General features: G+C 41.1%; 3 protein-coding genes across 10 annotated transcripts in view; 2 read left to right on the forward strand and 1 right to left on the reverse strand.

Annotated features, from left to right (window-relative positions):
- Positions 1 to 2,792: 2,792 nt before the first annotated feature.
- Positions 2,793 to 34,639, reverse strand: slc23a4 (solute carrier family 23 member 4). Of its 6 annotated transcripts, none has more exons than XM_031822992.1 (13): positions 34,440 to 34,639; positions 29,538 to 29,614; positions 21,145 to 21,279; positions 20,611 to 20,768; positions 16,306 to 16,465; positions 14,331 to 14,512; positions 13,691 to 13,811; positions 12,863 to 13,019; positions 10,938 to 11,191; positions 10,638 to 10,802; positions 9,890 to 9,998; positions 9,606 to 9,701; positions 3,880 to 7,385 (listed from the first exon to the last, which is right to left on the reverse strand). In XM_031822992.1, the coding sequence occupies exons 2-13, from the start codon at positions 29,577 to 29,579 to the stop codon at positions 7,132 to 7,134; spliced, it is 1,833 nt and encodes a 610-aa protein (XP_031678852.1). In that variant the 5' UTR covers positions 29,580 to 29,614; positions 34,440 to 34,639; the 3' UTR covers positions 3,880 to 7,131. The 6 variants fall into 6 exon arrangements, with proteins under 6 accessions (XP_031678854.1, XP_031678852.1, XP_020336643.1 ...); XM_020481054.2 differs by having other exon boundaries at positions 29,538 to 29,634; XM_020481053.2 differs by lacking the exons at positions 29,538 to 29,614; positions 34,440 to 34,639 and adding exons at positions 25,628 to 25,709; positions 25,971 to 26,097.
- Positions 34,640 to 41,092: 6,453 nt separating this feature from the next.
- LOC109888700 (ALX homeobox protein 1-like) lies at positions 41,093 to 43,582 on the forward strand. Of its 2 annotated transcripts, none has more exons than XM_031822067.1 (5): positions 41,093 to 41,625; positions 41,885 to 42,145; positions 42,347 to 42,495; positions 42,851 to 42,949; positions 43,076 to 43,582. In XM_031822067.1, exons 1-5 carry the CDS (start codon positions 41,319 to 41,321, stop codon positions 43,271 to 43,273), a joined length of 1,014 nt encoding a protein of 337 aa, XP_031677927.1. In that variant the 5' UTR covers positions 41,093 to 41,318; the 3' UTR covers positions 43,274 to 43,582. The 2 variants fall into 2 exon arrangements, with proteins under 2 accessions (XP_031677927.1, XP_020335459.2); XM_020479870.2 differs by having other exon boundaries at positions 41,101 to 41,625; positions 42,839 to 42,949.
- Positions 43,583 to 54,265: 10,683 nt separating this feature from the next.
- Positions 54,266 to 72,089, forward strand: part of bicd1a (bicaudal D homolog 1a) — a 97,316-nt gene continuing 79,492 nt past the window's right edge. The window contains exon 1 of one of the 2 annotated variants that reach the window (XM_031822995.1): positions 54,266 to 54,826. In XM_031822995.1, the coding sequence (XP_031678855.1) occupies positions 54,611 to 54,826 (216 nt within the window). In that variant the 5' untranslated portion in view covers positions 54,266 to 54,610. The remainder of the gene's footprint in view (positions 54,827 to 72,089) is intronic. The other variant, XM_020481056.2, reaches the window with a different exon arrangement.

Consider the following 72,089-nt stretch of genomic DNA (forward strand, 5'->3'; position numbering starts at 1 on the left):
CAAATAGTATCCGTAAAGTTTGTAGAAACATATCAATAGTTTTTTATAATCAATCCTCAGGTTGTTTTCAATAAATAATCGATAAGAGAAAATGTCTGCTCCAAGCTGTTCTGCATGCAAAACTCTGCTGGCACCCAGCCATCAACTGACGCGATGTGATCGTTCTCGCTCATTTTTCAGAATAAAAGCCTGAAACTATGTCTTAAGACTGTTCACACCATGTGGAAGCCATAGGGAAAGGAATCTGGTTGATATCCCTTTAAATGAAGGGAAGGCATGCAATGGAACAGGGAGATTCGTTTCTCTTAGGCACTTCCTGGTTGGATTTTCCTCAGGTTTTCGCCTGCAATAACAGTTATGTTATACTCACAGACAGTATTTTGGAAACAGTTTTGGAAACTTTAGAGTGTTTTCTATCCTAATCTGTCAATTATATGCATATTCTAGCATCTGGTCCTGAGAAATATGCCGTTTACTTTGGGAACGTTATTTTTCCAAACATAAAAATAGTGCCCCCTAGCTTCAAGAGGTTCAACTGAAGACTTATAGTTTTTAATCAAAGTGATTAATCATGTCACTGTAATTACATGATATTACATGATATAACTGTAATTAACTAGGGCACCAAGGAAAATATTCAGATTACAAAGTTATAATTTCCTAATATAACCTTTCAGATATTTTCATATCTGATCAATAGTCTTCTGATTAATTAATTATTTACTTTACCTCACGTTAGTCTCATTCCAAACGTTGTAAATTGTTGGTTATCTGCATGAACCCAGTCTTCACTATGAGTCATCCATACATCAATTGTCTTAAATCATTTATTTATTAACTAACTAAACAATCACAGAAGTGCACACACAATCAAACAAAGTAAATATGTTTACAATAAATGATAAGGGAATGTGCCCTACTGGGTTAAACTGGCATGGGGGCTTGTTAGTCAAAAGGGAAGTGGGGTCGACTGAGAAGTCACTACAGAGTTAATAATTATAACAATTGAAATGCTAATCCTTTGCACATGAACGCTCACTCATTCGGGAACAATTGCAATCAATATATATATTTACGCTCAGTGTGTCCTCGTGATCGCTATTGAAAAGTTAGTTTCTGTTGGAGAGTTTTCGTCCTCTCTCTCTCTCTCTCTCTCTCTCTCTCTCTCTCTCTCTCTCTCTCTCTCTCTCTCTCTCTCTCTCTCTCTCTCTGTCGTTGTTAGAGGGGATAGTTCAGAGCGACATTCATTCATGTTGTTGTAGAATGGATGTTTCGGCAGTTGTCGTTCTTCACTTTCAATGATACCGAATTCCTAGCTGCAGACTAGTAATTCATATCAAAGACTTGTTCTTATTCTGTCGGTATCGATAGTCTAAGAGTTTAACCACGTGGTATGGTTAAAAGATTCGGTCTGCAACCTTTGTCCCCTCCTAATGGAGAAGAACATGGTCTGGTGAGAACTTCTCAAAGTTGGGGTTTTATTCGGGATTTCAGAAAAGGGGTTGTCCCAGGATGCCTGACCCTAACTGGGCTCATGGGCGGTCCTCTGATTAAGTTCTACTCAAAAGGGAATTGGAGTTTCCTTCATTAAACAGTCCAAAATCACATTACACAATTGTATGAACAGTATCATCCTCACTCATTCATCTTATACAACAATTAGATGTAAACCTCATATCTGAGGCTATTATATAAACAGCGTTATGGTAATGTGGCCGCACCGTCTCCCATGAGCTTCCCCAAGTTGTAACAAACGGACCAGTTCGTAGCTGGATTCTTCACTGATCTTTTATACCTTCTCCGGGAACATAAATGTTTTTCGGACCTCAAGTTCTGTGAGATGGAAGAAATTCCTTTGTTCTCTATGAAAATTCACTCTGTCTCTATACTCTGTGGCCATGAGGAGATAATCTCTTCGAGGAATTTACGACCTCTCTGACTACAGCAGCCTAGTTGTAGGAGGCAGGGAGAGGGGATGGGGCTTGCTATACCCAAAGAGGGCAATGTCATGACAACATACACTTAGTATTACTTTCTTAGCCACAGTATACATATCTCCCTGGCATATTACATTATTTATGCAGCAGCATACAATACATGTTTGGACTCACCCTTGTGCTCACTTGAACAGGATGGTGGTGCTGCGGTCCTTCGTGGGCACCGATACGTTTTATCTATAATTTTTCTTTCGTATTTATCTTCATATGACAAGGATTAAAAAGGATTTACCAGTAGATTGTCAACTTGATTCATGACGATGACTGCTAGCTAAGATTTTTGAAAGTCAGTCCAATCAAAGCTACTGTAGATATAATCAGGCAGGTTATATTCAGTGTAACAGGTTACACTGTTCCTAGGCCGTCATTGAAAAAAAAAATTGTTCTTAACTGACTTGCCTAGTTAAATAAAAGGGCAAATAAAAAATATATTGTGATTTGACGTCATGTTATCTGCGGCCAATAACTCTGAGCCTTTGATAGGCATTTTCTAATGTAACTCTATGGCAGCACCCAAGGGGCTTGACATTTCTAGCTCTTTCTAGCTCTCCCTTAAACTTAGCGGTGACGCAGTGTCCCAATGAGTGACAGAACACTGTGCCAATCACGGTGCAACGCTTCGTATTTTCTGCTGGCTTGCCCCACCACAGAAAGCACTGAGCTAGGCTGAAACATCTGCATTTTGGAGCTGCCTTACTCAAGAAAACAAAAAGAGACAATGTTTGTATGCGGCTTCATTAACTCAATGATATAAATATATATATATTTACATTGTTTTCAAACTGATATGTGACACGTATTAATACCAAAATAACATGCAAAGCAGGAAAGCCCCCCACCCCAAAAATATGTGGGGCTGCCACTGAGAGAGAGTGAGATCTCAAAAGTCATGTGAAGTAAATTACAGAAAGGCAGAACCATTTAAATGTAATTTTAGTGACAACCTTTTAGAATATTGATTACTGACAATATTGCATCTATGCAAATCCCTCTTTGTCAAATAACTGGCATTGCGTTAGTGTGCATGTGTATGTGTGCGCTTACGTGCGTGTGTGCATAACAGCTGACCTGGCCATATCACCCATGTTCTATGTGATAATGCTCTGTTTGGCCATTAAAATTGGGATTTCCTCCTTGGCCAGCGTGCCAGGAAACAGGCCCAAGTCCCAGATCCCAGCAGAAGCCTATAATAGTGCTTCAAGAACTGTCTCACAGGCTTTAGTTGTTAATACCCTTAACTAGGAAAAGGATGAGTTCAGGACTAAGTTGAAGTGATAGATTTGAACGGGCCATACATTTAAACATGCCCAGGCAGCTCTGACATTGAAGAGGTAAAGGAAAACAAATGACACTGTTTTTATTTTTTTCTTGCCTGTCAACTTGGGTATGGTGTAATGTCCCTCTCTGCGTCTCTCTCTTTCTATCTCTCTCTCTCTCTTATTTTTCCCTTAATCTCACTCTCAGGAAGCAAGACAACAGAATGCAGGCCCAGGTGGATGAGAGGAAGGTGTGAAAGCTGGGACAGAGCAGAGGAGGATCTTACTAAGTAAAGGACAGAAGGTCTGGCTGGCTGGAGGTCTGGACACATATCCATAAAGTTTCTCAGAATAGGAGTGCTGATCTAGGATTGCAATAAATGCACAGGTGTGTGTGTGGGGGGGGGGGTCCTACTCAGATGTCCTTTATGAATACGGGCCCTGGTGTCCTGTGTGCTGAGAGGGTGTGAGAGAGGCTGGAACCTCGTGGAGCCTCTGGCACTGCAGCAGAAACAGAGGAGGAGGAGGAGGAGGAGGAGGAGGAGGAGGAGGAGGAGGAGGAGGAGGAGGAGGAGGAGGAGGAGGAGGAGGAGGAGGAGGAGGAGAACTGTGTGAGGATCAGACCAGGATGTTGAGCAAACTTTATTAGGGGTTGTCTGTGTGTCTTTGGATTGAAATGTTTTGGAGAGCTTCACAGTGGAAAGGGGAGACAATTAAGTGTAGCTCTCAGAATTTCCCCAAAATTCCCCCTTTGAAGTCTCCTGTTTTAAATGAAGTACAAAGGAAAGGAAAGTATTTACAGTACACGTGTGGATGGGAACCATCTAAATGAAGACTAAATCAATATAATATTGTTCACAAATCACAAATATTTGGTATCTCATAACGGTTTAACCTCTGAGAAACTTTGTGTAAAATATGTTCCCTTCGACGGAAATGCTTGTACAGAGGCTGAGGGGCTCTGTGTGAGATGAAGTAATCTTCATAACCTAGAATGATAGAAACAACATACAACATTATCATCCATCCACACCAAATATTTCATATTTCCCTCAGTAGATATGGATGAAAGTCATTATTGGAGTAATCTGAACTGAGTATTGTACATATTTGACAAATCTGGTCACAATGGAATATTGTTTTGGACACATGTATTCTCCTAGGTTTAATACAGAAATGTTGTTGTTCAGTCTGCAGGGGATTTAGTATTGTAGCGAGTAAAACCATTATGGAAAAAACAAGTAATTTGTCAGAGTCATTTTGCACAGTCAGCACCGGATCCAGCATATTTCCACAGTGCTATTTTCGGTGCAGATTTGATACAGCAAATATGGCTTGTCCTAGAAAGTCACGATTCTACCGGAGACTGTGGGGATTTTCTTTACTGCTTCATGCGGCTAATTACAGTGATCATTCTGCTGTCTATGAAGAACAGATGGACAATGGGTTTGATGGTCATGCTTGGTGAAGTGTGAGTGCATAAGGGGACATTTGTTCAGTCCAAAAATTCAGTGATGGGAGTTGGTAGGGTTTTAAAAGGGGTGGTGGAGGCAGGAGGGGGAGGAGGGTTTCACCAACTGAATTTATCCTAAGCATAGAGTACTGTAATGACGACAGATGGCATCTGAAGAGATGATGATCTCTCTGGAGCCAGATTGGGAAGTGCCTACTGTGTACTGTAGCTATGATAAGATGTGCTGACATGCAGTTTTCAGCCCACCATGAAGCATCACTATAGGATCATTATGAGTTATATTGGTTTACTTTAAGTTACAGTATGCTGTTCTTAATTGGTTTAGGTATATTACTCCGGAAACAGTCAACTATATGTGATTTTTCATGGAGAATCATATTTGCTCATGTTGAAAATATACTCACTGTACTGTACTTCTATGTGTGTGCTATTGCTTTATGCATTCATGTGAAGCATCAGATGATCAGTGGCAATTGTAGTTGAGGGAATTAACTTGAAAGGTTATATATTATGTTGTCTACTGTCTTCTAGTGGACATTTGAAGGTAGCATTGATGGTGTCAGTACATTTTCAAACAAACCCTAAAGGAGAACAGTTAACTTAGTTCATTTTTGACTGGCAGTATTATAATTGACTGGGAGGCATCTGGCATTAGTTTGAGAAGAATGCCATCTCCTGGCACATTGCAGTAGGACACTGAAGCTGATTCCGTTCTTACGCTGACCAGCTCGCTACCAAAGATTTCTAGAACTGTGTTGCTACTTAATGGTAACAGTATGTCAGGGGAGACTACTTCAGTAGAGGATGAAAGCAGAGAGGCTCAAACAGTGTGCCTGACAGTAGACGTGCCCGAGCTGGGTGAAAATGTGGACAAGAAACAGTGACCCTGGCCATACAACTGTGCTTCCATGAAAAGTCCCTTCGATAACACATTGCAATTGATTCATCACAATGATTTAAGGGTTTGTTCTAGATGTGATAGTGAGAACCATATGTTTCCCCCTTGTGGTTTTGTTGCCTACAGTTCTATAATTCTGTCAGTACTTAGGCATGTCCTGATAAACGTTCCTCACATATTTTAGTTTTTCAATAGATAACTTAAGTACTCTTCCATACTTTCTACATTAAGGACTCAGCTAGGTCTATTTGGACATGGCTGACTTTTATTCAAACAGCAAAAAGACAACCACCTTTTCCCCTTTTACATGAATAACGTTTCACTAGATTTACTCATATAGAAAGAATTTCACATCCTCACAGACTGAGGTATTATTAATGGGGCTAAGAGGTGAAATCACATTCAATTTGGCAACTCTTTGAATTGGAGTGTGACACAAAGCAACCCATTTCTTTGTATTTCCCCTGTGAGAATAACACACTATGTTTATAAATCATGTATAGAGTATGACATACAAAGAATACAAAGAATGTTAGCCTTTTCTAGACAAATCTTAATATGCAATAAATATGGTTCAAGCCACATGCTCTGCAGCACATCACACGATGAAACCTTTGGCAAGACTTAGAGAGAAAAGAGTTAACATTCTTTCTCTCTCTCCCTCATTCAGCCCTTTACCCACCAGCTGTTAGAGTGAAGAGAGAGATGGCGTCAATGGTGAACCCCACCTTTCAGAACGCAATAGAGGATGTGAATGTACTCTTTGAGGTGAGACATTTTTCCTTGGATATCTGTCTCCTGACCTCTGATCTTTCTAATCACATGGGCCATGTGTGCCCAGAGGACTTTGGGTGTACTGTGCTGACCACTGGCAGAGTTCTTTCTCAGCTTGTACAGAGCCATCAAGCAGGACCTGACAGTGAAAGCTGAGGAAAAACCTCACAGATAAATGATAGCTCTATGTTGTGGATTGATACTGTACTGATACATATTGTCGTCTTCATTTCCAGGGCTCCATTAAAACTTTTCCATTAATCATTATAGGTAGTGTCAAGAATGATTTCATTGGCTACCTTTGTACTATCGTATCACCGAATCAAAATGACAGTTTGAGATACATTTGAATCATATTGCAGTTTTTAGATTTTTGTTAGTATTTAAAACTTTACAGATATTATTATTTTTGAAATCTTTAAAAGTGATTTTAGTCCAATTATTATATGGTTCCTATACAGTGTGTTCAGTAAAATACAAGTTCATTTAAAAAATATATATATATTTACAACACTTTACTGTAAAAAAAAAAGATCACAACAAAAATGTATTTACACCACACAAATGCCTAAATATTATTGCCAAAAGTTCATTTAGAAAATGCATAATCAAATCTTTACAAGATATGAGTATAAAATATTAGACAAAAAAGAACAGAACGGGAGGACCATGTCACGAGAGCTGCCTCTCTTATTGTTGTTGTTTTAGCCCGTGTCTGGTCCTGCACAGTGTTCATAGGGCCACTGATCTGATAACCTCTGGCTTCACAGGCTGCTGCTTGGTCGCCAAAGAGTCCACCATGGCCTCGTCCTGTGAGCTTGGTGCATTTGGAGGGAGGAACGGTACATATCGAACCCAGGAGAAGGAGGAGAGATAAGAGCTAATTCCAAATGGAAGGTTGTACACCTCACTGCTCTCCAAAGTGTTGCTAGAGTCATCAAGGGGGATCTTGTTCCAGTCCATGATCCCCCGCTCCCGCAGGGTGCCTGTGTGGCCCAAAGCAGTGGAGTAGAATGCTTCAACTCATCCATAACAGAGACTGAGAACAGGCTATGATATTGTAGACATGAAAGAGGACTAGTGCATTTTACTCTATGTGAAACGGTTGGATAGATACAGTGTTCCCCATCCTCCCATGCTGGAGACGTAATTTAGTCAAATCTGGGATACTCAAATGAGTGAAATGTTACGTTTGTATGGTACTGTATGTATTAATTATCTAGGTGGCTAATGCCAACGCTAGCTAGGTGGCTAACATTAGGGTTAGTGGTTAAGGTTAGGGTTAGGATAAAGTTTAGGTTAGCTAACATTCTAAGTAGTTCAGGGATACAAACTAGTCACCTTGCGGCGTCAATCGTAATTTTGATTCCTAAATAGGTGACCTACGTGATTCGTGTAGATCTGATGAGAAAAGTAACCAGAAAAACTGCCATTTGGGAACTTTGAAGTGAGGGAGAAAGTGTGGTGGAACAAGTATTGTTAGCATTGTTAAGTATCTTGCTAGCTGGATCGAATTATCCGTTAGCTAGCCAGAGAAATGTTGAGCAATATTAGCCAAATTAACTGATCAAATAATTGAGTTTATGGTGTGAAAATTAGCTGGCTAATAAAGTCAGACAACGTTACAACATCAGATGAGCTAACATTAGTAACCTAATCATTTCATTATAGCATTAACTGGTAACGTTATATGACTCTTCCTTAAGTTATAACGCGTTAGTTGCTTACTGGACCGTGGCAATCTGTGTGAACTGTTAACTAGTTAACTAGCTAACGAACTAATGTCATATATATATATATATATATATATATATATATATATTGGTCTCAACTCTCCAGTATTTGAACACTAACACTAACTACTATATGTGAACTAATGTTTTCCCTCTACAGTATGTGGTTAATTTTCAGAATGAGAGAATTAGGTGAAAATGAAGTGTTGCTTGTTAAACAGTTATGTGTAGCTGGAGCCGGGCCTGGCCTGGCTTAAACTGTATGCCATTTTAGAGGTGAAAGGAACACCACACACACTCCTTTTGCAATACAGTTGATAAAAAGGGCTATGGCAGGTGTACTCTGCCTGAAAGATTTCAATTATGCCAACAAAGGGTATCATGCTCTGCTGTCACATTGTAGAACAGATGTCCAAAGGCAGAAAGTGTACAATGTAATAATGTACATTGTAGCCCAAGTTATTGCTTTTGTTGTTTTGAACTTGACAGTAACACTTGTGTGTGAGTAAGGGGGGATTATTAAATGTTTTACTCAGTGAATGTTATTTTTGCACACATGTAGCCTTGTGCACTTGATCTATGTCTACTCTGATTCAGAGGGGTTGGGTTAAATGCGGAAGACACATTTCAGTTGAATGCATTCAGTTGTACAACTGACCCTTTCCTTTCCCTACTATAGTGGCCACTATAATAGAGCAAAAAAATAGAATGCCTGTTTCACTCTATTTCTACAGCTCCTGAGTGGCGCAGCGGTCTAAGGCACTGTATCTCAGTGCTAGAGTTGTCACTACAGACACCCTGGGTCCAAATCCAGGCTGTATCACAACCGGCCATGATTGAGACGCCAATAGGGTGACGCACAATTGGTCCAGCGTTGGTCGGTGTAGGCCGTCATTGTAAATAAGAATTTGTTCTTAACTGACTTGCCTGGTTAAATTTAAAAAAATTCCCAAATGCTTTATTTAGATGTGTGGTCACAGGCATTCTATTATAAAGGCTGTCATGGTTAACTGCAATATTAGTGTATTGTTTCTTTTCTCAAGACTTGAGTGTCATTTGCAGTAAATTCTAGGCAACAAATAACATTGGGTTGCTTTCTTAATTTTTTTTTGCTGTGAGTTAGGTTCACATTAACCCCTTTATTTTACACACAGAGACTGATCATGTAGATCATATTCTTTGTTGTTTAATTAGTTAAAATCTGCATAAAATGTTAAAGTTGTCTGCGATGAGATTTGAGTAGTTGCAAGGTAGCTAAAAAGTAGTAAGTAGATGCAAAGTTGCTAATTAGCTAAAATTGTCCATGATGAGATTCGAACATGCAACCTTTGGGTTGCTATACATTTCTTTTTGCGTTAAGTAACCATTCGTCTTGTGTAATCATACCAACGTAGCATATCATACTAAGTTGAGTGTCCCGGATGTTTCATATAGTCTATGGAACCAGGCTGGTCCTCCTGGGTGGAAGCTTACCTGGAATGGTGTTGTCAAGGAAGAACCCAAAGAAGCCTCCAATAAACATGCTGGTTGTTAGAAGCACCTGCAGCAGTTGGTCCAGCTCGACCACACCTGACAAAGAGAATACAGTTCATCACACTGGGCCAAGTCACATACTAGAGGAATCTCAGATCTCAGCAACATGACCTCCACTTGCTCTCTATTTTGTTATTCTGCTGATCTTTTTCCACCCAGCTTTATTTGTAAGGAATTGTTAATTTTCTTAGTCATAGTGTTTCATGCGCTATCTGCTCTGATACCTGTTGCTATGGCATCCGGGTTCTTGAATATCCAGTTTGGAATGACAAGCCCGGAAAACATGGAAAATCCAAAGATAAACACGTTCCGAGAGGAGTTCATGTCTGCATACTGTCAAATGATAAGCAGAGAAGAGTTGACAGAGAAACGTCACAAAGTCATTAGGGTTGTTTTAATTCTAATAACTTTCAAAACATTGTACCAAAAATGTATTCACAGATTTCTTGCTTATTTTGAAATTAGCTACCTGAATTTTGCAACCCTACAAGCAGAGTTGGGTAGATTACTTTCTAAATGTAATCTGTTAGTTACAAGTTACTTGTCCAAAATTGTAATTTCTCATGTAACTTTTGAATGACCCAACCTGAGTAATGCAATCTGATTACTTTGAGTTACATTTGGATTACCTTTACCGGCATTAGAAGACAAATACAATCCATCAAACTCATTTGGTGTGTCAGAATAGTGGTCTCTGACTTGTGATCAGACTCGCTCAGGTGGAACAAATTTAAACTTCCGCCTTTTTTCAATGGTGAATTGAATATCATTGAGAAAACAATGCATTTTTTTACAAACATCCTTTCTGAATATAAAAGTAATCTGATTATTATATTTTTGCTGGCAATTTAACTGAAAGGTAAGACATGACAGGTAAGACATGACTGAAAAAGCCTTCATATGTAAAATGTCTCTATATAGTGGCCATTGTACTATTCAACGTATAAATAAACCTAGACAACTGTGTTTTACCTGCAGATTTGAAACTCCAGCTGCAGAAATGACCCCGAACATGACCAAGAACATTCCTCCAATCACAGGTGTGGGGATGGTGGTGAAAATTGCTCCAATTTTACAGAAAAGTCCCATGATGATCATCAATACCCCACCAGCAACGATCACCATGCGACTGCCCACCTGAGAGAGAAAGAAATAACCATGTCTGTTGAGACTGTATAACACCCAATAGCTTGTATAACTTCCATATTCCAAAAAGCATTGATTTATATATAATATGGTCTAAATCTAAAAACAGCCTCTAGCCCCTCTCACCTTGGTGATGCCCAGTGCACCCACATTCTCACTATAGGAGGTGGTTCCGTTGCCCGTGCCCCAGGCCCCAGCCAGCAGACAGCCAATCCCCTCAATGCCAATGCCCCTGTTGATGGCATGCTTAGGGGGTGGAGGGGCCCCTGATAGTCTGGCACAGGCGTGGTAGTCCCCCACCGACTCTATCATGGAGGATAACACCCCAGCCAAGATCCCTATCAGTCCCGCCAGGCTCACAGTTGGCAAACCCCACTGACCTGAGATTGGAATCAGAATAAGGGGTTCCAGTTAACATACAATACATTTGGTTATTTCTATTCATATACAGTGTCTTCGGAAAGTATTCAGACCCCTTTACTTTTTCCACTTTGTTAGGTTACAGCCTTATTCTAAAATTGATTTAATCGTTTTTTCTCCTCATCAATCAACACACAATACCACATAATGACAAAGCAAAAACAGGTTGCTAATTTATAAAAAATATAAATGAAATATCACATTTACATAATTATTCAGACCCTTTAGTCAGTGCTTTGTTGAAGCACATTTGGCAGCGATGACACCTCATGTCTTCTTGGGTTTGACACTATAAGATTGGCACACCTGTATTTTGGGATTTTCTCCCATTCTTCTCTGCAGATCCTCTCAAGCCCTGTCAGGTTGCTGCACAGCTACTTTCAGGTCTCTCCAGAGATGTTAGATAGGGTTCAAGTCCGGGCTCTGGCTGGACCACTCAGAGGACATTCAGAGACTTGTCTTGAAGCCACTCCTGTGATGTCTTGGCTGTGTGCTTAAGGTCGTTGTCCTGTTGGAAGGTGAACCTTCACCCCAGTCTGAGGTCCTGAGCACTCTGGAGCAGGTTTTCATAATGGATCTCTCCGTACTTTGCTCCATTCATCTTTGCCTAGATCCTGATTAGTTCCAGTCCCTACTGCTGAAAAACATTCCCACAGCATGATGCTGCCACCACCATGCTTTACCATAGGGATGGTGCCAGACGTGACGCTGGCATTCAGGCCAAAGAGTTCAATCTTGGTTTCATCAGACCAGAGAATCTTGTTTCTCATGGTCTGAGAGTCTTTAGGTGCCTTTTGGCAAACTCCAAGCGGGCTGTCATGTGCCTTTTACTGAGGAGTGGCTTCCGTCTGGCCACTCCACCATAAAGGCCTGATTTTTGGAGTGCTGCAGAGATGGGAGAACCTTCCAGAAGGACAACCATCTCCACAGAGGAACTCTAGAGCTCTGTCAGAGTGACCATCGGGTTCTTGTTCACCTCCCTGACCAAGGCCCTTCTCCTCCGATTGCTCAGTTTGGCTGGGCTTTGGCTGGTGTTGCCAAACCTCTTCCATTTAAGAGTGAATGAGGCCACTGTGTTCTGTGCCTCGACACAATCCTGTCTATGAGCTCTACAGACAATTGCTTCGACCTCATGGCTTGGTTTTTGCTCTGACATGCACCGTCAACTGTGGGACCACATATAGACAGGAGTGTGCCTTTCCAAATCAATTTACCACAGGTGGACTCCAATCAAGTTGTAGAAACATCTCAAGGATGATCAATGTTAACAGGATGCACCTGAGCTCAATTTCGAGTCTCATGTAAATAAGGTATTTCTGTTTTTTATTTGAACTATTTATTATGGGGTATTGTGTGTAGATTGCTGAGGATTTAAAAAAAATCCATTTTAGAATAAGTCTAACATAACAAAATATGGAAAAGTCAAGGGATATGAATAATTTCGGAAGGCACGTTCCATAATCGATAAACCATACATATTAGTTACCCATACAGCACTAACTACTGAAGGTTGGGTTAGGATTGTGATAAGCCCTGAGTTTTTTCTGAACATGTGACCGTACCAGGAAAAACTTGAATATCAGGTTATGGAGTTATTGCTTATGATCCCACTGAGCAGCTTTGCTTCGTACCTGGATATGGGAATCTGAACCAGGGGGCCTGGCTTATGACATCTCCCTTCAGGTCTGTGCGAGCCAGGTAGCCGTACTTCTCCGGGTCGGAGGGCAGGACATTAGAGATGGTGAAGATGTAACAGATCAGCCATGACAGTGTGATGCCAAGGAGCACCTGAGGAAGAAGTCACACACAGTACTGTACATGCAAATATTACACCAGTCATTATCAGGACCAGGAGTGTTTCCAGACCACGGGAACTGACCAGGGAAAACTTTGGGCTATATAAGGTCCATAAGTGAACAATGAACAACTTTGAGTCTTTGGCCTCGATTCAATCAGCTCGAGCGTAGTGGATAGTTTTGCGTTGTTGGAGGTGTAACTGCAGTATGAGCTGACAAATCAGTGAGTGGCTGCTCGTGTGACACCAACCAATCCCTTCCTTATTATCCCTACCTCGTTAGAAGTTTAAAACGGTGAAAGAGAGAGTAGGCTCTATCGATTATCGAAATTATGACAGGCTAATGCATGGTCTCATGTTAATTTGGATGGGGGGTGATTTATAGCCTATCAGTCTAATTGCGGTGTAGACAATAGAACATCACGCATTTGAGTGGTTGAACTTGTAGCGCAGCTTCATGAACTTCTTACATGGCTGCATGGGATTTGTTGGCTATAAAGTCGGGTGTAGTTTTTCATCCAATAGCAATGTCACGCAGGGAGACACTTGTGGATTGACAGCTCTAACGCATTTCCACACCCGACACCTCCAAAACAACCGCTGTGCAGATGTCGGCTAGTGCGGATCTGATAGAATCTAGTCCTTTATTTTCCAATGGACGTACAGGGAGAAGCTGGAAGATGTAGATCCTGGAGGTGTGGAGTTTCTTGGTCTTGTTGTATGTGGGGAATGGTACAGGGATGTGTCGGAGATACTGGGAGAACAGGATGATCAGAGCAGTTGTCCTGTAGGAAAGAGAAAAACTCTGTTCACAAAGCAGAATGAGCCATCCAGTGGTGCATTTACAATGGGTAAGATTTTTCTAGTATCCACTCACAATCCGCTCTCAATCCACTCTTTAGGTATTGTTTTCATTAGTCCACTGCTGATACAGTCCCAAAATGTCAAGTGTCACATCATCATGATGATGTGGAAAGTGACACTTTGCTTCTTGAAAGTCCATTATCTTGAAAACTTGTCTGCTTACATGCAACAGTAGACTAATGAAAAAAAATACAAAAATATAATTTGAGTGGATTTTTCTTTAACTGGTTCTGACAGCTCATGAGGTCTCCTAAATACCTGTCATCTAGGTGGGACTCTTATGACTAAAGAGGCTTCATGCATAGCTTTTTACCCATAAGAGTAAGAGTAAAATGTCTCTCTTCTCAGCACTTATGACAAATCTTCTACTCTGAGACGCTTTGTGGATATGGGCCCAGTTCAACAGTTGATAACTACAGGCTTGTGGGGAGTTTACACACATAGTGGAGATGCCCCAGTGGTTCCCTGCGCTCATTCCAGCCGAGTCATACAGGGACAGGCCAATCAGAGAGATGGTGGGTGCGATAGTAAGGGGGCCAATAAAACGCATGAAGAAACCGATGAGGCCAGAGAAACCCACCAGCACCTGGAACAAAGAGCCCACCATGATGGAGCCCTGCAGCTGTAGAGGAATACAAACACACCACATGAGCAAACACATCAATAAACACAAGTAATAGTATTTAATCCTATTTCATGTGAAACACATTAATGTGTATACAATATGTAAACTCAGAAAAAAAAGAAATGTCCTCTCACTGTCAACTGTGTTTATTTTCAGCAAACTGAACATGTGTAAATATTTATATGAACATAAGATTCAACAACTGAGACAAACTGAACAAGTTCCACAGACATGTGACTAACAGAAATGGAATAATGTGTCCATGAACAAAGGGGGGGATCAAAATCAAAAGTAACAGTCAGTATCTGGTGTGGCCACCAGCTGCATTAAGTACTGCAGTGCGTCTCCTCCTCATTTTTTGCAGTGCATCTCCTCCTGACCAGATTTGCCAGTTCTAGCTGTGAGATGTTACCCCACTCTTCCACCAAGGCACCTGCAAGTTCCCGGACATTTCTGGGGGGAATGTTCCTCCGATCCAACAGGTCCCAGACGTGCTTAATGGGATTGAGATCCGGCCTCTTCTCTGGCCATGGCAGAACACTAACATTCCTGTCTTGCAGGAAATCACGCACAGAACAAGCAGTATGGCTGGTGGCATTGTCATGCTGGAGGGTCATGTCAGGATGAGCCTGCAGGAATGGTACTACATGAGGGAGGAGGATGTCTTCCCTTTAACGCACAGCGTTGAGATTGCCTGCAATGACAAGCTCAGTCCGATGATGCTGTGACACATGGACTCTCTACCTCCAAATCGATCCTTCTCCAGAGTACAGGCCTCAGTGAGACAAAACCGTGACTCGTCACTGAGGAGCACTTTTTGCCAGTCCGGTCTGGTCCAGCGACGGTGGGTTTGTGCCCAAAGGCAACGTTGTTGCCGGTGATGTCTGGTGAGGACCTGCCTTACAACAGGCCTACAAGTCCTCAGTCCAGCCTCTCTCAGCCTATTGCGGACAGTCTGAGCACTGATGGAGGGATTGTGCGTTCCTGGTGTAACTCGGGCAGTTGTTGTTGCCATCCTGTATCTGTCTCGCAGGTGTGATGTTCGGATGTACCGTTCCTGTGCAGGTGTTGTCACACGTGGTCTGCCACTGCGAGGATGATCAGCTCTCCATCCTGTTTCCCTGTAGCGCTGTCTTAGGCGTCTCACAGTACGGGCAATGCAATTTATTGCTCTGGCCACATCTGCAGTCGTCATGCCTCCTTGCAGCATGCCTAAGGCACATTCACACAGATGAGCAGGGACCCTGGGCATCTTTCTTTTGGTGTTTTTCAGAGTCAGTAGAAAGGCCTCTTTAGTGTCTTACGTTTTCATAACTGTGACCTTAATTGCCTACCGTCTGTAAGCTGTTAACGACCGTTCCAGAGGTGCATGTTCATTCATTGTTTATGGTTCATTGAACAAGCATGAGAAACAATGTTTAAACCCTTTACAATGAAGATCTGTAAAGTTATTTGGATTTTTACTAATTATCTTTGAATGACAGGGTCCTGAAAAAGGGACGTTTCTTTTTTTGCTGAGTTTAGATACTGGTGTATCAAGGGTTATCAAAAAATTATCAAACTTGCTCTCTTTACATTTACAGTATTGTCATTTAGGAGACACTTTATATTTGTCAATCACATTACTAAAAGGCAGCAGGTAACCGAAAAGTTGCTGGATCGAATCCCCAAGCTGACAAGGCAAAAATCTGTGATTCTGAACAAGGCAGTTAACCCACTGTTCCCTGGTAGGCAGTCATTGTAAATAATATTTTTTTCTTGACTGACTTGACTAGTTAAAAACAAATCACCTCTCGCATGCGGCTCTGCCACACATCTATGTACTCAGGAGAGGTGGTGTTGACCAGGGAAGCGTTCTGGGTCCAGGCAGGGCATGTCCACTCTGGCATTGACAGCATAGCCATGGAGGGAGCTAGAAAGGCAAAGGTACCCCCCTGAACAATGGGCAGTCTGAGGGATAGAGAGAGGTGGGAGATAGAGGGGAGAGTAAGACAGATACCTGAAATCATAAATTGCAGAGATTAGATGTTCTGGATAGAATCTTTAGACTGTTACATAAGGAATTATTCCCCTTTATAGTATAATCAGAAACCGACTTGTCTTGTGAAGTAGTAGTTTGAGGTTATGGTTGGTCAGGTTAGACCAGAGATGAAACAGCAACACTGGCTCTTTTGCCATCTTCATGTTCTACACAGATCGGGGACTAGGTTGATGGTTGGCTTTTCTGAATAATGATTCATCAAGCATTTGCCTGCATGATTATGGATTCAGGTGAACTGTGCTCTGTGTAAGGTCTCTCAGCTTTTGCTCCATATACCTTACTATCACTTTGGGTCATAAGAATTGCTCTAATCCATAAAATAAGTCAGGAAAGGAGAGAGCTTTTGCAACATTTACGTCCAAAATAAACTTAAATACAGTACATACCCTTCAAATTAGTTGATTCAGCTATTTCAGCCACACCCGTTGCTGACAGGTGTATACAATCAAGCACACAGCCATACAATATCCATAGACAAACACTGGCAGTAGAAAGGCCTTACTGAAGAGCTCTGACTTTCAACATAGCACTGTCTCAGGATGTCACCTTTTTATCAAGTTAGTTCATCAAATTTCTGCCCTCCTAGAGCTGCCCTGGTCAACTGTAAGTGCTGTTATTTTGAAGTGGAAACATCTAGGAGCAACAACGGCTCAGCCGGGAAGTGGTAGGCCACACAAGCTCAAAGAATGGGACCACCGAGTGCGGAAGTGTGTAGCGTGTAAAAATGCAACACTCACTAATGAGTTCCAAACTGCCTCTGGAAGCAACATCTGCACAATAACTTTTTATCAGGAGCTTCATGAAATGGGTTTCCATGGCCAAGCAGCCGCGCACACAAGCCGAAAGATCGGGGGAGAAGGGCCTTGGTCAGGAACCCGACGATCACTGACAGAGCTCAAGAGTTCCTCTGTGGAGATGGGAGAACCTTCCAGAAGGACAACCATCTCTAGCCAGACGGAAGCCACTCCTCAGTAAAAGGCACGACACCCTGCTTGGAGTTTGCCAACAGGCACCTAGAGGACTCTCAGACTATGAGAAACAAGAACTTTTTGGCCTGAATGCCAAGCATTACATCTGGAAGAAAACTTGCACCATCTCTACGGTGAAGTATGGTGGTGGCAGCATCACACTTTGGGAATGTTATTCAGCGGCAGGGACTGGGAGACTAGTCAGGATCGAGGGAAAGATAGAGAGATCCTGCTCCAGAGTGCTCAGGATCTCAGACTGGGGCGAAGGTTCACCCTCCAACAGGACAACGACCAGAAGAACACAGCCAAGGCAACGCAGGAGTGGTTTCGGGATAAGTCTCTGAATGTCCTTGAGTGGCCCAGCCAGAGCCCAAACTTGACTATCGAATATTTCTGTAGAGACCTGAAAATAGCTGTGCAGAGACTCTCCCCATCCAACCTGACAGAGCTTGAGAGGATTTGCAGAGAAGAATGGGAGAAACTCTTCAAAATACAGGTGTGCCAAGCTTGTAGCATCATACCCAAGAAGACTCAAGGCTATAATCGCTGTCAAAGGTGCTTCAACAAAGTAAAGGGTCTGTAAAGTAAAGGAATACTTATGTAAATTTGATATTCGTTTTTTTTTTCTATACATTTGCAAAACTTTCTAAAAACCTGTTTTTGTCTTGTCATTACGGTGTATTGTGTGTAGATTGATGAGGGGGGAAAAAATCTATTTAATCAATTTTAGAATAAGGCTGTAATACTTTCCAAATGCACTGTATGTGGGTCGATCTTGAATTGTGGTGGCATTTGCATCCTCCGTCTTTTGCAACCATGAAACACACTGGAGTGGTTGCTCCTGGGGTTATTGAACATGAAGCCACACCCGTCTCACTCGCATTATAAATTCAGAATGAGAAAGTGTAGGTTATAGAGAATTATTGTGACACAAAAATAGAAAATCATTCAATTAAATAATGAGGAATTATATGAGGTGTAAATAAGGCTAGCCAACATTTTACATTCCATCGTTTTAACACAGTTCTACCTTTGACACTGCCAAAACATCTGCTATGCAGGTATTGGCAAGCGCAGATCTGATATAATCTAAATTTGACGAAATATGTTAAGGTTTGTTAAACATTTTCAACATTAGTGTACTGGTATATTGCGATCATCTTTGAATTCTGGGACTTTGTTTTGTCAATCTATTTGTGTAAATGATTTAAATCTCAGTTCCAAAATACTTCAATAATATCTCACAGCTGTAATGTGCTGACTGCTCAACCGACAGGATTTCCGGTTTCTAATTTTCCAAATCTGGAGTCAATCTGATTAGTGCTTCATGAGAATAATTTGTAAGTATTTTTAGCTTTAGCATGCAAGTTACAGTGCGGACATATTTCAAGCAGCAATTTATGTTATGGAGTGAATCTGATGTATGGTTCATGAGGAGAAAATAATTGCAGATGATTTTGAGCATTAGCATTACATACAGATGTAGGGATCTTAATTTAAACCATTTTGCTACAACAGGAAAATAATAGAGTGATCAAATTAAGTGATCAAATCCTACACCTGTAAGTCTTTGTGGAGTGGAGTTAAAAAGGGTTTAAATGGACATGTAAAATCAGATCTGCTTATTTATCAATAACTCAACCAATCCCTTAGTTTTGCTCGGACTAAATCAATCATCTTTGCTTGAGTTATTTGACCATGTCAGCTTTGCTGTGAACCCCTAAAAAGATGATAGAATGTTTGGGATCTGCCCAAACATAATGCTTTGCCACATTTTTTGCAGTATTACTTTAGTTCTTTATTGCAAACAGGAGGCATGTTCTTGAATATTTTTATTTTCCTTCTTTTCACTTCGACATTTAGGTTAGTATTGTGGAGTAACTACAATGTCGTTGAGCCATTCTCAGTTTTCTCCTATCACAGCCAGTTAACTCTGTAATTGGTTTAAAATCACCATTGGCCTCATGCTGAAATCCCTGAGCGGTTACCGTCCTCTCCATCAACTGAGTTAGGAAGGATGGCTGTATCTTTGTAGTGACTAGGTGCATCGACACAGCATCCAAATTGTAATTAGTAACTTCATCATGCTCATATTCAACGTCTGCTTTTTTATTACATTTTTACTAATCTACCAAAAGGTGACCTTCTTTGCAAGGGACGTAGATGGGGGTAGTCATTCAAAAATCATGTTCAACACCATTATTGCACACGGAGTTAATCCATGCAATTTACGGTATTATCTGACTTGTCGAGCAAATCTTCACTCCCAAAGTTGTTTAGGCTTGCCATAACAAAGAGGTTGAATATTTAGTCAAGGCTGTAACAACAAAATATGGAAAAGGTATAGGGGTGTGAATACTTTCTGAAGGCACTGTATACTTCACCACTCCTCCTGCATGTGACCAAGCAAATCTCTTCTATTGACCCCATGCCAATTCAGGCTCGATGACCTGGAATTGTATGAGTGGGGGAGCTGAGCTCCATTACCAGTTCTTCAGTTAGAGATTCAGCTCTTGATGGCTTTAATTTCACAAAGACCCAGTGCCCAGTCGAGAATATGCTATGGTGTGAGGCTAATGCAGCACACTGACTTGAAAAACTGGCTCTGAATATCGACAGAGTCTTAGAAAGAAAGGTGAGAGCTCATACTCTACAACCAAGCTAATCAGATGCTTCAGCAAAATCAATCTTTACAATAAACGATAGTCTACTGCTGGATCTCCTGGAAAGTATGACAACCAAATCAGATAGTGTTTTGCCTTAAGTAAAATTCCAGGAAATTGCCATGGATTTTATTGTACTTTGTTTTGATTCCCACATGACAATACAACAAAGAGAAGCCTCGCCCCTTTGATGTCTGGCAATTCATGACTAGTAGATTCCCTTATACAGTGTCATGGTTGGATGACTCCACCTTGATATTGCCCAGGATATCTTATCGAGGTCAATCTTTATTGACCAAATAAACAATAGACTCCCTTGTACCTTCTTCTCCCTGCTTTTGGCCCCATTTATGTTCACAGACACTCGGTTGCTGTTGAATAATTTGTCCAAAGCCATATCCAACAAACCACAGCTTCACTCACCTGATTCCGAAGGTGACCTGCAGCAGGGTGCACACGCCTGACACAAAGAAGATGGTGCTGATGAGGTGACCCTGGGTCAGGCCATCGTGCTGCAGACACAGACCCTGAGACAGGATCAGAGGGATGGCAATTATCCCCCCAAACGCTGTCAGTAAATGCTGAGGAGAGGGGGACATGGATGTAAGAGAGGAAGAAGAGATGCACTCATGACGGTTACCTCCACTGATACTGAGGCCAAGATGAGCAGATGAAATCACAGGTACAGGAACAGTACTTGCCATCAGCCTCAACAAAACTCACACAGTTGAAACTCTTAAGATCTTATTCTTGAGGCCCTCATGTGACTTTGTGATTTTATTTTTCATTTGCAGCCAAATTCATCCTCAAAAACTAGGTTAGTTTGACTGTTCATCCAATTGATTACATTGGCTGATCAAATCAATGGAATCCCAAGGAGGCCCAACCTCTCCAACCTCAACCAGTGAGAAGGGAACCCTGTGGCCTCCAATAAAACGGAGTAGGGATTGGATTTACCTGGATGCCCAGGATTATGCATAGGTACCAGGCTGGGACGTCTGTGACACAGTAGGCCAGCTTGTTCTTGTCATCCTCCTCAGAGAGGTCGGAGCCCTCTCCATCATTCTCCAGCTCACAGAAATGCCCATGAATCTACAGGACAGATAGCAAGGTCTTATTCATTAGGACAATGGAAAACATTTCATTCTGCAACGGAATAGGAAAATGTGCGTCTCTTATTGGCTAATCCAGGTAGTACCTCCCTGTTTCCGTGCATTTTCTTCTGTTTAATCCCAAATGGATTGACTCACAGGCATAACATTACCCATACTACAGGAATAATACAGGCATAATATCACCTAGAACAAAAGTGCAGTATCAGTCATAACTAGGGTTACAAAGCTATCAGTAATTGACCAAAGTTAACGAAATCTTTAGTAATTCACCCATCGCTCAGCCCCGCCCGGTTAATTATAATTAAAAATAAAAACTCCCTCAACAGGCTCTACATTTCAGAAATCACAGCAGCAAGTATTCCTGGTGCACTGTTAAATTATTTTTGCCATTTCAATATTTATTTATTTAGTTTTTGCCACGGCCTGGCTTTCATGTGATTTAAACGTGAGCTTGTGCGAGTTGTCGGACTCGACGACAGTTGCTATCTATTGGAGCACTGCAATTGGTTGCCCACAATTCTGAGGTGGGGCATATCGAAAGGTCAATTAGCAGGTAATCTATGGTAATTTTGGTTATTCATACTTAAGTTCAAGAGAAAATAGCCTAATTAAAGAAAAGAAACATCTAATCAACAATGGCAAACCCTTGATTTGTTTCACTTGCCACAAGCTTGGCAGCAAAACATTTATAACAAAGACTTGACTTAAAAGAAATGTGTGTAAAAAAATATATAAAGGATATCATGCTGAAACCCTCATATTAAACACCAATGGTATTCACTAAGTTGATGGTTTATATTTTGGATCATGTTTTCCAGCTTTGTCATTCTATTATTACATTTTGTATCATCTTATTTGATTGTTTTATATATTTTACATGTGACATGTAATAACACAGGTGTAATATCACCCATAATATAGCATACAACCCAAAGGGGTTTTCAATTATTTACTGAAAGTGTGTTTGTTTACAGTCAACATTAGAATCCCATGTCACGTAAAGTAGTTGTAACGAATCCCTTTTTGGCCCGGCAGTCTAGGGGGGGATGGTAACGAGACCCGTAACATAACTCATGCAAATTATAATAGTGACAAAGTGAAAATGCAAACGAAAAACCACATACAACTTAATTACCGTCAAACACTCAGGGTTTAGTTGAAAACACACGGTAAAGGGGGTGCAGGAAAAAGGGCTGAGCTGGAACCAAGGAAAGAAACAAATATCCCAAAACACCCCTAAACTAGACTAGCATACTACTATACAGCTAACGAACTAACCAAAAATACAGTGGGTGGTCCACCCAGTTCTACCTAGTGTTCTTAGACAAAGTAGTCCTACGGGTAGTGTATGCCCATGGGCAACTTGTCTTGGTTCCCCCTTTTCCCACCATCAAACACCATAACACAAACAATACCTCACAGGAGGGGACAAAGTGATCTGGAGGTGCTAAAACAAACGAGAACTACCGAGAGACTGTATGAGAGACTGTATGACAGAGGTATTGACAGAGGTATTGACAGAGGTAATGAGCTCCAGAGGAAACAACTGAATGGGTTTTTAAACCAAGGGAAAGGGGATGTGATTGGGTAATGGAAACAGGAGGAGGTGTGTCTTCTGATTAGCGACTGATTGATGACTGATTGGGGAATAATGATTGCCACCTGTGAGGAGGGGAGAAGGAGAGAAAAGAAATACACACATACACACACACACACACAGGATACACACACAGAATACCTGTATCCGTAACAGTTGTGCACCAACGCTAGCCTATCAGTGTTAGCTGAATAGATTGCCTCAGAGATGCATGTAGCCTGTTGGCATGCGTTAGCAGTAACCATTTATTTTAAGGTATTAGCAAATAATTGGCCAATAAGACATGACTTCTAATAACTTTTCACAGTCAATGATTTGCACCAGAGAGCCGTACAGTATGTTAGTTACGCATGAGGGACTGGAATGTTGAGGCTCAGGTGATCATCAAGGCTGTACCATAAGTAAACAACACTTCTCAGCCTACTAAGAATGAGCACCTTCATTCTGCTTCACCAGACCCATCCTAGAGTACAAATTATTTCATTTCAAAATATACATGTGACTGTTGGGTTGAAATAGCATGCACGTAAACAAGCCCCATTCAAAGGTGCTCAAGTCACTCAGTTCTTATGAATTCACTCTGACTTCTGGGAAATGATGACTATTCTAGACCGTTTTTACAACGGTAGGCCTAAGCAATCTGGAGAGCACCATCTGTGTTATGCTATGTGGTTTGGTAAGAGGAAGAGATCAATATATTACCAAGGCTGAAAATCACAGGGAATTAGTTTACACATGAGAGTTTACACATTAATATATGTCAAAACCTATACACAGGGTCGGGGAGTAATGGATCACAAGTAATCCATTACATGTAAGGGATTACAAAAAAAACGTTAACTCTATTCTGTTACGTTACCAGAAAAAGTATAGTACTCAGTAGAAGATTACTTGGAAGATTACCTTTAAATTTAGAAAGGAGGTTTGCGGAGGTTTGCGAAAAACAATACTTGACACTTTAAGTTTGATCAACCTGAGCGAGTCTGACCAGAAGTCAGAGAACACTATGATGACACACCAAATGGGTTTGATGGATCGCAGGAATAGAGCATGAATAGGCTTTTGTAGACTACAGTCCAATCTATGTCTTCCAATGGTGCGACTGCTGTCGGCATCCAAAGATGATCCAACTTGAATAAACGCTTGGAGGTAAGGATGACAGCAGTGGTGTCGTCTACGGCGATACGTATGTCATGTATTATTGTTATCTACATAGCGCATTGATGTGAATCACACGGCTGCTCTCTCATTTAGCTATTTTTGCCTTACGGATTGTGGTTGTTGTGGATGGCTGTTCACAAATCTAAATGTGTTTTTGAACCCAATAATGGTTGAATTCAAGAAGTTTAAGGAGCCTATCAATCATTGTTTTTGAAACCAGTGGACAGCCAGCGAAAAATGCGCTCTTGCAACAGCTGCATAGTGAGGATCCCAGCCTACAGAATAAAAGTGAGGCTTTTATTGCTCAGTCCTAATGGACACATGTTCAAACTCGCACACTTTCTATAGACTTAAAGGGACCATCTGTAGTTGCTACATCCATTTTTGGACTGTTATATAAGTCATATGTACTGTATATATCCATTGATTCTTGAAGAATATAACCTATAAATGCCTCATGAGCTTAGTTCAACTGTCACACTCCATGAGAACCCAAAATATAAGCTTGTTTTTCTCCAATGTTTGTAAACATTGTAAATGTAAACAAACACTGTATAGCTTCATAGCATAGCTAAAACAATCATGTTGATATGATGGATGGTCAGTCCTTGCATCCATAGCTCTGTCTATTAATCTGAGAGTAGTTACATTTCTCCAGGCCTACCCGTCAGCTTTTGGGACAAGCATTTTGTTATTGTTTCATCTGTGGATTTTCCCTTTAAACAGCTGCATATTATCAATATATCAAAGTGTCACCAACAAACAGGTAAACAAATGCAGCATATGGCATTCATTTTTCACATGTAAATAGCAATCATGACAATAAAAATGGTAGTAGTAAACAACAGTGTAGGGCTGGCTAATAAGTCCTTAGTTTTGGGGTCATGCTCAGGTTAAACAATTTGGCAAATCTATACTTCCATATTTCCAAGTCCAATTCTTGAAGATCAAGGGGTATAACATTTATTGGAATGACTGGAATTCTGATAGACTTTGTTTTTTAATGTAAAGCTACAATTAAATTATATTATTATATGTAGTTGAATGTGATGGGAAGCCTACATAACCAACCCATAAAGTAAAATGTAACATCCATATATGGCCAGCTATGTGAACTCTAACATTGGTGTATCCTGCAATAGATTTTGTCAATTGGTAACATACATTTTTGTCTTCTTCTAATGCCTCTAGAGGGGAAAGTAGTCTAAAAGTAACGGAATGTAATCAGATTACGTTACCGAGTTTGGGTAATCCAAAAGTTAAATGACTGATTACAATTTTGGACAGGTAACTAGTAACTGTTACAGATTCCATTTAGAAAGTAACCTAACCAATCCTGCCTATACATGTAATAGGTTGCACTTGCAAACCTATGTAGCCCAAAATGTAATATTTGTGTAGATAAACATCTCTAAAAGTTCCAGGCTTAAAGCCAGTACATGTAACATGTCCTGCCTATACAGTGTGTGTGTCCATAGGTCCAATAACAACATAACCTCTACTCATAGCCACAGCAGAAAATGTCAACATAATCCTCCAGAAGTGGAATAAATGTGTACATACTCACAGCAAATGTGTCGTTTTCGAGACCATTGCTTTCCTTCTCTGGAGACATGGCTCCAGTCTGGACTCAGCTAGGATGCTGGGTCCTGTGAGTTATGAGTGAAACGTCTCAACAAGAAGTGTACTACCTCGACCTCTCTTTCTCTGTCTCTCACAATGGTTAACTATTGGAAACAATAACACAATAAGTGACCGTAACACTCTACTGTAGTACCCATTTGTACAGTATAATGTATTGTAGAACGGCCCCAATTTATCTACAAAAGATAGGTATGCCTGCTCAATGCATTACATTTCCATCCACGTGTTAAGAAATGTCCCCTTTGTAAATAAACATGTTTACTCACTTGACTGTGTGTTTGCCTCTAGTAGTGTCTCTGTTGGCTCTCTCCTTTCACTTCAGTGATAATCACTTGATAGATCATTATTTATCTGGCCAGGTATATAATATATGACTGGCCACCCTTAATAGCCCCTCCCCCATCCTCATTTATTCAGAGCGCTGTCAATCTTGCTCAGATTGGAGAGAAAAGAGAGTGTGTTTGTTCTCGAAGTTCAGCGGGTGGCTTAGGATCAGTTGAGTTGACAAAAGCAGTGCAGTAATGGAAGATGGCTAAGTAACTGCTGTTTGACTTAACAGGAAACTAAACTATAGCTTTTGTAGGATAGCACAAAGCTCTTCAAGTGTTGGTGCAGTGTTCCTAGACCCTGAGATGTGTTTAATCCCTGAACTAGTGTGTAGCAGCTAATTTCTGTATGGCATGTGTTTGGAGGACCGTATGCACCCCTGACGCAGGGATTCGGAGACATATGTTTCCATAGCCACCGTCTCCGCCTGTGACAGGGGATACACGTGACTCCTGGGAAGTGCGGCTTCTACCAGAAGATTATCGCACAATCCCCCCCGTCGACGGGGTGGTAATTGAGTCGCCTTATTTTTGGAGAAGGCGAGAGCCAAATTGGCATATTCGGGGGGAATGCGCACGGTAGAGACCTGGTCTGGACTTTCCACCGTAGTAACACCAACAGAAACCCCTAAGCACCTCCCTGAGCACTCTCGCGACCACCCCGTGAGAGCACTCCATTGCCATGAAACAGTGGGGTCATGACAAGCTAACCAGGGTAGGCCTAGCACCATGGGAAACACAGGAGAGTCAATGAGGGAGAGACTGATTCTCTCTGTGTGACCCCCCTGTGTCACCATGCCCAGAGGAGCGGTGGCCTCCCTAATCAATCCTGACCCTAATGGTCAACTGTTTATGGCGTGAACTGGGAAGGGCATAGCCACTGGAACGATGGGGATCCCATAAATATGGGCAAATTATCTGTCTATAAAATTCCCAGCCACGCCTGAATCGTTGAGCGCCTTATGCTGGGAATGCGGGGAAAACTCAGGAAAAGTAACAAACAAATACATGTGTGCAACAGAGGGCTCTGGGTGAGAATGGTTCCTTCTCACCTGGGATAGAGGAACCAACCCGACACCGACTGGCAGTGTGACCTCTGTGGCCACAGACGGCGCAAGAGACGGTACATCCTCCGGTCTCCCTGAGGGCAGCACCTCCCAGCTCCATGGGCATCGGAGTGGTGGTGCTGGGGGATGGAACCGCCAGACTCCTGTCTGGACGTCCGCGGGTGGCCAGCATGTTATCCAGCCGAATGGAAAGGTCCACCAGCTGGTCGAAGGTGAGGGTGGTGTTCCTGTAGGCCAACTCCCGACGGACATACTCACGCAAACTGCAGCGATAGTGGTCGATCAGGGCCCTGTCATTCCATTCCGCACCGACGGCCAGGGTCCGAAAGTCCATGGCGAACACCTGGGCACTTCTCGTCCTCTGCCTCAGATGACAGAGACGTTCACCAGTCATTCGAAATGGTCCCCACATGGTGTTGGCACACTCCAGGGCTTTTCCCGAGAGGCATGAGACAAGGGTGGAAAGCCAGGTGGACGGTTGCCAGGTAAAGGTCCAGCTGTAACAGGAAACCCTGGCAGCGTGCAGCCGTCCCATCGTATTCCCTGGGAAGTGCGAGACGAATCCCACTGGAACTGGGTGTGGAGGGGGTGAGTAGTGGAGACCCCGGTGGTGCTGGCAAGGGCGCTGGAGGGACTCTCTGTCTCTTCCAGTGGTCCATCGTCTGGACGACGCTGTCCATGGCGGCACCGAGGCGGTTGTCGTGTCTTTGGCTATGCCGGATTAAGTGATATGACATGCTATTCTATAAAATAATTTCTCCGTAATTAATATTACCTGATTGAGCTAATCATGTAAATGTAATTAACTAGAGAGTCGGGCACCACAAAATAATATTTATAGAGCTGTTATCTTCCGAATAAACTCTTAAAGACCTAGTAATATTTTACATCAATAGCAGTCAATATTAATCGTCATCTTAATTCAGTCTCATCTGAAATTTGTAAATTCTTGGTTATCTGCACGAACCCTGGCTCACAAGTTGAATCAGCAATACAAAATTGGGTTTAATTATTTATTTACTAAATACCTAACTAATCACACAGAATTACACATACACATAATTAAATCATAACTTGATTACAAATTACGTCATAAAGGAAAACGTCCCTAGCGGGTGGAACAGATATGACAGCTGGTTACACAAAAGAAAAGAGGCTGGGTTTGAGTGAAAGAGCGGGAAGACTGAGGAACAAAGGGAGAAGCTGTGCTACCACCCATTTGGAAAAGGAAAATGCAATAAATATTTACTCTGAGCTGCGCTTCGGTAGGTTGGTGTTAGATGGAAGGCCGTGTTGCCCAACCGAGTCCTTTGTCCCTTGAAGAATGTCTCTGCTGGTAAATTGAATACGTTGTAGTAACGTTGTTGTGTGGTAGACAGGATACTCTGTCTGTTCCTTCCTAACCCTCGTTTGCAGCGGCTGTTGCTAACTCAACGGCTAGGAGGTATCACTTCTGTAGTGAATAAGAGTTCAAAGTTCATACCATTCGCAGGCTTCGTTCTGTAGTTATTATCTGAACCATTCTGACATCGGACCGTCGTCCTCACCTCCTCGGAACAGGAGGTTATATTGTTGTCAAGGGCTTATATAGGAAGGGAGAGGAGGGCGTGTTTGAAAAGTTTTATAGCCCATGTCCCTTCACAGGGGCGGGCCACTGATTGAGCAGAGCTCTATCTTATGAAAACCCAAATCTCACATTTTAGAAGCTAAAATCACATTTCATCCCATCCCGAATAATTTCATATTCAAACTTTTAAATTAAACAACAATTCCATGTGAATCCGATAACTCTGATGTGTAGACTTTCCACTGTAGAGTTTATGTCATCTTATCATTGATGAGAATGTCTCAGATGACTACCATCATATTCATTAAGTACCACCGCATATGTTCAATTGGTCGGATTACCAGAATATAGTTAATTTCCCCCCACCTTCTGATGTTCCCAGAATCTCTATGTTAACCAAGGGTTTTGCAAATGTAACATCAGTAGGGTAGAGAGAGGAAAAAGAGGTATTTATGACTGTCATAAACCTACCCCCAGGCCAACGTCATGACACAGTGAATAAGGCAATCATTTGCACAGAACGCAACTGCGTCACAAAACAAATACAAGTACAACACAAGTACAAAGTACAGGCTGCCCCAAAGCACGGGTAATAAAATAAGCCAGCCGGAAGCGTACCAACCTCAACAATAAACAATTACACACATAGACATGGGGGGAACAGAGGGTTAAATACACGACATGTAATGAGGGAATGAATAGCAGGAAGGAATACCAGGCGAAACAAGACAAAACAAATGGAAAATGAAAGGTGGATCGGCGATGGCTAGAAGACCGGTGATGTCGACCGCCGAACGCCGCCCGAACAAGGAGAGGGACCGACTTCTGCGGATATCGTGACACCAGCAGTGGAATGAATGTTTTCATACTCACATCGAAGTTCTTGAGACCATCGCTTTCCTTCTCTGGCACCATGCTCCAGTCTGGACTCAGCTAGGATGTTGGGTCCTCTGGGTTATGAGTGAATAGTCTCAACAAGGGAGCAAAGAAGAGAGAGCATACAGAAGACGGAGAGAAAGTGAGAGTAAATGTGTGTGTGTGGGGAGAGACTGCCTCATTAACTGATGTTGTCACGTTCTGTTGCATAATTCAACATGTGTCAATAGCAAGATACTCTCAGATTAAAAATCAACACGCTTGGCTCTAGATTACACCTATCTATACATACTTTACATTGTTTGCAAGAGTAGACATCATATCACTATAATGAGTGTTCATTTTCGGAAGTTGCTTACATTTCAGTGCATCTAATTTGTTAACACTTCAACTGTAGCAAAGGATAACTGTATTAAATGTAATCTGGCCTCCCTTGAAAAAAAAAAGTATAAAAAGTTAGCCAATCAGTATTGAGCTAAACTGAGGGAGCTCAACTGTGAATGGTCCTGACGCACCCAAAAAAGTGTCAAGGGAAGCCCGGTGGATTTTGGTGAGAGGTACGAAGCAGATTGACATGAATAGTTTTGCTGCCCTGGTGCTTGATCTACCTACGCCTTCATCGCTGGGACTGCCTGTGTCTGTGACTGCTGTGCTGACTCCAACCACGCTGACTCCAGCAGCTGATTCGTTGTCGAGTCCAGCACCTTTTCCTCTCTCTGGATCTGGACCTATTGCCGGGAGCTGCAAGTGTATGCTATCATGCTTCTCATGAGCCTGTGAAAGGTTCCACAAATTTCTCCGGCAGTTGTATTGGGTAGGTCAATGGTGAGAAATGTCTCAGTCCGTTGAGCAAAACCGTTGTGCTATACAGGAGCATGAGTATAGGACATCAATAAGCTGCTCCCAAACATTTTAAACCTGCATCAAGAAATTGAGTCTATCATAGTTCATGTGGGATTCAATGACATTATGAAGGACAGCTCAGAACAGCTGAAGATGGATTTTAAAGAATTGAGTTGGTCTCTACTTTACACCAACAAACACCCCATAATATCTGGCCCTTTGCCCTCCCTAAATCGTGGCATTGAACGTTTCAGCAAACTTTTAGCCCTCCATAACTGGCTACGTGACTATTGCAGCGCTGTGGATGTAACATTTATTGACAATTTTGATACCTTCTGGAAACAAAGCTTGTTTTATAAGGAGTATGGTATCCACCCAAATCATCTGGCTTCCTGGATTCTTTCACAGCATTATAAGGCTGCGTTGAGACAATGACTTATCAATGACCCAAACCCAGTTCAGTGAATCCCTACCATTGTGTCGCTAAGTTGTCATAATGCTTCAACAAATGTACATTATCCCAGGTGCGTTGGAAGACACAATGTAAGTAACCTAATTGATGTCCCTCTAACTGCCCTGAATGTCTCTGCTGATCCTACAGCTTTTGTATGCAGTTATCATGTGCCTATGAGCTAGGGTTCTACTGTTAGCACAGAGGTGGTGTGCCCTAGTAGGAAGTCCATTAAATAACATGATCATGTCTACTTCTTCTAAGCTTCCCAGTAAAGCAATGAAAACCATCAAGCATCCCAGAAAAGTGCGAAAAAATTGACCAAGTTAACATATGTATCTTAAGAAACAAGGTTAATGAAAGTAACAGATTCCTATTCTGAAAATCTCTGAAACTTACTTAGATAATACCTTTGATGATACAGTGGTAGCAATACATGGTTATATCATCTACAGAAAATACAAAAAGGTGTTTGTTTACATTCAGAACCACATTCCTATAAAGCTTAGAGAGGATATCACATTAAATACTGCTGAAGTATTATGGCTTCAGGTTAATCTGCCTCACATAAGGCCCATTCTTGTTGGAAGCTGCTATAGACCACCAAGTGCTAACAGTCAGTATCTGGATAACATGTGTGAAATGCTTCATAATGTATTTGATATCAACAGAGGTATATTTTCTGGATGATTTGACTGGCTTACATCAATCTCCCCACTCAAGAAAAAGCTTAAAACTTTAACTAGTGCCTGAAACCTGGTTCAGGTTATCAGTCAACCTACCAGGGTAGTTAAAAACAGCACAGGAATGAAATCATCAACATTTATTGATCTCATCTTTACTAACGCTGCAGACGTTTGCTTTAAAACAGTATCCAAATCCATCGGATGTAGTCATCACAATATAGTAGCCACATCTAGGAAAACCAAAGTTCCAAAGGCTGGGCCTAATATAATGAATAAGAGTTCATACAATAAGTTTTGTTGTGATTCCTGCACTTCACACATTTATGAAATTCCTTGCAGTTGCTAATGAGCATGCATCCATTAAGAAAATTACTGTAAAACTGTTAAATCCCATGGATTGATGAGGAATTTAAAAATGGTATGGTTGAGTGGGATGAGACAAAAGGAATGGCAAATAAGTCTGGCTTGACAACCGATTGGCAAACGTACTGCAAATTGAGAAATAAATAAAAGAAACTATGAAACAAAGACAACTTAAATATAGAATGAATGTAAAAAGCTTTGGAGCACCTTAAATGAACATTTGGGCAACAAGGCAAACTCAGCTCCATCATTCATTGAATCAGATGGCTCATTCGTCACAAAACCCACTGATATTGCCAATTACTTTAATAATGTTTTGATTGGCAAGATTATCAAACTGTCGCGTCCGTCGTAAGGAGGAGACCAAGGTGCAGCGTGGTATGTGTACATTCTTCTTTATTTTAGAATGAACACTGAACAAACAAACAAAATAACAAACAAAATGAACCGTGATGCTAATATGAGTAGTGCAGACCGGCAACTAAACATAGAACAAGAACACAAAAGGAAAAATGGCTACCTAAATATGATACCCAATCAGAGACAACAATAAACAGCTGCCTCTGATTGGGAACCATATCAGGCCACCATAGACATACATACTACCTAGACCTACACAACCCCTAGACATACAAAACCCCTAGACAATACAAAAACTAGCATACCCACCCTAGTCACACCCTGACCTAACCAAAATAATAAAGAAAACAGAGATAACTAAGGTCAGGGCGTGATACAAACTTAGGAATGACATGCCAGCAACAAACGCTGACACTACACATCCAAGTATAACTGATCAAATTATGAAAGACAAGCATTGCAATTGCGAATTCCGTAAAGTGATTGTGGAAAAAGTGAAAAAATTATTATTGTCTGTCAGCAATGACAAGCCACCTGGGTCTGGCAAATTAGTTGCCAAATTACTGAGGATAATAACGGACGATATTGCAACTCCTATTTGCCATATCTTCAATCTAAGCCTACTAGAAAGTGTGTGCCCTCGGGCCTGGAGGGAAGCAAAATTGATGATTGATGATGAAAGATTGTGGGAGCTGTTTTGTTAGACTTAAGTGCTGCTTTTGACATTATCGATCATAGTCTGCTGATGGAAAAACTTGTGTTACGGCTTTACTTTGCTATATTGTGGATAAAGAGTTGCATAACAGAACACAGAGGGTGTTATTTAATGGAACCCTCTCCAACATAATACAGGTAGAATCAGGAATTCCCCAGGTCAGCTGTATAGACCTCTTACTTTTTTCAATGTTTACTAATGACATTCCACTGGCTTTGAGTAAAACCAGACTTTACTCAAACTGCTTGGATTAACCCTGGATTGTAACCTGCCATGGTCAGAACATGTTGATTCAACAGTAGATAAGATGGGGAGAAGTCTGTCCATAATAAAGCACTGCTCTGCCTTTTTAGCAACACTATCAACAAGGCAGGTCCTACAGGCCCTAGTTTTGTCGCACCTGGACTACTGTTCATTCGTGTGGTCAGGTGCCACTGTCACGTCCTGACCATAGTTCCTTTTTTATGTTTCTGTTTTAGTTTGGTCCGGGCGTGAGTTGGGGTGGGCATTCTATGTTGTGTATTCTAGGTTTTGTATTTCTGTGTTTGGCCTGGTATGGTTCCCAATCAGAGGCAGCTGTTGATCGTTGTCTCTGATTGAGAACCATACTTAGGCAGCCTGTTTTCCCACTATGGGTTGTGTGTAGTTGTTTTCTGTGTTTTACCATACAGAACTGTTTCGGTTTTCATTTATTTCTCTTTCAGTGTTTGGTTATTTCATTAAAATATGGACAATTACCACGCTGCGCATTGGTCCGATCTTTCCTACTCTTCCTCAGAAGAGGAGGAAAACCGTTACAGCCACAAAGAGGGACCTTGGAAAATTACAATTTGCTCAGAAAAGGGCAGCACGGCTGGCCCTTAAATGTACACAGAGTGCTAACATTAATAATTTTACATTTCTCATGGCTCAAAGTGGAGGAGAGATTGACTTCATCACTACAATTTCTTTGTAAGAACTGTTGACATGCTGAATTCACAGAGGTGTCTGTTTTAAACTACTAGCACACAGCTTGGAAAACCATGCATACCACAAGACATGCCACCAAAGGGCTCTTCACAATCTCCAAGAACAGACTATGGGAGGCGCACAGTACTACAAAGAGCCACGACTACATGGAACTCTATTCCACATCAGGTAACTGACGCAAGCGGTAGAATCAGATTTAAAAACAGATAAAATTATGCCTTATGGGACAGCGGGGACTGTGAAGAGACACACACACACACACATGCACAGACACACATACACATGATAAGACATGCACTCTAAACACAAGTACACATGGATTTTGTATTGTAGATATGTGATAGAAGTGTTATGAAATCTAATGTCATGTTAATATTTCAAATTGTATGTACAGTAACTGCCTTAACCTTGTTAACATTACAACAACATGAAATCCATGTCTTAAAATGTGCTACTTCTCGGGAAATAGCAAAGAAAATGTGTAGTCTGCTTGGCACATTAAAGTTACTTACCTTACAGATCAAAGCCAGCCTATTTCCACTCCATTCATATGCAAGTCCGCTTGATTCCTACACTGGCTTGTCCGGATGGCATGTTTTAAGCTACCCTTCCTTTATCTACACTGAAATAATATTATTTCAGTAGTCTTCTATTACGATTCATTTTTTTTTAACCTCTTATGGGTAAAAAGTGCAATGCATGGACTTACGGGTTGAAGGTCTCCGTTGAATATCTCTTCATGGGCGGAGTTCTGCTTAGTGGGAAAGGTTTGGCAGACGCCTTGTTCTTTCTATGGCCGTCTCCTTCGTTACAGGGTGTAAGTCTCCGATTGTCCACACAGTGTCACAATATCCTTTCTCTTAGTTGTCTGCTTCCTTGCACTCGTTCTGTGAGAGTGAGCTTCTGAGGAGGCTAATCAGCAGTGTTGATGCTCCAAGCGTGGGTAGGAGGGCCGTGTAGACCACCGATGACTTTATTTAATGCTTAAATACACCTTCCTAGGTACAGTACTTAGAATACCTACTCCGAACGAAAATCTTAGTCTTATAGTCACCAAAACATTCTCTTTCATCTGGAGAGATCTCTGTAGAACAGTGATCCACTGTAACCGGATCCTCACAGGCCAGTCAAGACACACCTTATAATTTACAACAATGTAATGGAGGACATCCGGTGGATCCACGTCTGGGTGTTAAGCAGAACCCCCAAGTCCTGGAGAACAGGAGCAGAGTTAAATGCAACAGAGTGTAAACAAGATGTAAACAAGGTTGCACTTTACTGTGAGAAAATTTGATGGATAAGTGCAGTGTTATCAATGGCAGATAAGCAGTTTTGAAGGTATAAAGTAACTCAAGCTGGTCCCACTCTGACACAGAGAATCAGACTGATCTGAACTTACTGGCTCTGGTGGATGGGACACCTCCTGGGTGGCTCGGACAGTCGATGGTCCTAAAGTCATTTGGAGAGGTAAATTGAAGAGATATATTTTTATAAGCTCAGCATAACTACCATTTTTTGCTTTCTCAAATGTCAACCAAAGCTTAACATACTTTATCTACTGGGCTTCACCGACGTGTAGGGCGTCAGGGCTTTCAGGGGTCGACCTTCCAACTGCTCCGACAATAGGAAGACAAAAAAAATATCTGTGTTAGGGGAAACTAAATCTAGCTTCAGGTTATTTTGTGTGCAAATGCAAATATCTATTATCTGAGATTTTGATATTCATCTTAACAGATGGTGACCCCAGCTAGGAGTGAAAGAACAGCAGGGTTTCCCTGTCTCGCCTTCCTTTTGTCTTTCTTCCAAACCAAGTCATTTGCACCGGATATCGAAGCATTTGATCCCCTTCTTGATTCTCCTCCGGTATCTCTTCTGTTTCCTCTGTGACTTGTCGATGTTCAGTCTCACCTTGATTGATAACAGAAATAAATGCAATTATACAGTGCATTCGGAAAGTATTCAGACCCCTTCCCCTTTTCCACGTTTTGTTTTCCACATTTAATTTTTCCTCATCAATCTACACACAATACCCCATAATGACAAAACAAAAACAGGTTTTTAGACATTTTTGAAAATGTATTAAAAATAAAAAGTGGATACCTTATTTAAATAAGTATTCAGACCCTTTACTATGAGACTCAAAATGTGTGCATCCTGTTTCCATTGATCCTCCTTGATGTTTCTACAACTTGATTGGAGTCCACCTGTGGTAAATTAAATTGATTGGACATGATTTCAAAAGGCACACACCTGCCTATATCAAAAGGTCCCACAGTTGACAGTGCATGTCAGAGCAAAAACCAAGCCATGAGGTCGAAGGAATTGTCCATAGCGCTCCGAGACAGGATTGTGTCGAGGCACAGATCTGGGGAAGGGTACCAAAAATTCTGCAGCATTGAAGGAGAATAGTCAGGATCGAGGAAAAGATGAACGGAGCAAAGTACAGAGAGATCCTTGATGAAAATCTGCTCCAAAGTGCTCAGGACCTCAGACTGGGGGCGAAGGTTCACCTTCCAACAGGACAATGACCCTAAGCACACAGCCAAGACAACACAGGAGTGGCTTATGGACAAGTCTCTGAATTTCCTTGAGTGGCCCAGCCAGAGCACGGACTTGAACCTGATCAAACATCTTAGGAAAGACCTGAAAATAGCTGTGCAGCGACGCTCCCCATCCAACTTGACGGAACTTGAGAGGATCTGCAGAGAAGAATGGGAGAAACTCCCCAAATACAGATGTGCCAAGCTTGTAGCATCATACCCAAGAAGACACTTCAGCAAGGTACTGAGTAAAGGGTCTGAATACTTATGTAAATGTGATATTATATTTAACATTTTTTATACATTTGCAAAAATGTCTAAAAACCTGTTTTCGATTTGTCATTATGGGTTATTGTGTGTAGATTGATGAGCGGGAAAAAACATTTTAATAAATTTTAGAACAAGGCGGTAATGTAACAAAATTATTAAAAAGTCAATGGGTCTGAATACTTTCCGAATGCAATGTAACTACATGTATAGCTAGTAACATGTAGATGATCAACAAGCTAATGGAACATGATTGCTGAAATTGTTATTATTTTGCTAGGCAAGTCAGTTAAGAACAAATTCTTATTTACAATGACGGCCTACCCGGACGACGCTGGGCCAATTGTATGCCGCCCTATGAGACTCCCAATCATGTCTGGATGTGATACAGCCTGCATTCGAACCAGGGACTGTAGTGACACTTCTTCTTCTTCCTGAGATGCAGTGCTTTGAACCGTCATGATACACTAGCACAAGTTGCCGTGCGGTGAAACACTGCTTCTCATTAATTTCAATGGAAGGAAAGCGGTGAAAAGCGGAGAGGGCGGGGAAGCGTTGGGCGGTGCGAAGGTGGCATGGGAGGCGGTGAAAAATATGAACTTTTCCCAACTTTATGCCAATCACCAGCGGCAACCACTGGGAGATGACCAATCATATCAAGTGGTTACCATGACGAATTTGATGCTATGCGACCCAAGGCTGGAGACTTTCTTCAGCAAAGATGGCTGACAAAAATACTATGATGTAAGCAAATGTCAGTGAGTAACGTCATAACAAATCATGCAAAACATTTACAGTTGACAGGAATATGTTAGTTAATGTAGAAACAAATGATTATGCATATTTTTTTATCATAAAGTTCATTTACGAAAATCACGATTTAACAAGCTAGATGGCTAGCTTTATGGGACATGACGAGTATGAAATTGTAATTCTGGTTGTTTAATGTTTTAGGGACTCCTGAAACAACCAGCAAACCAGGTTGTCGTCTTGTGAAACAGTGGATGCAAATAATCTAGCTAGCTAAAGAGTTTACTGCAAATTGAATGTACAATTTTGTAAGCTTCTCTTGCTGATATTTGCCATGCAATGCAGATAGATAAAATAATGTAGCTAGCTATGTTCTTGCTTATTGTGCGGTGGAGGATAACAATACCAGTATGCCTATGGATGTCTAACTAGCTATCTAGCAGATCTGTGTATGGACCCAAATGTTTGTTATACATATTAGTTCAGAACCGATATGAAACTCAGATCATAGCCAGTTGTATCAACTTCAAAAGTCTGAATGACATTAATGAAGCCTATGGATTGAGTAGAATATAATGTAACTTTATGCCAAGGATGCAAGTCATATATACATGTAGTTATTACCATGCATGAGATCCCCACATGGTAGCCTGTACATTTTAATATATTTATTGATCATGTACTCTACCTTGGCAAATAAAGGTGCAGTTCAGGTATGAACTTTAAGTAATCTTTAAGATTACTTTTCAGTCATATCCAATACCACCAGGAGTATCACATTCCAGTCTTTGTATGATGCTGTGTCTGTATGTATCTTTTGAAATTACACTTCAACAGTGTTTACCAATCTTGGTCCTGGAACATCAATGGTTACACATTGTAACTAATAGACTAGAAACTGGATTAAACTAGTTAGGCTGATTTGTGATTCATATATACAGAAATATAATTTTAAAAACAGTATACTACACTTCCTATGCATCATGTAAATACTCTAAAACTGTTTAATCTCAATATCTAATGCCCTTCATCTGCATTGGTCTGATAAACAGGATAGGTGGAGTATTTAATCAAATGAGAGACTACATTTCAAGCAGTAGGAAATGTGAAAAGCTTTATTGAAAGAAGTTCATTATCCAAGTGTTATAAATACAAGCATTAGAAATATTATAAATACAAGTTCAATCTGTACTTCAAGGCAGTATATGATTAATGAATCACAGTGCAACCCAAATATTTTCTCAGTTCATCACAATTACATAATAGTGTCTCTAGATAGCCCGAATGTTATCTTAAAAGCAGGTGAGGTGGAAATGATGGGACTGGGGGTTGGCATCCTCTCTCACATCAAAACATATCTGCAGACGAGAGACAGATGGGGAGAGAGCAGCATGTTTAAGCCTTGTGTTTTTATTCTAACATTGTAGATCATCATAATAATCAGGAGGTGAAATGCAAAACTGACCTTGGATCATTAACTCTGGGACTACTGCATCTCTATCTATATTTCAATGTAAAGCATCTCTTTAATAATACTTTCTGATGACCTGATCAAGTGACCTCTCACCTCTGATCATGCTGTACCCTCTATGTAGCCAGTTCAGCTGATGTAAGAAGGGCTATGTAAATATGTTTGATTTGATTTTCATTTGGAGGGGTTCACTGACACAGCTGATATAACCTAGAGGATTTAGAGAGAAGAGAGAGGGATGAAGTGAAGGAGAGAGACTGTTATCGAGAAAATAAGGTAGTTAAAGAGACAGAGTTCATCAGATTGTGTGTTCTCACCTCGTGTCCACACTACACTAAGTGGCTGCAGAGTACTTTATGCTGAAAAACATGAACGGACAAACGAGGACAAAAAATATAGCGTAGTTATGGAAATAATGAAGTGTCTTACTGTTCTCCATGGTTGGCCCTCTTGCCTATTCTTTGAAAGTGGAAGGAGCCACAATTATACACCTGAGCCTGCTTACTGAACAACACAATACATCAATCAGATTGATACATGAGTGTGTAGGTGTGGGTTATAGGGTGTCTAATTGTTCTGTATTTTTTCAATATGGTTGATTTTAAAATAGCCTGTTTTGTTTTTGTACAGACATCCCACCCTTACCTAAACAGCACCCTCACCTGAGAAGTAGAAAAAAAAAGTGAATTGAATAACTGCAGTTGACATAGCTAAGTAAAGGGAAGAATACTCTTATTGCAATGTGAATGGCTCTTAAAAGAGCCTTTGGTTGTGCGTAGTGTAGTCTATGGTGTTGCCAGGGAACAGCACCCTCTTCGAAGAAGTAGGAGGTGAAGATCTCCCGCACACAGATTGCCTCTCTTGCTGTGTTGTTGGACCCCATTCTTGAAACGTCCGACAGAGCAGCAGACTTCTCCTCTGGCACACGGCGGCGAGCTGCAGATCCCCTCCTGGGCCTCGTGTCCATCCTCATGAAGTTATGCAGGGCACAGGTAGCCTTCACACACCTGAATTCTTCCAGGAGGCAGTCTCAGATAGCCCTGCTATAAAAAGTCAAGTGACTTTTCATAGCACGTCTAGATTATGTTGGTGACTATGTAGGTGTGATATAGCATCAGACACACAGGATACGCACATCAATTCGCTAATGATCACAGACACACATTCTTTTCAATGAATTTGACACTCACTCATCTCACTCACACAAGCCAATCTGGGTCACTCAAATAATATGCACATTCTGTGAAATTCCTTATGCACAGTTGACACACACACACACACAAAATGTGTCATCCCAAAAAAGTGTGGGCATGCCTTTCTTCCTCCTGCTCACTGCTCTAGTGTGGTAAAGTATAATCTCAGATGCTTTAAGTATTATGTATGACCTAAAGTATGAATACACAAAAGGTCCTCTGTTACTGAATGAAATTGCAAACTGTTGCAAAGGAAATCTGGGGACAAAAAGGTCATTCAGGTGTTTGTCATTGCTATGTGTTACTCTCTGATATTTCACAAACTGAATTATTATGTTGATGTGGACTGTGAATCCACTGCACCCAATCCAAAGTTTCCTCCAGAAAGATAGAAATATAATTTGTCTGCCGTACCTTTGTCCACCACTAGAGAAAGACAAACTCAAACCTCCAGTGTGTTCTGTACTAACACAAGGAGTCCCTCACGAACAGCATCTGCTAATGTCCCTGAAAGGTGGGGCAAGTTTGTGTATGAGAGTTCATGTGGAGGCCAGAGTAGTAAAGATATGTAGACAATAAACCTGTAGACAAGGAGGAGCAGTGATACTTGCAACATGATATGTACTAACACAAGATGTTCTTTACTCAAGTTTCAAAACATTACATTGATTGCATTTATTATAAATATGCAACCATTAATCATCAAATATACCTTCAGATACAGATAGAAATCCTAATTTAGATAACGGTATCAAATTATTGGTATGTCCGTTCAAAACTGTTCATACTCCACTGGTAGTAAAACATACAATAGATAGTCAAATATAAAAGGTGTCACAAGGTAAATTGTAGCTGGGATTTCTCAGCTCAGTGAAACATGGACACTGATTAGTGTTCGTGGATTACCAAGAAAGGCATCATTACACAGTAAACTTTACTCCTCCTCTTAATGATCATATGATGCTGGCCAAACACAATCTGCTTGACGAGGAATAAAGGAGGAGGACAACTAGCTTACTCCCTTTGCCTGACAGAAAGAAGGAAAGAGCGAAGGAGGAAGAGAAAGAGGGAGTTGGGTGCTTTGAAGAGAGGAAGAAGAGAGGAAGAGCGGAATAGGGCACGAACATACAACAGGAGCCTGTAAGTGCAAAGGGTTTAAAAAAGGGAAGCATGACTACTATGCAAGTGACGGTGCATGGACCAAAGAAACGGTGCAGAGAGGACAGCTCACATAGACAGCTCACATTGGATAGGGGGATGGACATTACCGCGAGTGAGGAGGCCCCAAGCCCTCCCAAAAAACTGTCCCACTCCATCGAGGAGATCCTGAGGAAACCAATCGAGGAGATCCTGAGGACACCAACCGAGGAGATCCTGAGAAAACCAACCAGAGTGGGAGAAGAGAGGCGAGAGGGGCTAGGTGGATGGTCTGTTAACAGACAAAATGAAGAAAACCCAAACCAGCAGGTATATACAGGTAATGTGTGTGTTCAATTGACTTTGACTTACGTTACTATGATGGGTGGGCCCCTTTTAGGGAGTACACATTCCAATGAGGCAAAGGGGTTGGATGGCAAACGGCTAATGCTGTCTCAACTCCACGAAAGTGTAATGTGTGTACAGTTGCATTATGTGTATCATCTTTTACAGTAACATAATCTGAGTTCGGCTAATAGTTCTTGGAGATATTTTAAGGACAAAGATAATCAATATCGTGCCTTTTTTTCTGTCCACAGAAGGAACTGGTCATAACAGGGTGCTGCCACAGCATGGGCACATCGTCACTGACTGGAAAGGTGACCACACTTCATCTGACCAAAACACAAGAGTCACAAAACTACCCCCTAGAGAGTGTCACATTGACCGCATCTCCCCAGACCGCAGTGGGGACTCCAGCATCCACAGTAAGGATAGTGGTCTTCAGGAGAGAGCAGGGCGAGAGGAGGGCCAGGACCAAGGAAGAGTCCAGTGGGAGAGGAACAGCTGCCACCCTCATGGTGAGATTTACCACAAGTCACACAGTCAATATTGCTGTAATCAAGCAAGGGGAATTATATCTGAGGATGAACGACATTACAAAAAAAAAAGGCAGCTTTTCATGATAATCATGATGATTATCAAAGACAGATGATGATAATGCTGATGAAAGTCATGATGATGATAATAAAGACACTTTTGCTTGTGTTTGGTGTGCACAGTGCAGAGGAGGCGAAGGCAGACCAGGATCAGCTTCCCTCCAAGTCAGGTGGAGGAGCTGGAGAAGGTGTTCCTGGAGACCCACTATCCTGATGTCCACATAAGGGATAAGCTGGCCTCTCGTCTGCAGCTCACTGAGGGAAGAGTACAGGTACGCTAGCACCAAACACCTGTGTCATGCTCATGAAATATATCTAGGAGCTTTTATATGAGCACATTTGAAATTGATTGAATGTTCAACAAGTGTTTCCAATTAAATATTACAATATACATCTGAGTGAGAATCAAACACTTCACTTTATTCATCACCCCACCACTTGAGCTCCATAGCTATATATTTTTTAAATCTTGAGTTATCACTGTTCTCCATGCTTGCTATCAGGTGAAAACAGAAACAGTCCTTATCAGCTGCTTACATAAATGTTTTGTTATCAATTGAAAAACACAAAAAAATGCCTTTGCTGTCATGCCAACTCATTTGCTGATATCTTCAGATTTGGTTCCAGAACCGCAGAGCCAAATGGAGGAAGACTGAGATGCTAATGGACTTAGAAATGATGGCCGGAGACCAGACACCTATATCCAAACCTGGGTTTCTTTATGAGGTGGGTTTATAGTTTTACGTAACCAAACCAGCAAGGGCCAAATATCCTGTCAGATAGATACAATACATGAGTCAAGCTTGAGACAGTAATAACATGATCATCTCATTTGTTTTTATGACAAAACAGGTTGAAGAGGCTATCTCTCTGTTTCCATTGAATGCCTCATCATCATGGTATGGGCCGTACCAACAACTACAAAACCTCCACTTCGGGGGGGTTCCATTCCAGCCTTTTCTACCCATGTTGTCAGACCTGCATCATCATCCCCTGAGCTCCCTCTGGACCCGACATTTATACTCTATCCCAAAAGTCACTCTTATTTGACAAAATAATGAACACAAAATAAATTCATCTTCAAAGCTTTGTAAATAGGGTGTATTTTGTCATCTGTGTCTATAATGATGGAGTCATGGTGCTACTATCTCAGAAGCTATTGAAAATGATGAATGAATTGATCATTAAGTATTGTCTCTCATAGATACAACAATATGGCTCAGTAAAGTGAATGAGATGTTTGTGTTTTTTTTATCAGTCACTCTCCACTCATACATATATGTTGACTGGAATTCTATCATGATATTGTCAATACACAAATATACATACATAAATAAATTCATTAATACATCTAATTCATATTGACTACATTTGTACTGTGTTTGTATTTCTCATGTGGCTGTGGCTCTGAAAATATTGTGTAAATTGATGTTAATTAAGAACAGTTCCTGTACACTATAAGTGTCAAGGATCCCTCTAGAACTTGACTTTGCGCACACCTGGCCCCTATTCCCACTGATTGTGTTTGTATATACAGTGCCTTGCGAAAGTATTCGGCCCCCTTGAACTTTGCGACCTTTTGCCACATTTCAGGCTTCAAACATAAAGATATAAAACTGTATTTTTTTGTGAAGAATCAACAACAAGTGGGACACAATCATGAAGTGGAACGACATTTATTGGATATTTCAAACTTTTTTAACAAATCAAAAACTGAAAAATTGGGTGTGCAAAATTATTCAGCCCCTTTACTTTCAGTGCAGCAAACTCTCTCCAGAAGTTCTGTGAGGATCTCTGAATGATCCAATGTTGACCTAAATGACTAATGATGATAAATACAATCCACCTGTGTGTAATCAAGTCTCCGTATAAATGCACCTGCACTGTGATAGTCTCAGAGGTCCGTTAAAAGCTTAGAGAGCATCATGAAGAACAAGGAACACACCAGGCAGGTCCGAGATACTGTTGTGAAGAAGTTTAAAGCCGGATTTGGATACAAAAAGATTTCCCAAGCTTTAAACATCCCAAGGAGCACTGTGCAAGCGATAATATTGAAATGGAAGGAGTATCAGACCACTGCAAATCTACCAAGACCTGGCCGTCCCTCTAAACTTTCAGCTCATACAAGGAGAAGACTGATCAGAGATGCAGCCAAGAGGCCCATGATCACTCTGGATGAACTGCAGAGATCTACAGCTGAGGTGGGAGACTCTGTCCATAGGACAACAATCAGTCGTATATTGCACAAATCTGGCCTTTATGGAAGAGTGGCAAGAAGAAAGCCATTTCTTAAAGATATCCATAAAAAGTGTCGTTTAAAGTTTGCCACAAGCCACCTGGGAGACACACCAAACATGTGGAAGAAGGTGCTCTGGTCAGATGAAACCAAAATTGAACTTTTTGGCAACAATGCAAAACGTTATGTTTGCTGTAAAAGCAACACAGCTCATCACCCTGAACACACCATCCCCACTGTCAAACATGGTGGTGGCAGCATCATGGTTTGGGCCTGCTTTTCTTCAGCAGGGACAGGGAAGATGGTTAAAATTGATGGGAAGATGGATGGAGCCAAATACAGGACCATACTGGAAGATAACCTGATGGAGTCTGCAAAAGACCTGAGACTGGGACGGAGATTTGTCTTCCAACAAGACAATGATCCAAAACATAAAGCAAAATCTACAATGGAATGGTTCAAAAATAAACATATCCAGGTGTTAGAATGGCCAAGTCAAAGTCCAGACCTGAATCCAATCGAGAATCTGTGGAAAGAACTGAAAACTGCTGTTCACAAATGCTCTCCATCCAACCTCACTGAGCTCGAGCTGTTTTGCAAGGAGGAATGGGAAAGAATTTCAGTCTCTCGATGTGCAAAACTGATAGAGACATACCCCAAGCGACTTACAGCTGTAATCGCAGCAAAAGGTGGCACTACAAAGTATTAACTTAAGGGGGCTAAATAATTTTGCACGCCCAATTTGTCAGTTTTTGATTTGTTAAAGAAGTTTGAAATATCCAATAAATGTCGTTCCACTTCATGATTGTGTCCCACTTGTTGTTGATTCTTCATAAAAAAATACAGTTTTATATCTTTATGTTTGAAGCCTGAAATGAGGCAAAAGGTTGCAAAGTTCAAGGGGGGCGAATACTTTCGCAAGGCACTATATATTCAATGTACTCCTCGCTCTTTTGTTTTGGTTTCAACCATGTGTTTTGTGTACGTGTTTGCTTAGTCTTTATCCCCGTGCCTTTACATGACACGCCGTAATTTGTGTAATTTTTTTTTTTAAACTGTTACGAATTCTTGCGCATGTACCCCGAATCATTCATACCAACGTGACAATAAAATAGTCCCTGTAAGATAGTAGGACTTCTTTGATGTACAGGTATAAATACATGTGTGCATGTACTTTTCCCCACATGAAGCTGGTAAGAGCACTTCCCCCGCTATTTGTCTACGGGTTTATTGTTATATTGAAATATGGCTCTCCTTATCTTAAATTGAGCTAGGGTTATGGACAGGTCAGCTGTGGAATTCGGAGAACTACATTTTCAAGAATTCCAACTACACTGAACATAAATATGAATGCAACATTTAAAGTGTTGGGCTCATGTTTCATGAGCTGAAATAAAAGATCCCGGAAATTTTCCAGACACACAAATTTCTCTCAAATTGTGTGCACAAATTTGTTTACATCCCTGTTAGTGAGCATTTCTCCTTTGCCAAGATAATCCATCCACCTGACAGGTGTGGCATATCAAGAAGATGATTAAACAGCATGAACATTACACGGGTACACCTAGTGCTGGAGACAATAAAAGGCCACATTAAAATGTGCAGTTTTCTCACAACACAATGCCACAGAATTCTCAAGTTTTGAGGGAACGTGCAATTGGCATGCTGACTACAGGAATGTCCACCAAAACTCTTGACCTGACTGCAGTTCAGCGTCATAACCGACACAATGGCCACTGACACACTAGAGAAGTGTGCTCTTCATGGAAGAATCCCGGTTTCAACTGTACTGGGCAGATGGCAGACTGCGTGTATGGTATTGTGTTGGTGAGCGGTTTGCTGATGTCAATGTTGTGAACAGAGTGCCCCATGGTAGTGGTGGGGTTATGGTATGGGCAGGCATAAGCTACAGACAATGAACACAATTGCATTTTTATCGATGGCCATTTGAATGCACAGAAATACCGTGACAAGATCTTGAGGCCCATTGTCATGCCCTTCATCTGCTTCTATCACCTCATGTTTCAGCATGATTCTGCATGTCGCAAGGATCTGTACACAATTCCTGGAGGCTGAAAAAGTCCCAGTTCTTCCATAGCCTACCTACTCACCAGACATGTCACCTATTGAGCATGTTTGGAATGCTCTGGATCGATGTGTACAACAGGATGTTCCAGTTCCTGCTAATATGCAGCAACTTCGCACAGCAATTGAAGAGGAATGGGACAACATTCCACAGGCCACAATCAACAGCCTGATCAACTCAATGGGAAGGAGATGTGTCGAGCTGCATGATACACGTGAGACATTGACTGGTTTTCTGATCTACGCTCCTATCTTTTCTTTTAGGTAACTGTGACCAACATATGCATATCTGTATTCCCAGTCATGTGAAATCCATAGATTATGGCCTACTCAATTTATTTCAATTGACTGATTTCCTTATATGAACTGTAACTCAGTAAAATCTTTGCAATTGTTGCATGTTGCTTTTTTATTTTTGTTCAGTGTCTTTTTGACCCATACTTACAAAATGCAGACACAATATAAATGTTTTGTTGTGTCATTCTCGATGATTTTAAATGCAGTGTCCACATGTGCAGTTGTGTTTTACTATATATGGTTCTAATGGCGCAGATGGTTGGAGCATTTGGCTTGCAACCTCATAATTGACTGTTTTGGTTTCTGAAAGGGCCTCAAACTAAATGAGTTCACTGTATAACACACTTTGGAGTAAACTTGTCGGCTAAATGACCATAAAATATATGAAGGGAAAACATGAATCTTATTTAGCACTTACCTAACACCTAATAATATAGCACAATGCTAATGCACCAATTAGTCAAGTAAAGGTGAATGTAGAAAGTGAAATGAGTAACAAATGAAGAACACTCACATCTTCTATAGCACATTTGCATGTTATTCTCAAGAATGTATCAAGACACTTTTCATAACTAAGAATATGCAGTACCAGTCAAAAGTATGGATACACCTACTCATTGAAGGGAATTTCTTTATTTTTACTATTTTATACATATGTGCAAAACTGTCATCAAGACAAAGGGTGGCTGCTTTGAATAATCTAAAATATATTTTGATTTGTTTAACACTTTTTTGGTTACTACTTGATTACATATGTGTCATTGTATAGTTTTGATGTCTTCACTGTTATTCTACAATTTAGAAAATAGTCCAAATAAAGAAAACCCCTTGAATGAGTAGGTATGTCCAAACTTTTGACTGGTCCTGTATATATATATCCACATTTTGTTACGTTATAGCCATATTCTAAAATGGATTAAATACAAAAATAATCCTCAGCAATCTACACACAATATCCAATAATGACAAAGTGAAAACAGGTTTTGAGAAATGTTTGCAAATTAAAAATTAAAAAACTGAAATAACTTATTTATATAAGTATTCAGACCCTTTGCTATGAGACTAGACATTGAGCTCAGGTGCATCCTGTTTCCATTGATCATCCTTGAGATATTTCTACAACTTGATTGGAGTCTACCTGTGGTAAAATCAATTGATTGGACATGATTTGGAAAGGGACACACACCTGTCTATATAAGGTTCCATAGTTGACAGTGCATGTCAGAGCAAAAACCAGCCATGAGGTCGAAGGAATTGTCCATCCCCAATAACACAGTGGCCTCCATCACTCATAAATGGAAGTATTTTGGAACCACCAAGACTCTTCCTAGAGCTGGCCGCCCGTTCAAACTGAGCAATCGGGGGAGAAGGGCCTTGGTCAGGGAGGTGACCAAGATCCCGATGGTCACTCTGACAGAGCTCCAAGAAGACTCAATGCTGTAATCTCAATGCTGTGATGTTCTTCAACAGTAAAGGGTCTGAATACTGGGATTTTTTTATTTTAGAAATTAGCTAACTTTTCTAAAGTCCTGTTTTTGATTTGTCATTATGGGGTATCGTGTGTAGATTGATGAGGGAAAAAAAGATTTAATCAATTTTAGAAAAAGTCAAGGGGTCTGAATACTTTCCGAAAGTACTGTAAATACCCTGAAAAACTCTCACTCCCTTAGCTTCCATGTAGAGTTGCATATAGGACCTATTCGCAACTCTTCATGGAAGCTAAGAGAGTGACAGTTTTTCATGGTATTCATGTAAACCTTTTTCCTACATGGAAGGTAAGAGAGTATAAGATGATAACAGCCTTGAGAGTGACATACGTTTTTTGCCCTCGCTCAGACAATTAACTGTTGAACCAAGATAAGTCAGAATCTGACCTGCTATCAATATAGTGAATGTCTAACAAGTGTTCTGATGACACTTGTTTTGAAATCTGCGTGCGTGCGTGTGTGTGTGTTTGTCGTCACCTCAACTTTTCATCCCTGCCTTATCTGCCTGTGCTGCTCTCAGTGTCATAACACATGCCCCCGAATATAGCTCATGCAGCAGGAACGTGCACAGATAGGGCTCTACCTTTGCAGAGCACATGTAACTTTGCCCTTCCACATGCCACTTTGCCTTTCCAGTCTCCAAAGTGCCTCTTTTCAGTGGTGGTATAATTTCTCCCAAATGTTTTTTTTTTTGGTATGCATTTTTTTTTCCATTGCTGTTCTGAACCCACTGCCCACAGGTTGTCGTTAAATGATCATCAATGCTTCAGAACCAAACGGTTGCTTGTCTTGATTGTTGACCATTGACCAATAAGCAGCATTGGCGCGAAAAGACAAGCGTGCATATCGAGATTAGTGACCAGAAATAACTTATTTAATTTCCTCCAGTTTCACCTGGGAAAAACCAACTAGGCCTTCATTTATCAGCCCATACAAAATGCAGTTTAGCAATCTACTACTGACTCATCTTTGCCAGAACAATAGGCTGGCGATTTGAGATAGGACAATTTTGGGTGGCTACTGGCTACAGTATATGTCTAAAGCAGCTGTAACATTGACTTCAATATTATGGGATGAAGATATTCTGTGGAATTTACTACGATATTTGTGAGGAAGAACAGGGCTAGCCATCTGAAAACGAGCACTCTGCAGGCAGACTGCACTAAGAATAAAGTAGACGGCACGGGTCAAAATGTTGATTTATGACCCTATGTCCGCATGACGTGTACATGCCCAAATATGGGCATCCGGCCATGGCATCCTGTTCCTGTTGTCACGTGTTAGAAGATGTGTTATTTTATAACTATATTGCATCTATTCCTTTGAAGTTGTCATGATGATTGATGTGTAGGGACCTGGTGGAACTGGGGGGGGGGGGGTGTTTGAACATTTCAAAGAGGGTGACCCCACACCCACCCTATTTTATTGCCCTTGGGTTTGTTGTCTATGAAGTAGGAATGTCCGGGGGGGTTGTATTTGCGACAGACGCATTATAAATAAAGCACAGAACAAGACATGCGGCCCCAGAACACTAAACAAGATTTTTAAAATAAAACCCAGAAAAAATTTAAACATAAAAATATGACTCCTAGGCCAATTCTCGGGGTGCTATGCATCTCTTGTCATGAACCCAATGACAAAAGCATCGAGGAAGTTTGGGGTGAGGCCCCTGAATGTTTTAAAGGAGTTTTGGGTACGAGTGAGGGACATACAGTAAGTGCACTCTTCCATCACATGTACAGCTGATTCTCAAGATCTTGCACACTAATGAGGTGCTATTGAGCCCACACTACTAAACTGTCTGAGCCAAGGACTACATGCTTTCTGGTGAGTTTTGATTACAATACTGGGTAGGGGGAATATATTTTATACGACATACATTATCTTTTGTTAACTAGTAAATAGTAGCCTACAGCAAAGTGTGTTTAAATAATTTCTAACTTGTTAACAATTTCTGCTAGTTAGTTTTTGCTACCATGTGGGTTTTAGCTTGCACGAGCCTACTAACTGAGGAGTGTTAATTCACCTGTTTCCATACATGTTTCATTTTAAAACATTTATCTTACAGAGGAATTGTTTAATCTAACTGCTTAACTATTTATCTGTACATGAAATTGTATTTGTTGTTTTTTCCCTAATATTTACAGGAGAAATTTTGTGTGGAGACATTTCACTGCAGCTAATGTAGAAGGAGAAGCTGTGTACATTTGCAAATACTGTGCCAAATCATATGTGAAGAATGCAACAAAGACACAGAATCATCTGGCCAAGTGCATAAAGTTCCCTCAGCACTCACAACAAGCAACCTCTGACTAAAGTCCCTCTACTTCTATTTGAGGTGAAAATGATGAATCAGACATCTTATCGATAGCAACAGCTCATGGTCCTCCTTGAATCAAAAGTTTTTTTGACTCAATAGAGGAACGTAGTGAGAGAAATGCTGATGAATGTCTTGCTCGAGCTGTGTATTCAACTGGTTCACCTCTGATGCTCACAGGCAATGTGTATTGGAAGAGATTTCTGAATGTTCTTTGCCCAGCATACACCCCTCCAACCAGACATGATTTATCTACTAATTTGCTGGATGCAGAGTTCAACAGAGTTAAAGTGAAGGTCAAGCAAATCATAGAGAAAGCAGACTGTATTGCAATTATCTCTGATGGGTGGTCGAATGTTCGTGGGCAAGGAATAATTAACTACATCATCTCCACCCCTCAACCAGTATTCTACAAGAGCACAGACACAAGGGACAGACACACCGGTCTCTACATTGCAGATGACCTGTAGGCAGTGCCAGGTCGCAGTTGTTAATGAGAACCTGTTCTCAACTGGCCTACCTGGTTAAATAAAGATGAAAAAAAAAGTAAAATATTACCTAGGACCACAGAATGTATTTTCACTGGTGACAGACAATGCTGCAAACATGAAGGCTGCTTGTTCTAAATTGGAGATCCTACCCTCACATCACACCCATTGGCTGTGCTGCTCATGCATTGAATCTGCTCCTTAAGGACTTCATGGCACTGAAAACAATGAATACACTCTACAAGAAAGCCATGGAAAGGGTTAGGTATGTGAAGGGTCATCACGTTATAGCAGCAATCTACCTCACCAAGCAAAGTGAGAAGAATAAGAGCACCACATTGAAGCTGCCCCAGCAGCACCTGTTGAGGTGGTGTCATCGTGGTCATCGTGGTCATCGTGGTCATCGTGTTTGACAGTCTTCTGGAGGGGAAGGAGTCTCTCCAAGAAATGGCCATATCACAGTCTGCTGATATGGACAGTCCCATCATGAGGATCCTCCTGGATGATGTATTTTGGAATAGAGTGGTAAGCAGCCAGAAACTCCTGAAACCTATAGCAGTAGCCATTGCATGGATTGAGGGAGACAGTGCCATCCTATCTGATGTTCAGACTCTGCTTGCAGATGTAAGAAAATAAATCCGTACTGCCCTGCCCACTTCACTGTTGCTCCAAGCAGAGGAAACCGCAGTTCTGAAATACATCAAAAAGCGTGAAGACTTCTGCCTGAAGTCCATACACACTGCAGTGCACATGTTGGACCCCAAGTACGCTGGCAAGAGCATCCTGTCTGGTGCAGAGATCAACAAGGCCTATGGTGTCTACACTACCGTGTCTCGCCACCTCGGCCTGTATGAGGGCAAGGTTCTTGACAGTCTGGAAAAGTTCAAATCCAAGCAAGGGCTTTGGGGTGGAGATGCAATATGGCAGTCGTGCCAACATATCTCATCAGCCACCTGGTGGAAGGGACTTTGTGGATCTGAGGCTCTTTCCCCGGTTGCCTTCGTCATCCTCCAAATCCCACCAATATCAGTTGCCTCAGAGCGCAACTGGTTCTTGTTTTGGAACACACACACCAAAGCACGCAACAGGCTGACCAATACAAGGGATAAAAAATGAGTGGCCATCTGGGCAAATTTGAGGCTTTTCGAGCCTGACAACGAGCCATACTCAACTAGGTTGGAAAGTGACTGTGAAGATGAGGCCTCAAAGTCTGATGTTCAAGAGGGGGACATTGAGGAGGTCCAGGGAGAAGACATGGAAGCCTGAGAGGAAGACAATCAAAGCTTGAGATTCTAGACTATAATTTTACAGAAGTATGTTGAAAACATTTTTGGGAGTTGAGATAGATCATTTGGGATCATTCAATATTCCCTTTGTTTTGTTTTTCAGTGAAATCATCCCATGAGAAGAGTCAACTCATTTAATTAAAGTTCAAGTTCATAACTAAATTGTTTTTTAAATTTCTATTGGAAGGATTTAATAATTTGCAATTATGTCTACTAATGATAAGGTAAAAGGTTTATGTTTATGTTTCTGTCTCCAGAAACATGATATTATGATATGGTAAATATAGTCAATGCAAAAAACATTTACACTTAAATGGTATTAATATTAATTTGCATATATCTCTGTTATTTCCCATATATTCCCGTTAATTCCCACGGAAAGTTTCCACCTCTGAATATTCCCCAAAATGTGCAACCCTTGTAAGGTGTTGGGACTGCTGTTAAGACAGCTTTATGTAGGCCCTAACAGTTTGTTAGTGCAATTTATGTATTGTTTAGTGTTGTATTGTGTTGTGTAGTATCTTTGCTGACAAGCATCCAAATTATAATTTTTTTGTTTGCAACACCAAGATTGACATGCTAAAATCGCCACTACTTACAACCTCTGCTACAATAAGACCTATGACTCCAGAGAAGTGACATAATATATATATGCATATAACCCTAGTTTATTTTGGCTGCCAACATTAATTACTTTAAGCTACAAATGCAGTTGTAAAACACAATTGTTTTCTGTAGTCTATCTTGAGTTTAGAAAATGGATCCCTGTTTATGGGTGTATGAAATGGCAGGCTACATTTGCGCAGTGATTGACATGTGGTTGTGCTTGTGCGGGGGTCACAAGTTGTATACCACTCCTTTTTGGGGATAGGGGGTCAAACAATTTGAAGACCACTGGGATATCCGATAGTGGCAAAGAATTGGGTTGGAAAATGGTAGCCTACAGTATCTCTTACAATCTTCTATTATGTATGGAATTGTGTTAGTCATTGTTAATATGTGCCGCATTTATTCCACTTCAAAATAGTTTCGCAAAATACTATACTCATCAGGTTGTGCTACTTTCCCCTCTTCTTGTAATAATTGCTCAAGGAGTATGTGACCGCAGTTGCGGGAAAAACATTATTTGGGTGCCTTTTTTTTTAGCTTGAGCACATGCCCCCAAAAAAGTCTGTGCATGGCCCTGTCATGCAGTAGTGGAAATAACAGCATTGTTATACTGTATGAGACAACAGGAGAAACCATGGCTCTGGTCAAAATGAATGCACTATATGGGGCCAAAATGGTGCCACTTTAGATTTGTCCAACATGTCCTTGTAGCCCTACATACCTCATCACATACACATCCAGACAGCAGCATAAAAAGAGGGGCAAATAGTCCGAGTAGCCATATGATTACCTGTTCAGGCGTCCTATGGCTTGGGGGTAAAAACGGTTGAGAATACTTTTTGTCCTAGACTTGGCACTCTGGTACCGCTTGCCATGCGGTAGTAGAGAGAACAGTCTATGACTCGGGTGTCTGTGGTCTTTGACAATTTTTCAGCCCGGTTTTCTCAGGTACACAGCAGGCAGGAGGCGGGGCGTCACGGTGTGCTAACTAACTAGCAAGCTAGCACACTGTGTCACTAACTAGCAAGTTAGTTATTTATGACACAATGTCGCTCCAGCCTCCCGCCTGCTGTACTAGTGGAAAACGGGGGCGACAGGTAGACTGTTCAATTAAGGAAACAATGGGATGCTCGAGGGTTGCAGGAACAAATTGCGGGGCGCAGTGGTACACTATTGGGCTGCGATCACACAGTATTGGAGATGCGCCGACGTGTAATGACGTCACGGGAGAACGGATAGAAGCAATTTCGTGGACCACTTTGCCTCATAATAATCGAGAGATGGCGTCCTGTACCCAGTGAATAAGCAAAAAATATCTTAAAGAATTGACGAAGAGATACTCTAATGGCATTTATCATTAGGCTACGAACACTGTTGAAGTAGGCTAATAATAACAATAATCTTTCACTGATAGAAAGAGCATTTATTTTGGTGCTGTTCTGCAATAGCCTATTCCACCTGGTTTCCCCAGATTTAACAGGGGGTGGGTTCCGCGGCGTTTGTTTCAGCATCCTCCAGCCTCCGCCTCTGTGTAGGCTATCCAACGCGAGGACGGCGAAACTGGAGACAGGGAGAGAGGGCGATGGCTGCCGGTGGAGGATGCGGGGAGACTGTGGATCAGTACCGGGCGGAGGTTGAGCGGCTCACCCAGGAACTTGCGGATGCGAACAGAGAGAAGATCAGGGCGGCAGAATGCGGTCTTGTTGTGTTGGAAGAGAACCAGACTTTGAAGCAGCAGTATGCCGATTTGGAATCGGAGCAGGAGACGCTGAAGCAGGAGTTGGAACAATTACAAGAGGTAGGCTAGTATACAGTATGCTAGAGGATGCAGCCTTTCCCCAATCTATTCCAGATTAATTATATTATGTACAGCTCAATCACCAAACCTATTATTAGATCATATTAGGTTACACGAAATGGCAAGACAGGGCCCCTACACGCATATTTACGTTTGGGTGAGTTTATTGCCATATGTTTTGTAAATTTATTTGATATGATCCGCACATTATTTGTATGGAAAAAGTGTGTGTGTGTGTGGGTTCGTAGTCCACTTTTTGCATCTTACTTTGCATGAGCTCTGTCATTTATCTCTTGGTGAAGTACACATATGTCCTGTGCAGTCATGGAGTAATGAATTATGTTAACTGCTGTCTGTGTCAGAGACAGGTGATTTCCCTATTCTCCCATCCTCTCAATGTGGGTGGCTCCTGTCCCTAAGTGCATTGGACACACACACACACACACACAAACTGCAGGCATTGTTTAAACTAGTCCCTTTCTAATGCAAATGTTACCCTTCACAAAGCAAATATGCAATGCATCACAGTAAAGTTAGCCTTTTAGTCATTGTTTGAGTGCATGGGGTCAGTTGTCATTCAGACTGTTTTGGTGGGACTGTAAAGATCTGCTCAAGAGATGAGGTATGTACAAGAGTAAATTAAGGAATGGTTTGGAAATTGGAGCTTCAGAGCTGCTGTCTACTATGATTTGTGTGGTGGCTCACTTGCCTATTGATCCAAGTGTCACGTTAAGCATTTTCATGAAGAATCTGTGAAGTGTCTGGATAGGTCCCTGGATCCACTTCCACAACACTGCTGGGCCAGCTCTTTTTCTAAAGTTTCATTTCTAAAGTAATTGTAACTGTAAAGAATATCATAAACTCCATAGGTATTGATTTTGTCTGCCCCCACTTGCTAGGGTTTGAAAAATGTATGACTATGTGTTTATGCATTCGGTCAAACATGCATAAAGCAAAAGGGAAGAGCAGATGCTGACAGAGCTCAAAGTTCAAGGTCATTATGGAGGTGGAGAACCTATAGTGCTATTGGGAGCAGAGACGAGAGTCTAGAACGGTTGACGTGGGAAGGGAGATGGGCAATAATGGCAGTTTGATATGGATTAAATTCCCTTTGCAAAGCAGCCCAGTTCTATATCAGATTTAAACCAGTGTTTTTTTTATTTTTTTTTATTTCACCTTTATTTAACCAGGTAGGCTAGTTGAGAACAAGTTCTCATTTACAACTGCGACCTGGCCAAGATAAAGCATAGCAGTGTGAACAGACAACACAGAGTTACACATGGAGTAAACAATTAACAAGTCAATAACACAGTAGAAAAAAAGAGAGTCTATATACATTGTGTGCAAAAGGCATGATGAGGTAGGCGAATAATTACAATTTTGCAGATTAACACTGGAGTGATAAATGATCAGATGGTCATGTACAGGTAGAGATATTGGTGTGCAAAAGAGCAGAAAAGTAAATAAATAAAAACTGTATGGGGATGAGGTAGGTAAAAATGGGTGGGCTATTTACCGATAGACTATGTACAGCTGCAGCGATCGGTTAGCTGCTCAGATAGCAGATGTTTGAAGTTGGTGAGGGAGATAAAAGTCTCCAACTTCAGTGATTTTTGCAATTCGTTCCAGTCACAGGCAGCAGAGAACTGGAACGAAAGGCGGCCAAATGAGGTGTTGGCTTTAGGGATGATCAGTGAGATACACCTGCTGGAGCGTGTGCTACGGGTGGGTGTTGCCATCGTGACCAGTGAACTGAGATAAGGCGGAGCTTTACTTAGCATGGACTTGTAGATGACCTGGAGCCAGTGGGTCTGGCGACGAATATGTAGCGAGGGCCAGCCGACTAGAGCATACAGGTCGCAGTGCTGGGTGGTATAAGGTGCTTTAGTGACAAAACGGATGGCACTGTGATAAACTGCATCCAGTTTGCTGAGTAGAGTGTTGGAAGCTATTTTGTAGATGACATCGCCGAAGCCGAAGATCGGTAGGATATTCAGTTTCACTAGGGTAAGTTTGGCGGCGTGAGTGAAGGAGGCTTTGTTGCGGAATAGAATGCCGACTCTAGATTTGATTTTCGATTGGAGATGTTTGATATGAGTCTGGAAGGAGAGTTTACAGTCTAGCCAGACACCTAGGTACTTGTAGATGTCCACATATTCAAGGTCGGAACCATCCAGGGTGGTGCTGCTAGTCAGGCGTGCGGGTGCAGGCAGCGAGAGGTTGAAAAGCATGCATTTGGTTTTACTAGCGTTTAAGAGCAGTTGGAGGCCAGGGAAGGAGTGTTGTATGGCATTGAAGCGCGTTTGGAGGTTGTCATCTTTTACAGTACAGTGCATGGGTAACAACGACTTAGTCTTAGTTATCAAGATGTATTTTACTGTCCTGAATCTATAACCCGTTTAACTCTGCACTTAGCCCTGGGCTAAGAGAGCTCTTAGCATCAGCTTTTCAGAGACAGCCGATCACAGAGTTCCATTGTAACCTAATTTGAATATTCATTAAGCTTAGCACTGGGCTAAGAAAGTTTATATTTTACACATTGACAATCTAGTTTTAGAGGTTCCTAATTTTATATAATTGTGGAATTTCACACATTGGTTTAATGTATGTCATAATTATTTTTATTCCCCCAAGCCAGTACTATGAAATAAAGATAAATTATATAAAGAATGATAGTAAAAAGCTTTGGAGCACCTTAAATTACATTTTGGGCAAAAAGGCAAACTCAGCTCCACCATTCATTGAATTAGATGGCTCATTCATCACAAAACCCACTGATATTGCCAGCTACAAGATTAGGAAATTTAGGCATAACATGCCAGCAACAAACACCTATCCCACACATTCAAGTAAAGCTGACCAAATTATGAAAGACACGCCTTTTTGAATTCCATAAAGTGAGTGTGGAAGAGGTGAAAAAATGATTGTTGTCTAGTAACAATGACAAGCCACCTGGGTCTGACAACTTGGATCGAAAATGACTGACGATGATAGAGGACGATATTGGCACTTCTATTTGCCATCTCTTTAATCTAAGTGTTAAAGAAATGTTTGGACTCAGGCCTGGAGGGGAGCAAAGTACATTCCGCTACTGTCACGCCCTGACCATAGTTTGCTTTGTATGTTTCTATGTTTTGTTTGGTCAGGGTTTGATCTGAGTGGGCATTCTATGTTGTATGTCGAGTTTGTCTGTTTCTGTGTTTGACCTGATATGGTTCTCAATCAGAGGCAGGTGTTAGTCATTGTCTCTGATTGGGAACCATATTTTGTTAGCCTGTTTTGTCGTTGTGGGTGATTGTCTATGTTATGTTGCTTGTTAGCACAGTGTTTCATTGGCGTCACGGTTGTCACTTTGTTGTTTTGTAGTGTTCAGTTTTTCCATTAAAATGACGAACACTTACCACGCCGCATCTTGGTCCGATCCTTACTCCTATTCAGACGAAGAGGAGAAAATCTGCCGTGACATCTACCCATGAATAGAAAAGCACCCTTTACTGGCTCAAATAGCTGACCAACCAACCTGTTACCAAATGTTAGTAAACTTTTGGAAAAAATTGTGTTTGACCAGATACAATGCTATTTTACAGTAAATAAATTAACACGACTTTCACAAATGACTGATGATTGGCTGAGAGAAATTGATAATAAAAATATTGTTTAAGCTGTTTTGTTACACTTCAGTGCGGCTTTTGACATTATCGATCATAGTATGCTGCTGGAAATACGTATATGTTATGGCTATATCGTGGATCGAGACTTACCTGTCTAACAGAACACAGAGGGTGTTCTTTAATGGTTGCCTCCAACATAATCCAGGTAGAATCAGGCATTCCCTAGGGCAGCTGTCTAGGCCCCTTTACTTTTTTTCAATCTTTACTAATGACCTGCCACTGGCTCTGAGTAAAGCCTGTGTGTCTATGTATACAGATGACTCAACACTTTACACGTCAGCTACTACAGCATGTGAAATCACTGCAACACTAAACAAAGAGCTCAATGCGCACATTGCAGTTTCTCTAGAGATAAATCAGATCTAGCTTGAACTGTGCGATGTAGTAGGGAGTTGTAGTTTCCAACAGGCCAATATTCTACATAGTTTAGTGCATAAAACGTGGTAATTAACTACATTGACCATAATCCATTGTGCATCTACTTGCCCGGTCTGTGTTTCTTTTACACCTGCTACGGAAGAGACAGAAGAATGTGCGATCGTGGGGTGATATAGAGAGCCGATGTTGCTTCACAAGGTATCTCTACCTGAAAATACATGATCTGAGTGATTGATAGTTGTTATTTATTCAGCAGTCATAAAAGTATGCCTTATTAACTTTGAAGAACTACAAAATATGGATTTTGTCAGACAGCATATGCAGCAGCTCTATAGAGATTAGAGAATGACTTTGAATGAAATAATTGTAACACTTTACTTGGCATCCAGTGTCATAACACGTTATGACACGGGCATAACCATGTCATATGTCATAACAGCTGACATAACTTGTCATAACCTGTCATAATATGGTCCTAACACTGTCATGACCCATATATTTATCCCTGTTGTGACATATATTGCGTTCTTGTATGGCTCGTTATGACACCTATATAAGTGTCAAACCCCAGATTTATTCAAGTTAGTTTTTCCCTGCCAAGTAGTTTCCTTACTAATGTTTGTATTGAATTATTTCCAGTCAGGTTTTTTTCATCATATTTAAAATAACTTGTAGAAAATACTCTTTATGACACTGTCATGAAGCATTATTACCATCATAATCATAACAGTTTTCAGCTGTGCTAACTTAACTGCAAAAGGGTTTTCTAATGATCAATTAGCCTTTTAACATGATAAACTTGGATTAGCTAACACAACGTGTCATTGGAACACAGGAGTGATAGTTGCTAATAATGGGCCTCTGTAGGCCTATGTAGATATTCCATTTAAAAAAATCTGCTGTTTCCAGCTACAATAGTCGTTTACAACATTGACAATGTCTACACTGTATTTCTGATCAATTTGATGTTATTTTAATGGACCAAAAAATGTTTTCTAAGTGAGAGTTCTAAGTGACCTTAAACTTTTGAACGGTAGTGTATATTATTTATGTAAAGATAAGATTAAATCAATAATAGTCTGATGGGTGACAATATTAGCCTGTCACTTATTAATTATTTATTATCACTTGTGAATGATGTCCAGCATAAGAAACAATGCCTTTTTTTGCGTCTTTTTCAAATCATAGTCGCACACCTCATGTAGCCTAGCCCATAGGCCTATACGTTTTAATAAGTTTTGTATCACAACTAAATTGGCCAAATAACAATAATCTGCCTTACAAGGGGTGTAGAGCCTAACTGGCATACATAACCAGCGTGTGAATTTCACCATAAAAAATGCATCTTTATAATAAAAGCATTACATGCATAATTGCATTTGCAGTCACTTTTGATAATGGTGTTTTCCATTAATGGAACATTTGCACTTATAGCCTACTGCCCATGTGCGCATTGCTGCGCTTATGTGAAGAAATAGACCAATAGTTTATCAACATTTTAAGCTAAACGTTCTGATCTGTTGTGTCATTGTGTAAAAAAGTTTTTTTGATGCTAATTTGTTGTATTATTTTAGGATCTTATTTTAGGATCGCATCCCACAACTGTCCCAGACTATGTTTGGAATATTTATTTCTCGCACAAAATAGAATAATATGTCAACTTTTGTACTATGGGGGATAGTAGATTGACATAGACTAGTGCTTTTACATTTTGTTAGGCCTACTCATCTTGTTGGCCGGGGTAACGTAAATGTGGACAGTTCTTCCAATATCTTCAATATGCACCTCGGAATTGAATAAGCGCATCCCCGATCTGTCTGTGTTCATTTGTAGCCTGTGAGAAAGACCCGATGCAGCGCACATCACTCAGGGAGAAGGGCACAATGGCCAAAAGGCATGGATTTTCTTTAGGGCGCATTACTGCCACACAAAGGGGATGCCGCTGTGAAATTCTAGACATTATCAAGTGCTTGTCAAATTGTGAATGAGTGACTGATGTAGTGTGTAAAGCCTGCGCAAAAAAAACAGAGCAGAGCTCATGCCTTTCAAGCGACGTTTTTCAAATCATCATTAGGAGTTGCATCATGTAGCCTTACAATGTATTAAAAATCGAAACATATAGACCAACATTTGGAGAACAACTAAAGGTCAGCATCAGTGGTGATGTGTGTGGAAGCCAGGAGATGCTAAATGTGTTTATTTTAATTAACGGTCGATTTCTGTGAGACCGACAGTTATTTGCTTGACAATCACAGACTGCCGGAATTTCGGTGACCGCCACAGCCATATAATAACAGGTTGTGACAAGTTATGTCAACTGCTATGACATATTATGACATGGTTATAACGTGTTATGACGCTGGGTGTCAAGTAAATTGTTACCGAAATGGTAAAGTCATCAAATCAAATACATGTAATATACACAACAACTGAAATATTTTATGAAGGTAATGTGAATAAATGATGGTTAATAAGTGATAAGCAGTAATGGGCAGTCACTACCATCGTGGAACTTTTATTCATTGTTTTATTCAGTGTTGTTACAGCATTCAACCCACATAATGGATAGTGCATTTAATGATTAAAAAAATTATTGAACCGAAACCGAACCGACCTCAAAAAGCATTAAATCGCTCAGCACTATAAATTATACATGCATCATGGTTACATTCGTGTGCATTTTTGGGTTGTACAGTATGTGTTCTGCTTTACTAGTTGGACATCAAAGGATGGCATGAATAGTGTTTTGCTTTGACTAACACTCCAATTGCAGAAGTATTATTTGGGCCCCCTGTTGAATTTCTAATTCATGCTTGTTATTCAGATTGAACTAATATTGAATTTCAAAGCATTTGTTTGTAGTATACTGTCTGATGTTTGTACTATATGAGTGTGTTTGTTTTTATGCCACTCTTTCATCTGAGTGAAATAAAGAGACATACCAATGCCTAGCAGCTCTCCACCACAACTGACCTCAGTCTGTTATGGATCCTTTATCGAGTGAGGATGTGTGGGATGACGAGGCAGAGCAACAGAGGAAGATGGAGAGAGAAAGAGAAAGAGAGAGAGAGAGGGAAGAATGATCCACAGTGATTGATTAGAGACATGGGAAGTAGTTCACCAGACACAGTGCTCCCTGACAACACTGTCTGATGTACACCAGCTCCATATCCTACATCCTCACTGTGTAAGATAGCAATGCCCATTTGCAGCTGTATCCCTCCGCCTCCACTGCTACACTGCTTTATCTGAGTCATCCTCTGCTGTGCCTCTGCCCTGGCTAGGCTCCCACACACTATATCTCATTCTGTATCTAGACATGTGTGGAACTCTGTTTTTCTGCCTACATGCTGACTGATAAATACCACTGGCATGTTGTCGAATTGTACTTTAATGCTATTCTTGAAGGCCGTTTTACTACTTTTTCAGTATAGACTTTTAGTTTGTGCACATAGTTCCACATGGGCCTCTGTCCCTGCTGGTCCCTCCCTACTGTGTAATAGTAGCAGCAGCAAGTGTTTTTTTGTATCCCTGCCTGGCTGTCTCAGAGTCTACGGTATAGCCTAACAGAGGACACATCAACACTGGAGGTGATATAACATCCCAGGAGGATAACCTGTGCTGTTTCCCTCCTCTCTCTCATGTCTTTCTATGAATATTAAACAGAGAAATGGAGCGCGAGGAGCCCGTCGTACCAATAATAACACTCTCACCTTCCTTTTCCTCTGAATTGTCTGTGCCTGTCCTTAACATGCAGGGAACTGCAAATGGAAATTGGAATTGCTTGCTGGATGGAGCGGCTGGCAGTTGCAATCCCACAGCTATTGTTTATCCTGATGGAATAGATCAACACTATTGGAATTGTACGTTACACGTTCATTCCTCCTTCTTTATTTTACATTTTTATTTCCTTTGGAGAACAGTTGCGGTATAGTTTTGACCCTGACAAAGTTAATTTCCTGTTTGTCAGGGGCAGGTGTGGAGTCATTTTAATGAGGATGAGCCCTGATGAAAAATGCAAAACTCACAGTGCATTAGGCTGGGTTTCTCCACTGTTGTTAAAGCATCACTCGGTGTCTCTAAAGCTCTGCTCCACACAGACTTAGTTCTTAACTGACTTGCCTAGTTAAATAAAGGTTACAAAAAACTGTGCTGTGGTCCATCCATTAACAAGAAGTAGATGTAAAGTCTGCTTATTGATTTAGACATGGAATAATGATTTGTGTGTTTTTGCATTTGTCTTTCCATATGTCTGTATGTGTCCATCATTGTTGATGTTTATTCTGACCCAAGCACGGTTGTGTAACAATAGCCAGTGTTGACCTAGCCTTGCGGTCCCTGCACACGTATGCACAGTGACCACAGCATTCTGGCCTGGTTGGGGGCCCTGGACAGATTTGAGCTGTCCTGAGTTGGCAGGGCCTTAGCATGGAGGGGCCCCTATAGTGATGTGTCTGTCTCAGAGAGTAGGTCAGTCAGAGCAGAGGGCTTAGCCTCACCAGCCCCCCTGTGCTAGAGAGCTGCTTTTGCATTCCACACATTGACACATTCCTATGGACAATCAGCATGACTCAAGAGTGAACCCATACCTGGGGAATGACATCGGCTAACGTGATGTCGCTAATGACACGTCGGTAATGACGCGTTGGTTTTGACGTTATGGTAATGCCATAAAAACACTTAATGAGTGTGTCTTTGGGAAGACCAAACCAACACAGGGCTCACGTTGTGGAACCTTAAGTCTCAATGTCAGTAGCCTACTGTATATTTATGATTATAATTTAGATATACTTTAGTGCTCTCCACAGACAGCTGCTTAATGGTTGTTGTTTTGTTCTGTACTTGAAGGACAGCGCAGAAATAGGCTGTTTTACTATATGTGCTTGTTACACTCAAATCAGCCAGGAAGCCTCTAGCATTACTCTTATGGGTGACTCCCCAGTAACTATACAGTATATGGGTTGTAGGTTGTGGGTTGTCAATATTTTACCCACTGGCCAGTGTTTTAGTGACAGGCCAGTCTCCAGGGCTGCAGATGGATTCCTCTCCACAGTGACGGTGCCCATATTACTCTCCAGTTCTGTCTCCTTACTGCAGTCTCTGGGTAGAGGATCGACCTATCAGAGAGAACTAGTGGAGGGAAGAAAACAACATTACAGCAGCATATTATTAGGAGCTGTACAGCCAGGGATGTGTGTTCATACGGATATGATTACTCCATCAGCAAGTCAACCGGGCCAAAAATCATCTACAGATATACTTGACAGTACAGTAGAGCAGATCACATACACAGGCTTCAATTAAGAAATGCTTTTGAAACAGATTGTTAGGCATCGACGGCTCCCTATTCCTAGACACTGTCACATGTAGGATGGAACCCATCGTTTTGTCTCTATGTTGTCACACACGTTCAGGTCTGACGTGTTGCTGACGTTTGAGGAGCACAGCACTAGCAGGTCACAATACAGTATGTTTTCAAGGCTTTAATAGCAGAGAAATGTCAGAGGTTCAATGTGCCACAACTCATTCCCGTCAAGGATTTGAAGAACACACTGTTTTGCGAACGCAGTGTCTCAGAAGTCACCTTGTTTGCCATGCATACGGTCTAATATTTCAGAGGAGTGTACGATTCAATGATAAGAGTAAAACCCAACTTAAGATGCATTTCTCCATAAAAGATTGCTAAGCATGGTCTTCCTTAGATAAGGAGTTACTGTAAATCTAAGGCTTCAATGGTAAGAACTGATATCTGAGGCAAAAACATGACTCCTTTTACTATTGTAGGGAGGAGAGATTTTTCTAGAATAGTTCCGTTGTGAAGCTGAGGAGCAGAATGCCATGTTAAACATGGATGATTCATGGTTGCGCTTGGTGGTGGGCATAGTAACCATTTCTGTACATACTGTAGTTATGTTCTTAGACAGCCAGGCTCTCTGGGCCTGTAGTTTGAGTGTGTTGGAACTGCATGGTCCTTGACTGTGCCTTTCACAAAATGAATTATACAGCCCATAGGAAGACCAGCTCAAAGTCACATTAGTTAGCAGGATGGAGCTAGAGGACTTCAGAGAGCAAGATATGGACTTTTATAACCCCTTGTCTCCACTCAACTGTACAGTCTTCAAAGTCTGGTTGATCAACATGGGTGAATCCAGATTGTTCGCTAAGTGAAAATCTGACTGAATGTGCTCTCAGTTTGAGAGTTCAAATGCAGGTTGTGGCAGGTGGATAGAGAATTGAAAAGTTAGTGAATGGGTGAAAAGAAAAAGAGTCCTGCATAATGGAGAAGTATACTTAACCCTACTTTGCTGTGCTGAATCTGCCTACTGCAGTTGAATAAGTGATTAAAAAAGGAGTGGGGTAGAGGACAGCTTCCCCACTGTCCCAACAGAGGACATGTGGCAGCCTTTTCTGTGAGGAGAGAAAGGAGAGATGCATTACAGGCTTTATTACCCTGCTCTCCTCCTCCTCCCTGACATCAGCATGGGGGGGGGGGCAGAATTGATACATGAGGAGACCCCCTCCCCCCTGCTAAGTCTCTCACCTCTCCCCTGCAACTTCTTCCTTCCTTAGGTCAGTTGCCCCCCTGGAGAGAGGCAGGGGGAGAAATATGCATTGATTTTATACCTGAGATGCATTGTGTTGGGCTGATTAATTAATGATGTGCAGTATGTGGCAGTGTTAATTGCAAACACCTATTTTTCAGTTGCAATTGACTAGATGATAACTGACTAAATAGACCCAGAAAAAACTATAAGTTAACAAAAAATATTTTTCATTTCGTTTGACGAAAGCGATACGTGACAACATTTTCTCTGTAACTAAGATCTGACTAGTCAAAGGTTTTTGGACATGTTGAGAGATATTCAGTCATATTAGTTTGGTCCAATCAAAAGCATGCATGATATTAGCAGAATTGTAAAGGCTTTCGCATTGCAGTGTTGCAATGCTGTTATTGGTGTAAAATAAATACCATGCCCAGGTCATTCACGAGTCACCTCTCTGCCCGTCAACCGTTTTCCCAGTGGTAAAATCTCCCAGTAGAAAAAGGGGCGACGTTTGAAGCCACTTTACTTATGTCGATTAAAACAAGAATGAATGTAACGTTTCCACTGGAGAAGTCAGTGTTTGCACCCACAAGTTGACGGGAAAAAATGCTAGCTACATACATACATACATACATACATACATACATACAGGTAATAACAGATTGATAATGCTAGCTAGTTAGTTTGCTGCATCAGATCTGTACTTATGACAGAACTTTGATTACAATGTAGCTACACAATGTCAAGGGGCGTGATTTTTAATCTGCTGCAGAGCAATGTGTTCTTCTGCCAAGTTGGCTGTTGGGAAGAGAATCATGCGATAGGATGTTGTGCAGAAAAATCTGTTTGTAGGACAACACATAGAAGTCAGACATTTACGTGTACTATATGTTAATGTATTATATGTTAATGAGGAAATACAAATGTGATGTGACTAAAATGTAATGGTACTTAGTTAACAAAAATGGCCCAATGTTTTTGTCTTTTTTACAATAACTAGACTAAATCATTATTCAAATGACAAAAATGTGACTAATACTGGTATGGGGAGAAACATGCGCTCGTAGTTCATAAAACTCAATCAGCGATTTAATGCGATTTCTTCAAAATGGATGGCAACAGCTATTGACTGAAAGCCACCAATGCATGACGTGGTGAAACAAGATCATGTAGTAATTGTGTTTCAGCCTCCCTTTGTCTGGTGCCTGTCTGACACAGGGATCATCTGAGCCAGAATTCAGTATGGAAGTCACATGCTGTAGGTTGATCCTGGGCTTGAAGGTCTTATTGCCTTGTAGTTATTATTTTTTAATGCAGAAAGACCAGTATACATACATACAAGAAGTATTCAAACAAACAATGACAACATATGCTTGGGGGTACAACAAATTACAGACTATACAAAGACCTTAAAATAAACACATATTGATTGTTTTAACAGCGTTCTTATTAGAAGAATGTTGAATGGTCTTAATGTATTGCTCAAATTCCTTATAGAAAACACGGAAGAGTTTACATTTATGAATATTACATTTTGTCATTAGCACAATTATTCTTATTATTCTCCCATAAAAAAAAATTAAAAAGTCATCAAGAATATGAACAATTACAAAACTATGAATATCTTTCCATCAATTATTTTTACATGTAGACAATGCCAAAATAAATGCAAAACTGTTTCTGGATGCTCAACACAAAAAGTACAATTAATGTTAATGTCTTTTTGGAGTTTCTTCTGGTAATGATTCGCAAGGTAATACTTATGGATCATTCTGAAAGAGATCTCTTTGACTTTGTTAAAAAGCAGGTATTTGTGTGGTAATAACCAGACTTTTTCCCAACAGATATTGACAAATATAATCCAGTAAATTGTGACATAAGGAATGGAAACAATATCCCTTTGAAATAAAGCACGTATACATACATCTGTTGTTCTGAGGGAGCAAGGAGAACCACATTTTTCCTATTGGTGAGTCAACTGTATTAAGCCAGGGTTGATCAAGAAGGTGAGGTCTGGTTATACCTCTGAAGAACATGAGAGTTCCAGATGGAATAGCATCAAAGACTATGGCAAACTCTCTAGGTGTAACAGGGATATTGTAGAGATAAAAATTCCTCATAATTGAGTAACAATCCTTCTGCATTAAAAAGTTGACTCACCGGCAGGATATTATTATTGAAACAGTTCTTTAAAAATAAAAACTTGTTTCTATACAAAATATCCTTATTATTCGAAATGAAATACCGATGCGGGGGGAAACGATGTTTATATATTAATGACACGCTAAGAATACCTGTCTATGAGAAGCAGATCATTTTGTAGGAATCTTATCAATGTTATAGTTACAAAGTAACATAAAATGGAAGCCACCAAAATGGGGGAAGATCAAATGAGGGATGAAATTCCAAATTGATGTTGGATTCTTTAAGAAATGTTTAGCCCAATTTATCTTAAAGGTATTATTCAAAGTAGGAAAATCAAAAACATTAGTCCACCATATTCATGTGTTCATAATGACAGATTTCCTAATATAATGTGTTTTTTCCAGATGAAGTTGAAAAGCAGCTGGTCAACCGCTTTACATATTTTGTTGTCAAGATGTAGGGACTGGGCTGCATAAGGAAGTCTGGAGATATCTTCAGTTTTAGAGAGCAATACTCAACCTTTCAAGGATAAATCCCTCTGCAACCAATGGTTCAACTTAGTTTTGTTTTATTTCATTAATAGCTAGGAAATTGAATGAGCATCTTTCCTGTTAATCCTTAGATATGGAAATCCCAATGTATGTTACTGTAACGGTTTTCTTTAGGTGAAGTAGAGGCGGACCAAAATGCAGCGTGGTTGTTATTCATTTTACTTTAATAAAGAAACTGTACACGAATAAACTAACAAAACAACGAACGTGCGAAAACCTAAAACAGTCCTATCTGGTGCAAAACACAGAGACAGGAACAATCACCCACAAACACACAGTGAAACCCAGGCTACCTAAATATGGTTCCCAATCAGAGACAATGACTAACACCTGCCTCTGATTGAGAACCATATCAGGCCAGACATAGAAATAGACAAACAAGACATCCAACATAGAATGCCCACTCAGATCACACCCTGACCAACCAAAACATAGAAACATACAAAGCAAACTATGGTCAGGGTGTGACAGTTACTTTTTCATTGACTAGAATTTTGCATATAGAGGGTATCACACAGTTTTTAATAGCAAACAATTCACACTTAAGGTTTAGGCAAAGACCAGATGCTTTGGAAAAAATATTTATCACATCGACTGCTCTAGGAATCTAGTCAGCATCTTTCAAAAAGAGGGTGGTGTCATCTGCAAGTTGACTTATGATAATATCTCTGTCGGCAATAGAGATCCCTTTTATATCGCTGGATTTAACAGAACTTGTAAGAAGTTAGGTGTCTAGCAGGAAGAGTTAAGGTGAAATTGGGCAACCTTGTCTAATTCCTCTTTTCAAATCAAATCTTGAATTGCCATGCTTTAATTTAATGGCACTGTTCCCATTCATATAAAGAGTTTTAGTAGTACTACAAAAGAATTCCCCAAAACCAAATTTCTCAAGGGAGAGAAATATAAACTCATGTTACACTGTATCGAAGGCTTTATAAATGTCTAAGAAGACATTAAATCTATAAAATCTTCGAAGATTAGATCAGAATAGTCAATAAGGTCTAACACCAGTCGGATATTATTAGATATACACTACCGTTCAAAAGTTTGGGGTCACTTAGAAATGTCCTTGTTTTTGAAAGAAAATCAAAAAAAAAATGTCCATTAATTAAAATAACATCAAATTGATCAGAAATACAGTGTAGACATTGTTGTAAATGACTATTGTAGCTGGAAACCGCAGATTTTTAATTGAATATCTACATAGGCATACAAAGGCCTATTATTAGCAACCATCACTCCTGTGTTCCAATGGCACGTTGTGTTAGCTAATCCAAGTTTATCATTTTAAAAGGCTAATTGATCATTAGAAACCATTTTGCAATTATGTTAGCACAGCTGAAAACTGCTGTTCTGATTAAAGAAGCAATAAAACTGACCTTCTTTAGTCTAGTTGAGTATCTGAAGCATCAGCATTTGTGAGTTCGATTACAGGCTCAAAATGTCCAGAAACAAAAAAAATCTTTCTTCTGAAACTCGTCCTGTCTATTATTGTTCTGAGAAATGAAGGCTATTCCATGCGAGACAACATGTCATTGGAACACAGGAGTGATGGTTGCTGATAATAGACCTCTGAACGCCTTTGTAGATATAAACAAAAAAATAATTATCTGCCGTTTCCAGCTCAGCCAATGTGGTATGGATCTGCTATTTTCTTTACTTTTGAACTGGAACCCCCAACAGAAGCTAGCCAGCTAACTAGCTACTAGCTAGTGGTCATCAGCTACCTTTAGCCCGGACAACTCTCGCTAGTCTGCGCAGCAAGACTCAAACCAGAGCAAATCAGACTTATTTTTCTCTATATCTCCGGATTCCTACCGCAAGCTCTGAACCTTTTCACCTGGATCATGACCCAACTAGCAAGCTGCTATCCGAGTGGCCACTCCTGGCTAACGTCTCTGTCCCGAAGCAAGAACCAATTAGCCTTGAGCTAGCCTTTGCTAGGCCCATCTCCCGGCTAGCAGAAGAGGTCCATCAGCCACTCCTTGGGCAACAATACCTATTTTGCCAATTGGCCTGGACCCCTTTTACTGCCGACACGGAGTCCCGCCGACCCATCACGACTGGACTACCAACGTAATTCGGCCGAGGTTTTTTTTCAACTGGCTCCTCCGTCGCGACGTCCCCTGAATGCCCACCTGCTAGCCGCAGCCCGCTAGCTGTCTAGCGGGCCTCCTCCCTAAGTTTGTTTTATTCACAGCTTTAGCACACTCTGCCAACCCGGATATCCTAGCCGTGTCTGAATCCTAGCTTAGGAAGACCACCAAAAACCCTGAACTTTACATCCCTAACTATAACATTTTCCGACAAGGTAGAACTGCCAAAGGGGACGGAGTTGCAATCACCTGCAGAGATAGCCTGCAGAGTTCTGTCTTACTATCCAGGTCTGTACCCAAACAATTTGAACTTCTACTTCTAAAAATCCACCTTTCCAGAAACAAGTCTCTCACCGATTTCCCTTGCTATAGACCACCTTCTGACCCCAGCTGTGCCCTGGACTCCATATGTGAATTGATTTCCCCCCCCATCTATCTTCAGAGCTCGTGCTGTTAGGTGACCTAAACTGGGACATGCTTAACACCCCGGCCATCCTACAATCTAAGCTTGATGCCCTCAATCTCACACAAATTATCAATGAACCTACCAGGTACAACCCCAAATCTGTAAACACTGGCACCCTAATAGATAGCCTCCTAACCAACCTGCCCTCCAAATACACCTCTGCTGTCTTCAACCAGGATCTCAGCGATCACTGCCTCATTGCCTGAGTCCGTAATGGGTCTGCGGTCAAACGACCAGCCCATCTCTGTCAAACGCTCCCTAAAACACTTCAGCGAGCAGGCCTTTCTAATCGACCTGTTCCGGGTATCCTGGAAGGATATTGACCTCATTCCATCAGTACAGGATGCATGGTTATTCTTTGAAAGTGGTTTCCTCACCATCTTAAATAAGCATGCCCCGTTCAAAAAATGTAGAACCAGGAACAGATATATCACTCCAGACCTGACTGCACTTGACCAGCACAAAAACATCCTGTGGCATACTGCATTAGCATCAAATAACCCCCGCGATATGCAACTTTTCAGGGAAGTTAGGAACCAATATACACAGGCAGTTAGGAAAGCAAAAGCAAAAGCTAGCTTTTTCAAACAGAAATTTGCATCTTGTAGCACAAACTCCAAAAAGTTCTGGGACACTGTAAAGTCCATGGAGAATAAGAGCACCTCCTCCCAGCTGCCCACTGCACTGGGGCTAAATCCGCGATAATTGAGAACTTCAATAAGCAATTTTCTACGGCTGGCCATGCTTTCCACCTGGCTACCCCTGCCCCGGTCAACAGCCCTGCACCCCCCACAGCAACTTGCCCAAGCCTCCCCATTTCTCCTTCACCCAAATCCAGATAGCTGATGTTCTGAAAGAGCTGCAAAATCTGGACCCCTACAAATCAGCCGGACTAGACAATCTGGACTCTCTCTTTCTAAAATTATCCATCAAAATTGTTGCAACCCCTATTACTAGCCTGTTCAACCTCCCTTTCGTATCATCTGAGATGCCCAAAGATTGAAGAGGGGCAGCTTTCCAAAGGGGGAGACACTCTAGACCCAAACTGCTACAGACCTATATCTAGCCTACCCTGCCTTTCTAAGGTCTAACAAACAGATCACCAACCATTTCGAATCCCACCGTACCTTCTCCACTATGCAATCTGGTTTCCGAGCTGGCCATGGGTGCACCTCAGCCATGCTCAAGGTCCTAAACGATGACATAACATAAGAGATGATACTGTGCAGGTGTATTCATCGACCTAGCCAAGGCTTTCGACTCTGTCAATCACCACATTCTTATCGGCAGACTCAACAGCCTTGGTTTCTCAAATGACTGCCTCGCCTCGTTCACCAACTACTTCTCAGACAGAGTTCAGTGTGTCAAATCGGAGGGCCTGTTGAGACCTCTGGTAGTCTCTATGGGGGTG

The sequence above is a fragment of the Oncorhynchus kisutch genome, linkage group LG4 (genome assembly GCF_002021735.2).
Source record: "Oncorhynchus kisutch isolate 150728-3 linkage group LG4, Okis_V2, whole genome shotgun sequence".
Taxonomy (NCBI): domain Eukaryota; kingdom Metazoa; phylum Chordata; class Actinopteri; order Salmoniformes; family Salmonidae; genus Oncorhynchus; species Oncorhynchus kisutch.

Bases quoted from the DNA above. Each gene is read 5' to 3' on its own strand.
- LOC109888700 (XM_020479870.2), top strand. From the start codon at position 41,319: ATGACTACTATGCAAGTGACGGTGCATGGACCAAAGAAACGGTGCAGA. The intron at 42,496-42,838 runs GTACGCTAGCAC...TGATATCTTCAG, and splicing joins TCACTGAGGGAAGAGTACAG to ATTTGGTTCCAGAACCGCAG. The intron at 42,950-43,075 runs GTGGGTTTATAG...ATGACAAAACAG, and splicing joins AACCTGGGTTTCTTTATGAG to GTTGAAGAGGCTATCTCTCT.
- slc23a4 (XM_020481053.2), bottom strand. From the start codon at position 25,675: ATGTCTCCAGAGAAGGAAAGCAATGGTCTCGAAAACGACACATTTGCT. The intron at 20,769-21,144 runs GTAAATCCAATC...CCCTCTCCTCAG, and splicing joins GCATAATCCTGGGCATCCAG to CATTTACTGACAGCGTTTGG. The intron at 13,020-13,690 runs GTACGTCCATTG...CTTCTTCCTCAG, and splicing joins ACATCTTCCAGCTTCTCCCT to GTGCTCCTTGGCATCACACT.